The sequence below is a fragment of the Psittacula echo genome (assembly GCF_963264785.1).
Source record: "Psittacula echo genome assembly, chromosome: 7".
NCBI lineage: Eukaryota > Metazoa > Chordata > Aves > Psittaciformes > Psittacidae > Psittacula > Psittacula echo.
The window spans coordinates 1,862,739-1,923,983 of NC_137740.1; the positions used below are offsets into that span (position 1 = coordinate 1,862,739).

Here is a 61,245-nt window from a genome sequence, read left to right on the forward strand (position 1 = left end):
TTTCTCTCTTTCTCTCTGCAGCATGCCCTTTCGCTTGGGTTCACCATATGGTACCAGAAACAGCTTTATGAGCATGGAGCAGGGATAATTCATGTGCCCAGGGCTGGGGAGAGGAGAGACTGCCAAAAGAAATGTCTTTGGAACTGGAGCCAAGTCATCAGGTAAAAGGCTTTCTGCCTGCCCATGCCAAGCAGGGCCTTTTGCTATGATCCAGATATTTATGTCTTTACAAAATACATAAACATTTCAACAGTGGTCTCTTTAGCTCTTATTCCCAGCTCTTCATGTGATGTTGCTGTTCCCATGCTCCTAAACCTCCTTCAACATGACTAATTCACTCTGGAGGAGCTCCTGACTTGCCTAACCAGAGGCACGTAGCTCCATAACATGAGAAACAAACTTGGACTGAGAAGTGATGGGAAGTTGTGATGGGGATGGCTGTGCTGCTGCGTGCTCAGGTACCTGCAGCTAAAGTTAACATCTCCTTATTTCTCTTTTCCCTTTCTTTTTGTCCTCCCTTTCCAGAGTGATTACTGTAAGAATTCGAGGTTTAAAAAGTTCCTGCCTCTGAGCTTTCCAAAAGTAACCAAAATGCAGAAGTTTGGAAAGTCAATGTAAAGCTAAATTCAACTGGTGCATTATGGTTCCCCTACTATTCATTAGCAACTTACACACTTGGTGTATCTCCCCATCTCACATTTCCAAACTCCTCACTGATCTACACTAGCAAGCACCCCATCACGTAACAGTTTTCCCAGGCAGGATGAGTAATTGAGGAGCTGAGTGTTGTGTGGTATGTGGTAGACAGGAGACAAAATCCCTAGGGCCATTACTTCACATACCTTCTGCAAAGAGCCTTCCTTTTCTGTTTGGAGCTCTGGGGATGGCATGTACTGTACATTATACGTTACAGCTAAGCAACACATTCTCCAGAAAGTTTGCTTTTTGCTTAATGTTCATGAATATTTCAGGAACTCATGCTAAGAGGTTTTGGTGCATTCCAGGACAAAGATTTCAGGTTTCTGTTTTGCTTTAAGAGGAAATGTGGCTCACTGTGACATATTCTACATGCTTTGCACTATTCTTTTAGACAGGGTTTATTACTGTTACAGAGTCAGAGGTCCTGAAAATAGCATAGAATCCCAGCCTGGTTTGTGCTGAAGGGACCTTAAAGCTCACCCAGCTCCAACCCCTGCCACGGGCAGGGACCCCTTCCACTAGAGCAGCTTGCTCCAAGCCCCTGTGTCCAACCTGGCCTTGAACACTGCCAGGGATGGGGCAGCCACAGCTTCTCTGGGCACCCTGTGCCAGCGCCTCAGCACCCTCACAGGGAAGAGCTTCTGCCTAATGTCTGACACTGTACTTTTTCCTCGTAAGAAGCAGCCTGTGTTCTTCCAGCTTTCTTCCTGTTGCTTCATTCTTGTCATCAGTCCTTGACATGAGATGGGCATCATTTCTGGCATTCTCTCTAGAAATTCATTCATTCTCTTAAGCCATGAGCAACACTGGCATTAAGGAACAGAGTTGACTTTTCTCACCCTTTCAGCTCGTTGTTTTCCATTGCTTGAACTGGTAAATGCACTTGGATAACAATTTGCAATGACACAAGGCATAAATTAGCCTTTTCCAGTTGAAATATCTGTGATTCCAGTGTATTTTATACTAGAATCTACAGTGATCAGTGTATATTATGGCATTTGGGGAGCGTTGACTTAATCACAGTATGAGTTACATTTAAATATTTAAATGTATCATTTTACTAGCAATCTTCCTTTGCTTATATTGATGTATCTTTAATATATTCTAAGACCTCTTAAAAATAACACTGTTTAACAAATACATTTGCTGCCTTCAAGGTATATGTTCTCCGAAAACTGAATGGGGACTTAATAACATATAAACCCCACTTCACTGTTTGAGATACATGCTTAAGCTGATTGCTTTTACTTTAAAGAAATGCCTGATAGCAAACTAAGGAAATTAGTCTCATTTTAAAACCAGAATGTGAGAAAAGCCAGGATTTAAAAGTATCTGGGTCATTCTTTCGTGTAGTTAGAGCAGCGAGCTCAAGGAATGCTGAGACGAGCTCCAGCTGATCACCCTATTGACATGTAACATGAACTTGCCTGGTTTAGGTGGGTTTGCACAAAACTGGGATGCAGAAAGGCAGAGGGCTGCCTAATAACCCAGACTGCTGTGTATGAATGTGAATCCTTGCATCAAGATTAGAGAGCACAGATTGTTTTTTCCTTAAATTAGCCAGCTTTTTCCTTTACTCTTTTAGACTCCGAGTAAAATGTGGATGGCAAGATTCAGCCATGCAAAGCCCATTGACCACATTAAATATCTGTGTTATTCAGCTCAGGTGCTAGAACAGTCAGGGGCACAGAGACAGCACTTTATTGCTCCAGTGACAAGGCACTTCCCTGCCCAGGGATTCAGTTCCTAATTACAGGTAGCTGAGGCAGTTGTTGCTGCCAACTACACTCTTCCGCTATGGATCACCTCCTTGCAGGTCTGGGATCTGCCTGTCCTTCTTGGCCAGCTCCATTTACAGCCCAATGGAGTGATGTAATTCCAAATCAGTGACAGTCCACATAAACACACTGGGTTGTGAACTGGGACAGCTGTGGAGCAGCGAGTTCCTTGTTTAGGATGTGCGTCTGCAGGCATGGAAACCCCCAAGGAACACAGCTCACAGCAGTGATGGCTTTAGCCACCCCACCTCTAATCATCTGCTCTTGGAATAAAAGCCTGCACTTGGACTCAGCTGGAAAATGAGATTAACAAATACAAGAAACCCATCTTTCTCTTTGAATTTGTTCCCTGTATAATACACACACTTATTTAAGAGGACATACCCCCATATCTTGCTAACTCTGATTCAGTCCGTAGTCTGCGGGGCAGCTTGCCTTGATTATGTTGTACTAAATTACTCATCTTGAATATATGCTTCTCTTTGTTTTCTCTGCCAAGAGCTAAAATATGATATTATTTGGCAAGAGGATCGTGTATCTAAAATGTCAAATTACAGCCCATAACTATTACGGGAGGGTTTTGGCGATAGCCCTCTGTGATTGCTCCAAAACAGATGTCTCTTTCTAGGAGATCTTCAAGCTAATACCTGCTTCATGTCTAGTTTGAGGTGGTATATTGCGAATGTCTCACAAGGACACTAGCTGGGTGCGTATATTGCTTTAGTTTAACTTGAAATATCTAATTCCCAAAGACTTACGGGTCTTCAGATCGCATTAATGGATCATTCTGTGTGTACACACAGTGCAAACACTGAGAATTGCAGATGTTTAGTTACAATACCCAATAGAGACAACCTAGGAGACCCTGTTATTTAACATGAGAAAAATAAAACAATAAAGCTAATACATATTTGTCAACTTTTCCATCTTGATGTTACAAGACCATTACCACTGGAACTCAATGAACTCTCTCATGCCCCTGCCATCTTAATTAATACCAGCTTTTACTAACATTGGATTAAAGCATATTGCTCAGTGTTACATTTCTGAAGCAGGTACCACCATGACAAATGCTCAGCCCGTGTGCGTTTATTCACTTCTGAGAACATGCAAAATGGCTTTACATTTAGCTGCATCCCCTAATTTGGTTTTAAGGGCTAAAGTTGAAATGGATTGGATTAATGAGATTATATGGGGTTTAGATGAGCTCTTAGGCAGAAGCTCTTCCCTGTGAGGGTGCTGAGGCGCTGGCACAGGGTGCCCAGAGAAGCTGTGACTGCCCCATCCCTGGCAGTGTTCAAGGCCAGGTTGGACACAGGGGCTTGGAGCAAGCTGCTCCAGTGGAAGGGGTCCCTGCCCGTGGCAGGGGTTGGAGCTGGATGAGCTTTAAGGTCTCTTCAACCCAAACCAGGCTGGGATTCTGTGATTCTGTATTACAGTAGGTGCCAGAAGTGTCAATTTTGGATAGGGTTTGATGTGGAGGTTCAGCACGAGGCAGGAAGCCCTGTAAGAGGTGCAGTGACTGTGGTAAAAGCTATCACAGGAGTCTGATGCAAGGTGGGAGGTTCAGGCTGAGGGATGGTGGCTGATGGAAGGCCCCACTATAGAAAGTCTTAAGAGACAATACAAGAGCAGAGCTCTGGGCATGTGCTTTCATGAGGACTGAGGAGAGGGAAGAAGTAGCAAAATGGTCCATGGGAAAGTTGTGAGAGGCTGAGCACAACTTTGGCTGACAATGCCTAGTGCAGCGAGCCCTGATCACACAACTTACCCTTGTCAAAGCCATCAGGGGAGCCATTTGACTTGATACAACAAATTTAGGCCAGGCCTGCATGGTGCAGCGGCAGCCCTCAACTGTGCATTAGCCCAACTTGCCAAGTGACCCGAGTTGTGTGGCTTTTGACCTGTAACTTTTCCATATGGGTTTTGCAGAGGTAGGAGGTAGTTGGGTGGGGGGTGTTAGAGGTTAGAAGTGGTTGGATATTGGAAGTGGTTTTGATAAGATAAGTCTTCTGGGCCTCCAGATGATCACTTAATCCTCATTGATTCAGATTGATTATTGATAGAAGGATTTAAGTAGAGCTGTACTTGCTGCCAGATGATTTTTGTGTTATGGACGAGTTTTGGATGGAAAAACGTGGAAATTTAGTGGAAGACTGGTGATGAATCTTCCCTAGGCTTGTTCAGATATCCTGCTGCAGGGAACTCTGCTTCTTGATGATTGGATTAATGCTTGGATCACACAGTTTGGCAGACTTGAATAAAAGGCTTTCCACAGATTTGCTTTGGAGGGTTTGAGCCTTTGAACTACATCGTTGCTCTAAAGTCTATAAATAATACTTAAAAACGGAGTTTAAAGGGTCTTTAATAAATACATTAATTTACTGCATTGTTATTGGCCCCTTCTTCAGGATATCACAAGTCTGCACTTCCAGCCTGAGAAGCAAAAATGTGCTGTCTGTTAAATTATCAGCTCACTCTTGTCTTACATACTGAATGGAAGCCTTGATGCTTAGGGACATGGGCTAGTGGGGGGCTTGGCAGTGCTAGTTTAATGGTTGGACTCATCTTCAAGGTCTTTTCTATCCTAAATTATTCTACTGAAGCTTCATCCTAATGTGAGGAAGGCTTTGTCATCTGATTGGAAGCACATCAGAGAGGAGCCATCAGGAAAGTTAGCTGGGATGGTTCTCTCAATGTGTTTCAAACACTGGTCCATACCCAATGAATGATGGCTTTCCTTGCCCAGTTCCTTGCTGAGACAGGCAGGAGTTGGTGAGGACATGCAGGACAAGACAGGTTGCTTTGAGCAACCTGGTCTGGTGGAAGGTGCCCCTGCCTTGTGTTCCTTTCTTTCTTGCCATATTGTGATCCAAGAAATTATGTCAGGAGTCCATGGCTTGCTGTGGAGATGGAGCTTTGGGCTGCACATGTCGAGCCTCAAGAACAGCATGGGATGTCAGATCTAGCAGGCTGGCTGGTAAAAGTAAAAAGTGTTTTGTGTGTGTGAAGAAAAACAAACGTACTTCTGAGTTGTCAGGTGTAGAAACAGTGGCAAAATTATCTTATAATACCAGACTGGTTTGGGTTGGGAAGGACCTTAAGATCATCCAGCTCCAACCCCTGCCACGGGCAGGGACACCTTCCACTGGAGCAGCTTGCTCCAAGCCCCTGTGTCCAACCTGGCCTTGAGCACTGCCAGGGATGGGGCAGCCACAGCTTCCTTGGGCAGCCTGTGCCAGCGCCTCATCAGTCTTACAATAAAGAATTTATTCCTTACATTCAACCTAAATCTCCCCTATTTCAGTTTGAACCCATCACCCCTTGTCCTGTCACTCCAGTCCCTAATGAAGAGTCCCTCTCCAGCATCCTTCTAGGCCCCCTTCAGACACTGGAAGATGCTCTGAGGTCTCCACGCAGCTTCTCTTCTCCAGGCTGAACAGCCCCAACTTTCTCAGCCTGTCTTCCTATGGGAGGTGCTCAAATTCCACTTTCCTGGTTCCTAAGAAGTGGCTGAATGTTTTAGCCTTGAACTACAATGGGGCTTGGAAATCACTCAAAATATTTACATTACAGAGTGGGGCTCGCTCAAGAAGAAATACTACATACCTGTCCATTTTGTTCCTGATCCGAACTGCAATGGGCAGTTACAAGTTGTAGCTGTCTGTCTACTCAGCTTCTCAAACCCTCCACGGTTGTTTTGATGTGTGCCACACTGTTTCACATGTGAGTATCTTTACGGGCCATAGCAAAGGCTTTTCTTACACAGATAAAATGTTTCCCAGTGTCTGTGCACTAGAAATAACACAAAACGCCCTTTTCCTGTTCTGTGAGAGAATTTTCCATGTTATCAGTATTTGCAAGAGAACACAGCTATGGAGTTACCCATGTGCTCCTAGGAGTACTGAGGAGTAAAAGTGCTTTAGAGAGCCTTTAACAGTCTTTCCCCTGTAGCAGCAGCTCCACATTAGCTATTACTAGGGGTAATTTTGTAACGTGTTGGGTGTATGCCAAACAAAACAAGAAACTGTAATTGTAGCATCAAGCAACAGTGATACCCACACCAAAAAATACAGCCTACAAAGTGGAGACCAGAGCCAAAGCTTAATCCCCGCGGGTCTGTTGTAGTTAACGTTGCACGCTGTGTTGTAAATAAAGCAGGCAAGTACCAACAAGATTGTATCTGCAGGGAGATGACCATGATGACCATGATTCAGTCTGGAGAAGAGAAGGCTGTGTGGAGACCTCAGAGCAGCCTTCCAGTATCTGAAGGAGGGCTATAGGGGTGCTGGGGAGGGACTCTTCATCAGGGACTGTAGTGACAGGACAAGGGGTAACGGGTTCAAACTGAAACAGGGGAAGTTTAGATTGGATCTAAGGAAGAAATTCTTTACTGAGAGGGTGCTGAGGCACTGGAATGGGTTGCCCAGGGAGGTTGCGAATGCTCCATCCCTGGCAGTGTTCAAGGCCAGGTGGACAGAGCCTTGGGTGACCTGGTTTAGTGTGGGGTGTCCCTGCCCATGGCAGGGGGGTTGAAACTGGATGATCTTAAGGTCTTTTCCAACCCTGACTATTCTATGATCTATGATTCTATGATTTAATCAGCTTTTTGTCCTCTATTATCCTTTAGATTTTACATATGGATCAGAGTCCACTGTTGCGCTGGTATAAACAGTGCTTCTGTAAAGCAAAACTGAAGCAGCTCAACCCAGGACTTCTGTGCAGCAATGTAAGTCTGAATAACTGTGGTGGGGTTTGATTTTGGGATGGTTTGGGGTTTTGGTTTAGGTCTTGTTTTTAGCATTATTACTACGCTCATGTCATTTCGCTTCCTAACTGAGATCGTAGATGTTCCTCTGTCAAGCCTACATGTTGTATTTGTAGCATGTGTCCTTCTCTTCCAGTAGCGTTTGGAAACCATCTCTGAGTTCTAGCTTGATTTTTCACATCATTTCAGTTAGCCAACTGACATGAGACAAGCAAGGGGAGAAAATACTGCGATTTTCAGAGAGTTTGAGCTCTGTGCAAACCAAGCACCCAAAGAAAGCTTTCTCAAAGCTTCTGCAGTGACCTGTAGCACAGCCAGGTAGCACCAAGAGCAAGGAGCTTGTGGAAGTCCCGCTGGGCCCTTACCTACATGCATTCCCTGTAGAAAGGCTCCTCCTCCTGCCCAGGGCTGGTTGTAGGATTGCTATTTTAATAGCAAAACAGCCTCCAGCTGTCAAGAGAAACTAATGTCATAAGTGGCAAGTAGATGAGTTCCCAGATGATTGATCCTGGAGACCTGACAGAAGCAGAAGTTCTGGTTTGCAAACTGCTGCAAAGGAAAAGTGATGGAGATGTTCCTCCTCATGTGCTTTGGGCTGGTTTCTTCCCTGTGTGATTGTGTGTGGACACTCTTTGGCAAGAGAGAGGTCCCAGCTCGCTATGGTATGTGCTCTATACGCCCTTTGGATGTGTGTCAAAAGTCCCATGAGATGAATATCTCTAACCTTTGCAGTATTAAAGATGTAGGAATGCAGCAGAAACAGAAAGTGCCTCATAAATGTGAAGCATTGTTTCCTGTGTTTTTGCTATTTTCCTTTTTTTTTTTTCACTTCAGAATCTGTTATTATGGCAGGATCTTAGCTCTGCCTCTTAGATTTTAATCCCAGAAATAAATTGCTTGGAAGAAATGGGATATTTAAGATTGCACCATGTAACTTTAGTAAAGTCTTTAAGGCAGATTGGCTTTAGTGGCACTTGTGGCTCCAAAGGTGTTTGGTCGTATAGGTCCCTGCATTTGGGTAACCATGGGACCTCCAAGGATGGCCTGGACCGGTCAGGCTCTCTCCTTGCCAGCAGTGATTGCAGCGGTTGGGATATAGGAGTCGGAGATAACTTTAGGTATTTTGTGACTGCCAGAGAGTTTACTCTTTTAGAATTTAAGTTTAGTTTTCGCTTTTTTGGGGTTTTACATTAAGTTGTGACTTCATTGTTAAAAATAGCTCTTAATGGAAAAGTTCTTTGTACCCATTATGAACCTGCTAGAATCGTTCCCACAGACCTGCTTCCAAAAATCAAAGCCTGTTACGGTGCCTTTTTGCCAAGACAATTAAAGACTTAAAATACCAAATACTTTATCCTGAAATTTCAAGAAAATCCCCATAGAACAATTGTTATAAAAAAGGCTTATTTTAGAATATCTAATACTAATTGTTAGAATGTCTATTGGACACTTAATGTCTATTCTGAGTGACAACTTTCATTATTTCCTCTGTTGGCAACCATAGAATCATGGAATGGTTTGGGTTGGAAGGGACCTTAAAGTTCCTCCAGCTCCAACCCCTGCCACGGGCAGGGACCCCTTCCACTGGAGCAGCTTGCTCCAAGCCCCTGTGTCCAACCTGGCCTTGAACACTGCCGGGGATGGGGTTGTTGTCACCACTTGTTTGCTTTCATGGCTTATGAGCTTAAGGAGTGTTTTCAGCAGCTCCCTGCCTTGTTTCAATTGCAGACGGCAGTGTTCTGTGTTCTCCATTGCATGCCCAACTGGGCAGCATAGCATGGACCCTTGTGCTATCCTGTGACTGACAGCTTGGGTATAAGGAATAATGGGACTCATGCTAAAAACCAGAGAGAGTGGCTGGGGATGGAGAGCTCATTTTTGGTCAGGTACAGGAATGAGGGAGTGGGCAGAATCGGGAGAGAAGCATCCTCCAGAGACTGGGATGGGTGTGCAGCATCCTTCCAGCCCTGCCCTGGGATGTGGAGGCGAACCAAGGGCAGCTTAACCGGGAAAACTGCTTGGTGTGACCTGTGTGGAGGCACCACACTGAAGAGGGACGTGGAGCTGTTGGAGCAAGGCCAGAGGAGGCCACGGAGATGCTGCAAGGGCTGGAGCAGCTCTGCTCTGGAGCCAGGCTGAGAGAGCTGGGCTGGGGCAGCCTGGAGAAGAGAAGGCTCCTGAAGGGGAGACCTGAGAGCAGCTCCAGTGCCTAAAGGGGCTGCAGGAAACCTGGAGAGGGGCTTGGGACAAGGGCCTGGAGGGACAGGCCAAGGGGAATGGCTTGAACCTGCCAGAGGGGAGACTGAGATGAGCTCTTAGGCAGAAGCTCTTCCCTGTGAGGGTGCTGAGGCGCTGGCCCAGGGTGCCCAGAGAAGCTGTGGCTGCCCCATCCCTGGCAGTGTTCAAGGCCAGGTTGGACACAGGGGCTTGGAGCAAGCTGCTCCAGTGGAAGGTGTCCCTGCCCGTGGCAGGGGTTGGAGCTGGAGGAGTTTTAAGGTCCCTTCAACCCAAAGCAGTCCGCGGCTCTACAAGCCCAGCTCAGTGCAGTGTTCCATAGGGAATGCCGCTGTGGGAGCTGGGGGGGGGGAATTGTCCCGCTTCAGGAGAGAGCCGAGGGGGGGGCCGGTGCTGAGGGAGCGGGGTGGGGCGGTGGCCGCGTCACGTGACCCGCCGCCAGCTCCTTTAAAGCGGCCACATGCGGCGGGGCCGCCACAATCACGGCGGAGGAGGAGGAGGAAGGACGGGAGCGGCGGGAGGAAGAGCGGGGCCGGTCCCGTCCCGGCGGGCCCCGCCGTGCCTGTGAGCCCGCCCGCCCGCCCGGGTGAGGAGCAGAGCAGCGGCGGGGAGTGGGGCTGGCAGCGTGCGAAGATGGCTGGGGCCATCATCGAGAACATGAGCACCAAGAAGCTGTGCATCGTCGGGGGGATCCTGCTGGTGTTCCAAGTCATCGCCTTCCTGGTGGGGGGGCTGATCGGTGAGTGCGGGCTTAGGGCCGACCCCTTTCCTCACCCTCTTCCTTCTCTGTTAGTGGCGGTATCGCTGCCTCCCTCCCCTGCTGTAATGAACCCGGGCTCGGTGATTAAAACACGGCCTCTCGCCGGGCGCCCGCACGGAGCGATCGGGCACAGGGAAAAGTTTGTGCTTTGTTGGGTTTTGTGTGCGTTTTATGGCCTGGTTTGAGCCTCTACTTAAAGAAAGAGGGAAGCGGGGAGCAAAGCCTTCAGTATGGCGACCGGTAGCGCAGGGGAGCCTGCAGCTGCGAAGTTGATTTAAGAAAAGGAGATATATATTTAATTGACGAAAAACAGATTATCCTTCCACTGTCGTCGGACCTCGGCCCCTCCCCGGCTCTCCTCGGCTTCCAACCGGCCGCAGGAGGGAACCTCACCGAAATGATAGCGAAAAACTAATGGAAATTGAAATAAAATTGAGAAGCAGAAAGAGGGAGCGCTGGTGGGTGCTGCCCGGCCCCGCTCCGCCGCCCCGCGGCCCGGTTGGGTGTCCGGGGTTGTTTTATGGGGATTATCCCCCCCTTTTCCTTCCCTTTCCTTCCTCCCGATCCGCTTCCAAGGGGCGCTGGGGGGGGGGGGGGCCTTAAACATTTCCCCCCCATCCCAGTGCTTCTTGGTCCTATACAGACAACCCCGGTCCCCCCCTGTGCTTCGGGTCGCGGTCATCCCCCGGACTCCCTCTCGGACCGGGATCCGGGACACCCGGAGCCGCTGGTGCGGTCCCTCCCCATCGCGGGGGATGTAAAACCCCGGCCGTGAACCCCTCGGCCTCGGGGGGTAGCGGTGGGGCTGACCCCTGCCAGGGAAGGAGCTGGGTGTGGAAGGAGGAAGATGGAGGAGAGCCGGGCGCTGGGGCAGCCCCGGCGGTTCTCGGTTGGTTTATTTGTTCTTTTACTAGAAAGCAGCTTCGCGTTGTGCGCCGGCTCCTTGTGCCGCAGGGCCGGCTGCTTGGAGCTTCCCAGTGCGCTGCCCGGCCCAAACCCTCCTGCCTCCACCCGGGGTTTATTCGCTTCCTTTTGGGGCTGGTGGGATTTTCAATGCCCGCTGGGGGTAATGGGAGCCGCATCGCTCTGGATGTGCTTCTGACTTGGGAGAGTGAAGTTGGGCTGTTCCCACCATGGCCTCTGTTGGAGTGGTATTGAGGAAATACCTGCTGTATGCTTTTATTTCCTAATGTTTCTCTATGTTACCCCCTTCTTTTCCTCAGGAGGCAGAGGCAGTGTTTCTGGTGCACATCAGCACTTTGCCTTCGTAGCCCCTCTAATTCTCTGCTTCCGAGAATCATAGAATGCTAAACATCGCTTTGAAACACCAAAGTTCCCCCCGTTCTCTTGCTTCCTCACTTCTGCTTAATCACAATGGAGTCACTAGCACACACTGGATAAAACCCAGTTTTTCTTGTTTTGTCCTGAACCAGCCCTGACCATTATCAGGATTGGGTTTTTTTTACTGCCCCCTCCCTTTTTCTTTAAGAGCTGCTTACAGAACCCAGCTCTTACTCATGAGATAAGGTGTTTTGGCCCACGTTGTGTATAGAAGCCAGGCTCCATGTTCAGCCTAAAAGTGTTTTTCTAGGAGCTGCTCACTTCTAAGTTTAAAAAGAAGCTGTTGGTACAAAAGGAAGGTGTTGATCAGAAATCCTGGTTTCTGTTGCCATCTGGAGATGTGATATAAGCAGATGTGTTTAGGCTTGATTTCATAGGCAATAAACAGAAATGTTATCAGGTTTGTAGGGATTTAGAGCTGCAAACTTAGCTGCTCTTAGTCCAGTCTTCAGTCTTGCCTTATTCCCTCCCTGACCACCCTCTATCTCAGGGTAAGTCCTTGGGGGATTATTGTGGGCAAACTTCCTTTAATTGCTGGAAAAAACCTCACTTCTGATCTTCCAGCAGAGGAACCAGCACTGATCAATCACCCAGACTGGTTTTTCTGCAAAGGTGTTTAACACTTCTGATGTGTTCAAGGAGTGAAAAGGCTCCTCTTCACTCTAGTGGCTGTGGGATGGGCTCCAGCAGCTCCCAGCCCTCCTGGGAGCTGAAGCCTGGGTGTAGTGGTGCTTGTGAAACAGCTGGTGTGTAAGCTAGGTGTGGTCCCCCACATCTGGCACAGGGGCACACATGGAGAGCATCACAGCCTGGCGCCCTGCATGGAACTCTTCCCAGAAAGCCACCTTGGATGGTGCCTCACTGATGGGGTCCATGGAAACTGAGCCAGTGGCTTGTGACTGAGCCTTGCAGCTGCAGGGTCCTGGTCCCTTTATAGAATCCCAGACTGGTTTGTGTTGGAAGGGACCTTAAAGCTCATCCGGCTCCAACCCCTGCCACAGGCAGGGACCCCTTCCACTGGAGCAGCTTGCTCCAAGCCCCTGTGTCCAACCTGGCCTTGAACACTGCCAGGGATGGGGCAGCCACAGCTTCTCTGGGCACCCTGGGCCAGCGCCTCAGCACCCTCACAGGGAAGAGCTTCTGCCTAAGAGCTCATCTCAGTCTCCCCTCTGGCAGGTTCAAGCCATTCCCCTTGGCCTGTCCCTACAGGCCCTTGTCCCAAGCCCCTTTCCAGCTTTCCTGCAGCCCCTTTAGGCACTGGAGCTGCTTTAAGGTCTCCTCTAAGTATTGTCTAAGAGGTGGGATACAGGTTGGTGGTTGGTGCTCTGCAGTGTGCAGAAGCAGAGCTCACGCTGCCAGTGGCTGTGGCAACAATGACAGGGCACTGCTGCTCCTCAGAGAGGTGTGACAAGGTGGGATGGGAGCTGAGATGTCACTGAAATAGTGTTCCTGGTCTGGTTTGATCCAGTGCACCACACAGACACCAAGAATCTGGTTATTTTAGTGTATCCAGGTCTAGACAAACCAAAATATGTCCAGCACTGGAACAGGCTACAAAGCTGAAGCAGCCTGTCCTTTAGCAGTCAGTTAGGTCATGTTTCAAAACAATGACTAAGTGCTCTATTTTAACAGATTACTTGTGCAAGTCCAAAATACACAAATGCATTGGTACCCGATGCGACAGTGGCAACAAGGCTTCGTTTGCCTGAGCTTGGGGGTTTCTGCAGCAGGGTTTTGTGCTCTGTGCTTGCACAGTCAGCTGTGTAAGGGCTGAGTTTCAATAGGGTTTGCACATCCCAACAGCTCTTTTATTTAGGAGCAGGACTCTGATCAGCTTGCACATGGGTGTTACTTTGAGCTGTGTGTTGGCAGAGCATGAGATGTACACACATGGGAGTAATTCACTTCCTCCTGTGGTGGTCTTTGCAAAGCTGGAGGGTGAGAAAACACCTCCAAGAAGGGTTTTAGTGAGCGTTTCTTTGTGCTATGGTAATGAACTGTTGGCTCCGGACAAGTGGGGCTGTCACTGCTGCAAACCTTCCTTTGCTCCCAAACCCTGCAGAATTCGTGGTGTCTGCTCTGTTCTGTGATGAATGCCTTGTTTATAGGTTACATTTGAGTGTGCATTATGTGCCCAGTTAGGATATATCAGTGCTAGCTAACACAAGATCCATAAAGTTAATCATACAACCTTGTCTTCTCTATCCCGCTATAAATGATAGCCTAGATAGAGAGAATGGATCAAACAGGAATGTTTTCTGTTATCATTCAAGGCAGTGTTAGTGTTTGTGAGGAATTGGGCTAATGCTGGTTTACAGTCATGCCAGCATTCCCAGGAGCTCCCATATTCCATGCATATGTATGCTCTGCTTTTCTGCTGTATGGGTGGGTTCAGCCACATCCCTGCACCCTGACTGCTCCAGGGGAGCTATCAGGCTCCTACCGGCTTGGAGCTGTTCTGGTTGGCATGTGGAGCCAGATTAGACGGTGACAGCCTTGGATTTGGCATGAGGACAGTCCTTCCAACAGCTGGGTACCTGCTGGGGAGCTTTTCATGGTGTCCTTCTTTATAACTTAATTTGCACCTTGAAATTCTTTCGTGTATCCCAGCCTGGTTTGTGTTGGAAGGGACCTTAAAGCTCCTCCAGCTCCAACCCCTGCCACGGGCAGGGATCCCTTCCACTAGAGCAGCTTGCTCCAAGCCCCTGTGTCCAACCTGGCCTTGAACACTGCCAGGGATGGGGCAGCCACAGCTTCTCTGGGCACCCTGTGCCAGCGCCTCAGCACCCTCACAGGGAAGAGCTTCTGCCTAAGAGCTCATCTCAGTCTCCCCTCTGGCAGGTTAAAGCCATTCCCCTTGGCCTGTCCCTATGGACCCTTGTAAAATGGGTGTGTATGTGCATATGTATGCACATGGTATTTTAAAAGGGGAAATATATGCAATGTTTAAAAAAGAAAATGAAAGAAAATTGACTTTACTGGTCAGATCTGTTCCAGAGTTCATGGATATGGCAGGAACTTTAGTGTTGATCAAGTCCAAAAGCGTGGAGCACTTCTCATGATGCTTTGTAGCTCCCACTGAGTACCAGAGGATTCTGAGCCTTTTGGGTGTTGGCACTGGGCAGGGTTCCACACCTCTCAGTGGGCTTTGTGCTGCTGATTGAGCACCACCAAAGCAGGACAGGCACACAAACCTGCAGCTTTCTCTCTCCATTACTTTAGCCAAGCAGAGTGATGTGCTGCTTGTCCTGCCCCTGGCTTCCCAGTACTAGGGAGGCTGCAGCAGAGTGAAGCCGCTGGGTAGATGGGATGGCTGAAGTGGAGGGCACAGGAGGAAATCAGACCGCAGAGCTCTGTGCAGCAATAGCCCTGCTTCAAAACTGTGGTTTGTTTTGTTCCATTGGGTAAGTTATCGAAAAGACCGTTCATTTTATGTGACTGACTCCTAGGAGTCCAAGAACACCTTGCCCCAAGTGGCACAGGGTCTTGGTTTCAGTTCAGATGAATGCAGGAGAGCCTCTCGCTAGTGAAGACAAAGTCCAGGAGCAGGCACACTGCAGTTAATTGCAGTTAATTACTTTACAGACTCAGGTGATCGGAGAAGTGGAGGTGTTCACTGAGCACATGGGTCCCCTGGGAGGAGGGGGATGCATTTAAGGAGGTACAGGTTCACTGCTCCCTCGCCTCGCCTTAAGGGGAAAAAAAAACGGAGTTGTTTTGACTGGAACAAATGGAGCTGACTTGTGTGTCTGGCCCAGAGATAATGAGTCATGTGTATAACTGCCTGAGCAGCTATCGACAATCCGGTTCATTATCTAAATGTCTGATTTGGCTCCTGAGCACTGAGCTCCCAGGATTTCATCTTCTTTCATGGGATTTCATTACTTTCTTAGGGCTGAACTGATCTTTTGAGAGGGAGGAGGCTCTGATGCTGAAGGTACGTGGATGCAGCCTGCTCGGGAGCAGTGTCTGTGCTGCAGGACAAAGCCTGTTTTATGTGCCTGACTTTCTTTCATCTCTGGCCTCTCCAGAGATGGGTGAGCTGTGCAGTACCGTGGACATGAATGCCAATAGGCTCCTCTGTATAGACACATTCCTTCTGTGCTGCAGCCTTGGCAGGAGCACCGGGAGCCGATGAAAAAGCAGACATGAAAGGTCATGTCTGTTTGGTTTAGGTCTGCTCAATTCTTCTTAAGAGCTGTAACTGTAGCTGAATGGGCAAATGTGCCATAAATGGAGGGTTCCCAGGCAGAAACGGCTGTGCTGGGGGCCTGAGGAGCAGGCAGAGAGGCTCAAAATCCTCCAAGGTGCTTGCTTTCTGCTCTTCTCACAGCTGTATCACTTGTAAGCTATAGTTACCTTGGGAGAGATGCATCAGGTACACTCCATGCCTTGTAGTTTGGGTCTTCTTGTGCTCCTCTTGTCTTTTGTGTTGGCACTAACTAGAGCCCTTGGTTTGAAACATGCCCTGAATGCTTGCAGGTGGTGATGACCCTGCCTGCCTGTGCTTTGCAAAGGATAAAGGTTTAACAGGAAGTTTTTCGTTAGTAAATAACATCGATGGTGTTTGAAGTTATAACCCCGACAGCCTCCGAAAGCCTTTGAAGGGCTCAAGGTGTCCCTGTGCTCCAGGACTGCCGGCTGCTGCCCCAGCAGGATCTGATCCCTCCCATTCAAATGCAGATGGAATTCTTTACATATCTGAGCGCTGGGTGGTTTCAAGGTATCTTGTGATCTGCGGTGTGCAGCGGGAGCTCAGGCTCGGGAGCGGAGCTGCTGGATACTAGCAGGTCATGCTGCTAGTTTAGACCTCTGTTTGCAGGGATTTAGTATCTTGGCTGGTTGGTGCAGGAAATGCATTTCATCCGAGTTGAAACTTGACAAAGGAGGCCTTGGAAGAGGCTCAAGCTGCCTGTGGCCGTTGGTAAAGCAGTCCCTGCCTTCCCTTTTTCCCCCCATATTCTTTGAAATAAAATAGTTCTGAACACACAGTCCTGCATTTAGGGAATCTGGTACTGCAAATGCCCTCTTTATGTGCATCTGTTACTGCTGTTCCATACGTATGTGAACCATGGAGGTTGTGCATTGGGTTCTTCCAGCAAATACACTTGTACTGTAGTGCCTTACAAGGTTTACCTGCTTTGTGACTTACCTGGGGCTGAGGGAATGAGCCCTTTTCTCTGAGAGCAAAACTGCTGTTTAGAAGCCCTTTGCCTGCTGTTGGGTGGCAGCAGCCTTGCAAGGTGCTTGGATTCCTGTTCTTGCAATGGGGATCCTGACTGTGTGCTCAGTTTTAAAGGCTCTTGGCTTGGAAGGGACCTTAAAGCTCACCCAGCTCCAACCCCTTCCACGGGCAGGGACACCTTCCACTGGAGCAGCTTGCTCCAAGCCCCTGTGTCCAACCTGGCCTTGAACACTGCCAGGGATGGGGCAGCCACAGCTTCTCTGGGCACCCTGGGCCAGCGCCTCAGCACCCTCACAGGGAAGAGCTTCTGCCTAAGAGCTCATCTCAGGCTCCCCTCTCTCATCCTAAGAAGGCACAGGACTTCCTCAGAACTCCAGCAGGACTCTTCTGCTGGCTGTAGTGCTCGGTTGGGGACCTCAAATCATGGCAGCTCACTTCCCACCCCAGTCTATTCAGACAGTTTCAAGTTTAAGCCTAGGTTTGAGTTTGGCACTGCTGTCTGTGCCACCAAACACTGCCTTCCATCCAGCTGTATCCTGAACCAAGTCAGGGCTCCCATTGCCCTCTAAGCAAGGTATAGAAGCCGGTGCTGTCTCTAGAGGATGTCTGGGCACAGATTCCTTCAGTCTTGCTTTCCACATCTGATGCAGAACATAGCCTTGGGTCAGGAGTCTCCCAAAGTAGGTTTTGGTGATTTGGACATGTTCAGTTTTGTCTGAAACAAGGACAGAGAAACTTGTAGTTCTGAAAAAAAAAATCTATTAGAGACTATAGAAATAGGGATGCTCATCTACAACAGTATGTTTAGAGACTCCCGCTGTAAATAAGGGAAATGGTGCCCTGGGGTGTTAAAGGATTATGGTCTGGATAAAAGCTTGAATTCAATTGGTAAGAAATACCTTTCCCAAGTGGGTTCATTTGCTTCTAGTGGGTTATTTGCTCTTCAAAGATGAATTATATGGTTTATATGTACAGCAATTCTGCATGGAAAAGGTGCTGCAGTGCTCAGAAACAGGCTTTGTGAAATAGTAACTAGTAACGAAAAATGGTAACTTAAAGCATTAGCGGTTACTCAATATATTAAACTTGTAGCATCGAGGTGAGGCAAGGAGGCAGGAAAGGTAACTTTTGTGTTGCACTACATGTGTATTTCTAACTAAGGGGTATGTATGTTGTAACCGGGGCTCTCGCTGTGATAGCCGGGGAAGCTGAGCCTGTCTGGTGCTAAATTAGCTTGTTTATTCCTGCCCCACTGCTGGCGAGTGCAATGAAGCAGAAGCGCATTGTGTGTGCTCGCTGGGCAGTGCTGGCCTGCGCGGGAGGGGGTAATTGAGTAGAAAAGCAGAATGCTGCTGGTGCACGGGCGAAGTTAACACCCCATGAGCTCAGTAGGGTTCAGGCTTTAATCAATGTAGACACAATGCAACTGAGAGCTTCTAAAGGGTTGTTGATGGGGCGAGAGCAGGGGTCAGTGGTTAACTTGAAATGCTGGAGGGGTTCTAGAGGAGAAGGTACCAAATACACACCATGTATTCCTATGGGAGCAGAGGGGATGTTGTTCTTGTCTTGGGGCTGAATTCCTTGCTTGCAGCAGTGGGAAGGAGGGAAGGAGGAAGGAATAATTTGAGGGTTTATCGCAGGAGCTTGGTAAAGATCTACTTAATGAAGTTAATAACAATGAGTGATGGTGGCTCTCATGTGAATCTGGGCATACATAATATTATAAAACAAAAGTAAAGCAAAATTGAGCTCACTTATAGTGGTGTTTTTACTTAAAGATTTAAGTTTAAATACAGACAAGCAGCATTTCTTTTTCCTCTTGGGCAACAGTTCCTGGGGTAAGCTCCTTTGCTGGTGGGATCTTATTTTCTGCCTCGGGAAAGGGCAGGTGAATGCCTACATGTAAATAGGTTGTTTCATGGACAGTACAGCTGAAACCAAAGGCAAGTGCTCATTGCTGTACTGGAGAGATGCTGAAGTTGGCCAGCCTGGAAAGTAATAGTAATAGTTTGACAACTGCATGTATGGGTTGGGGAATGAATGCTTTCCTTTTGAGGTAACCAAGCCAGGAGGGTTAAGTCTCAACTGAAACTTGCCAATTCCTCACCCCTCGAAATACTCTGTTTGTTTCATTTACTTGGCCACGGTGTTGCACCCATTGAATGGAATTGAAACTTCCCCTTCTCAGCCAAGCTTAGGAGCATGGTGGTCTCCAGGATCTAACCTGGTGGCTCAGGAGAGCACAACACAGTGATGGGTAGGGGCAGGGGCACCCCACTGTTTACCAGCTTGTTGCATGTTTGGGGCAGGGTGCTCAGTTTCTCCAGCTGGTTCTGTAGGGTTTTGCTCTGGAGAATGCAGGCAGACAGAAGCAGCGCTGGATGGGTCAGGGTGTCTTGGCCACACGATGAATCACTTTGTCTGTCTCCACTTGCACTTTGTTTAGTCTATGTGAAGCAGAAGAATTTCTTTTCCAGTTGAGATGCAGGAGGGAAATCCTCTTTCTTGGCAATGAGGATGGTCACCAGTGCTGAGAAACCAAATAGGGGCATCCTTTGCTGCATTAGGTCCTAAGATCTTTGACCTCTCCAGTTAGTAGATATAATGTATGCTGAGATGTCTCCTGCAGATCCTCTTACTTGGAGTCACTCTATAACACTGTTCTCTTTGGGTAAAACACTGCAAACAGCTCAACACAGGACTGAGTAGCTTTGGATCATTGAAAACCTAAAGCAATTGAATTTTGGTCCTCCCCCCAGTAAACATCTCCCAACTGCTGCTGTTTCTTGGGGATCAGAAATATGATCTTAAGCTCCTTTCCAACCTGAAACACTCTATGATTCTATGGAAATCCATACGCTTGAGCCAGCATACCATTGGCTCTATGGTACTTTGAAGATGAAAAGTGATAAAAGCCTCACTGGTGGTTACAAGCAAGAGTTGCTTCAATGTGTGAAACACAGCTGAAATCGCTTTGGAGGTCCATGGGAAGTGGTGGCCGTGCTGCTGAAGGCACCTGGTTCTCCAGGGCTCATGGCCTAGAACCATTGCAGGGAGCTGTGCTTCCTTGGTAGGGAACAGCAGCATCTGCTGGGACCCCCTGTGGTTGGGGAGCTGTTGGAGCGAGTGCAGAGGAGGCCGTGGAGATGCTGCGAGGGCTGGAGCAGCTCTGCTCTGGAGCCAGGCTGAGAGAGCTGGGCTGGGGCAGCCTGGACAAGAGAAGGCTCCTGAAGGGGAGACCTTAGAGCAGCTCCAGTGCCTAAAGGGGCTGCAGGAAAGCTGGAGAGGGGCTTGGGACAAGGGCCTGTAGGGACAGGCCAAGGGGAATGGCTTTAACTGCATAGCTTTAAAGATAAATGTGTTTATGTTGTGTATGCAAACAAGCTTCAAAGAGGCTAAACTGAATTCGCTCCCAAACTAGTTTGAAAGCCAGTGAGCTGCAGAAGGGGCTGCTCAGGCTGCAGTGGTTTTGTTTTCCTCTCTGTGCCTGCCTGGGGTTTTAAGGAAGATTTAATGCAGGTTTGTCCCATCAGAGCTGAAGGGGGCTCCGGTGGTGCCCATCCCTTCCTGCCTGCTTCCCTCTGGCATGGGCACATGGCTCCTTGGAGATCCTGCTGCTGCTCTGAAAGTGCTTGCTGTGAATCATCCTGCCTCTAAACTGCTCTGTAGGAAGTTTGTCTCTTAAGCACAGGGAGGCTGGAAGCATCCTTGGACAGTGCTTGTGGCTCTGGCAGCCTCATGCCTATGGCTTCTGGTGTCCATCACCACAGGGGATGAACCCCTTGGTGTAAGGGGTTGCTGGGGATGCTTCTTGGGGGCTCTTGGGGCTGGCTTCTCTTGGAGCTGGCTCTGGAAGAGCCACGTTCCCAATGGGCTTCTGCCAAACCTTCCTGACCAAAGCTCTGAACCCCTCCAAGAGGTACCTGCATTACTGCCGCGCTTCCCATCGCAGTGAGCAGGCTGGAACGTGGGCTGGGGCTTCTCCACTGGATTATGCACAAATGGCCATTGAATTATTTACAGGCTGACATATATCATTTAATACCGAAAGCTGAGGCTTCTACCAGCCCCACAGGCAGACTGGCTGAAAGCAGCCCACCCGGCACCACGTGCTCACTGAGGTCCCTCGGTGCTGGCTTTGTTTGCCATAGCACTTTGTAATGCTGTTAGCTGACTTGGCTGCAGTTTCCCAAAGCAGTTTTTTCCACTTGGTTCAACACTCACTTGAATCTAATGGGACTGGAGCCAAAGAAGTAATGGAAGCCAAGTGCCGACGTTCCTTTGGTGTGCAGTTCCCAACGAGGAATAGATGGAGTAATTGTCTCTTGTTCCTCCAAGCTGTAACTTTGGCAGAGGGGATACTTGAGGGAGAATGCCAAGTACTTAAAATCAGTCCATGATGAAAACATGTATTTATGGCTATAATGAGTTGCATCAAAGCAAGAGATATTCATTTTCCCTGTAGAAATAACTTGATGTCTCTGAATTCAGAAATGCCTACTTTCAATCACACAAAGGTCTCAGAGTTAAAAAGCTCTGAATGCCTGGCTTATTTCACCACAATATTCCCAATACTCACTCACAGCTGCACTTTGAGCCATGGTAACCGGGCTCTGCGTTGAGGCAGGATAAAGGAATGTCGCACTGGTTTATGCATGTCCTTAACTCAAGTGTTCCGTAAGCCTGGGCTTGCAGCTTGAGTTTGTTGAATGCTTTATTTTATTCTATTTTGGTGTTCCTTTGAGGCATGTCAATGATTTCTGGTTTGGGGCTGCTGTCATGTGTGAGGCTTCTGTGGTTCCTGGAGGGCTGCTGGATGCAGTGGGGTTTGAGATGCAGCAGAGTGAGTCTGTGTTGCACCTAAGCTATGGATTAATAACCAGAGCAGGAATGAAGCTGGGACTATTCCTGCTTAAGCAAATCCCTTCCAGCCTTCATGCCAGCATCCTGCTGCTTTGCAGCTACAAGAAACTTACTGCTGTCAAAAAAACTATATAAAAAAAATGCTGTTTATAAACTGCTTTTGAATAACTTCCTCCCGACTCGCACATTGAGTCATCGCTCCCCTGCCCGTAGGAAGCAGCACGGATATCATCTTCAGTGAGGTGACACACGAGGGAAGATGCTACGCAGGGTTCTTGGCTTGGCTCCCAAACAGCAGTAGAGCTGCTGTTGTGATGCTGTGTCCAAATTACAAGGGAGCCAGGTCTGAATCATCCGGGTGTAGTGTGTGCGGATGTGTGCTGAGCCTGGCAGCCCTGTGAGGCTCTGCTCTGGATGGGGCTAGGGGTGGCTGGTGGGTGCTGTGCAGTTTGGGTTTGTTTTACTCACTGAGACAGTTGAAGTGTGGAGATAGGGTGCTGTGTTTGCTGCTGGAGCCTTTTGGTGGGCTGTGATGTGTTCAGGAAGTCCTGAACCATGCCTTGGAATGAGGATGATGATGTAAGAATAGCCCATGGACTGGCCAGCTTCTTCCCTGTTTCATGTGGCCATCGCGGGGGTGTTTCTCTGGAGACTTCAACATTAAGGGTGCTGAGGCGCTGGCACAGGGTGCCCAGAGAAGCTGTGGCTGCCCCATCCCTGGCAGTGTTCAAGGCCAGGTTGGACACAGGGGCTTGGAGCAAGCTGCTCCAGTGGAAGGGGTCCCTGCCCGTGGCAGGGGTTGGAGCTGGACAAGCTTTAAGGTCCCTTCCAACCCAAACCAGGCTGGGATTCTGTGATTTAGGCTGCACTTATTCTGTACTCTCGGATATCTGTTATTGTATGTGCTCCTTCTGTTTTAATTCCATAGTATAGGAACACTTCCATGCTTACCTCTTGCATTAGAGCATTTTTACATTATTAGGTTAAATTTGCACTTTAATTCTTGAGTTTCAAGCCTTATTTTAAAAAGGGCCGGATAGTTCCGTGTTTCATTTCCATTTCATAACTTGCATTGTGTAACTTCAAATTCTAGTGAGAACAGACATCAAGAAAACTCTTTTAAACAGATTAAAAAGAGAGTTGACCCACTCCATCTGCTTCCCAAAACCTGTGGAGTTGGAATTCATTACACCATGTCCAATGGTACATTCCTGGTGATACTTCAGAAAACAGGACAGTTGTGGTTTAACAGCAGTGAAACAGATTAGACATCAGAATGTGTCGAATTGGCTGTTGTGGGGAAAGAAACCTCAAACCAGCTTCTGTCAAATGGGAATAGATGAGTAAGAGCAGGGGAATCACTGACCTGGTTTCTGGACTTCTGATCCGTAGAAGCCCCTCGGAGCACACTGGGGAGATGAGGACCAGAGCAGCTCCAGCTCTGCTTGTCCTCATGGCTTGTTGGTTCTGTGATGCCTGAAAGTGGCATTAAAATGTGTATTTCCCAAATGATACTGGAAAAGCAGGGCAGCAGCACTGTCAGGAGAAGTCTCTGCATGGCAGAATGACATTGGAAATGTATTTGAGGTTTAAAAGCCTTTTCTTTCTCTCGGATCTGAAGGTGTTATTTGCTGAAATTCTGGCTGGAGGTGGATGCATTTCCCTTCTGCTTTCATCCCTGTTTGTGCTTCACAGTTGGACTGTTTCCTCGTTGATGTAAAGCCTGTGCAGTTTACTCACTAGTTTTAATTGTCTGATCTGAGATGTTACACATCATCCGAATACGATGAAAATGGGCACAAAGCCATGTCCCTTGTCTGTGGTGATGGTCACAGGGCAGAGTTTGGGGAGCATTTTGGAGCCAAGGTCTCCGTTCAGCTTCTTTTCCCCCCAGTATCTCAAAACCCTGTGTCTAGAAGGAAAAAGAGACAAATGTCTGGCTGTAATAGTTGTTAATTCACACCTGACTTACAGCCAAAGGAAGAGTACCTTCATGCACAATGTGTCTCTACAGTGAGCAGCAGTGGGTGAGCAAAGGTCTTTGGAGCATGATGGAGGTGACCAGTTTATCCCATGCTTTGGTGAGGCTGAGATGGCTCCCACAGCACATCTGCAGACAGCAGATGCTGGTGATGGCTCTGAGCTGGATTAGATGCGAAGTGGTGCTGCTCTCCCATTACCAAGGGTTCTTAAACAAGCATGGTGTGATTCAGCAGTGAGAAAAGGCTTCCTGCCCAAGGAGTGTGCCTGTTTGGTAGGTGACCATAAGGTTTAGGATGAGTTCATCTGTCCAGGTTTGTGATATGGGCACATGCTTTGCATGTGGATTTGCTCAAGTGAGCAAAGCAGAAGGGTGTATTGCACAGGAAAAGATGCTAGTAACTTCCAGTATGATTTTGGTGTAGCTGAGGTATCTGAGACAGACCCAGCAGATTCCGGCTGCTTCAGCTAATCCTAATTTGATCCCACTACAAAGTCAGGAGTATGTCTGTAGATGTAATAAACTTAATTACTTAACTGCAGGATCAAGCAGCTGTGAAGGAGAAGCATTTGATGCATTTGTTTTCAATTGCCTTCAAGTAGTTGAAGGGGGAGTTGCCTATTTTGATGGGGAAACCACTAAGAAGATATCTAAAGATGCTAAAAATGTGGTTCTCTTCCATTTACAGCTCCCAGCCCCACTACAGCTGTTCCTTACATGTCAGTGAAGTGCATTGATGTAAGGAAGAACCACCACAAAACCAAGTGGCTGATGCCCTGGGGACCCAACCACTGTGAGAAGCTCAAGGACTTCGACGAGGCAGTGAGCAGGCAGATTGAAGCCAATGACATCGTGTTTGCTGTGCACATTCCCCTCCCCAGCAAGGAGATGAGCCCCTGGTTCCAGTTCATGCTTTTCATCATGCAGCTGGACATCGCATTCAAGATGGACAATGACCTAAGTAAGTCACTCTTTGTCATTAGGTGCTGAGTGTGGTCTGGTTTCCTGATGTATTCCTCTTGAAGTTGCCTTTATCTCGCATCATATGCCAATTGCTATGATGCCTCCGTACAGCTGGCGATACAGGAGCACGTCCTAAAGGTGAGAGTGAGTAATGAGGCATTTCTTTGAGCAACCTGCTCTAGTGGAAGGTGTCCCTGCTCATGGCAGGGGTTTGGAACTGGATGAGCTTTAAGGTCCCTTCCAACACAAACCATTCCATGGTTCCATGATTTCAATATATATCTCCACAGGGAGAGCTGTTCACGCCGCACTAGTGAGTAGCTAAGCAAGTTCGCTGTTAAAGTACATAGACCATCAGCAAGTACACTGGTTTTAAACCCAGCAATTTGCTTTCACAGCGTATACTTCTGGGTTTCATATAGTTTTCAGTATGCTGATTGCACAGCAGCAGCTTACAGTTGATAACACAGCCCAGCTCTTTCAGCTGCTTCTTTCCTCCTGCTCTCACATATTCCCAGCCTGTGCCTTGTGCTGGCTCCGTTGTCTGTATCCATGAACTGCATGGTGCAGCCTCCTCAGCAGAAGCTCAGGCTTGGCTGGATGAGCTCTCTAAGCAGTTAGAAGATTGGGTTAGTCATGGCCATGCAAGGTAGTGCCAGGACCAGTGATGAAGATCTGCTGGAGCAGGTGAGGTGTGGGGATATTCCTTCTGGAGCAGCAGCATCACCTTACTGTGCTCTGGTTTGGATGTCTTGCCCTGTGTGGAGGTGGTGGAAAGCAGGATCATGAGGCTTTTCATTTTTATAAGAGTTACTGCCTCAAAAATCCTTTATTTATATTTTTTATATATATAAATGCGTTTTTTTTTTTTTTATATATATATATGTATTTACACACACACTTGAACTAGTTACTGGTTTCTTAGTCCTGGAGACTTTAAGCTATGCAATTCTGCTCTGGGCTTGCCAAGCACTTTGATGTGGTCAGCTTTGAAATTGCAAGCCAAAGTACTCAGTAAATGAGATTATTGATCTGTAAGTTTATCTGAGGGGTCCATAGGAGGGAATGTTCATGCTGAGTCTTTAAGCACAGGTTCTCCAGCAGGCACCAGCTGCAGGAGAACTGGTGTTCATTTACTGAGCCTTTGTCATCACAATGGCTTAAATGTCTTCGGTTTGAGGTTGGTTGATGTGAACTGAAGTAGCTGCCCCAACCTTCCATCAATCCTTGTTAGACACATGTTCTTGCTAGGATTTGATGGAAAGTTTGATTTGATGGATTTCCCCACCTTCTGACCTTCAAACTGCAGTGGTCCAAAGTAACTGGAAAACTATAGAGGAATTGTAGATGAAGCAGTTTTACTGGGATTCACCCTTAGTACCTGGAAGAAGATATCCTCAAAAAAACCCAAACCCCAAACTCAAAAGTAACTCTGCAGAATGATGTTGGGAGCAGCAAAGGCAAGACTGATCTGCCCCTTCCTCAAAGAAGGGATGTGTATGTGTGTTTTAAAGTGCTTTTGGGAAAAATCCTTCTAACAGCTATAACCTAACAATGAATAATAATTCACTTTCCAACTGATTGAACTGGGGCTTCTGGAGCTCTTTGGCTGCAGCCTGTCTGTTGGTCTGGCTTTAGTGTTCATGTAACCATATGGTGGATCAGCTGTGGTTTAGAAGCTGGCTGCTGGATGTGGACTAGCAAACATGCTCTGATACAGGGGGGCTGGCAGCTCACAGCCAGGTCACTGTAGATGTAAAGCTGTCATGAAAGCTTCAGCACATCTCCTTTCCTGCCTTCCCTGCTCAGCATTGACCTGTTCCTTCCTGGCTGTTAAATCATAGAATAGTTAGGGTTGGAAAGGACCTTAAGATCACCCAGTTCCAACCCCCCTGCCATGGACAGGGACACCTCACACTAAACCATGCCACCCAAGGCCTCATCCAACCTGGCCTTGAACACGGCCAGGGATGGAGCATTCACAACCTCCCTGGGCAACCCATTCCAGTGCCTCACCACCCTCACAGTAAAGAATTTCTTCCTTAGATCCAAGCTAAACTTCCCCTGTTTCAGTTTGAACCCGTTACCCCTTGTCCTGTCACTACAGTCCCTGATGAAGAGTCCCTCCCCAGCATCCTTGTAGGCCCCCTTCAGATGCTGGAAGCTGCTCTGAGGTCTCCACGCAGCCTTCTCTTCTCCAGGCTGAACAGCCCCAACTTTCTCAGCCTGTCTCCATACAGGAGGTGCTCCAGCCCCTCCTCATCCTCGTGGCCTCCTCTGGACTTGTTCCAACAGTTCCATCTCCTTTTTGTGTTGAGGACACCAGAATGTATCATCATTAAGCTGAGTTTAAAATGAGACTGTATAAAGCTTACATATGTATTCTCTCTGCATTTTAGAGATAATTAGAGAGATAAGAGTAGCTTTGTAAGGTTATTAAGGCTTCAGCTTCTTAGACTTCAATAGAGGTTGTGCTTAGAGAAACAACTCTTTGTTCTGAGGCTGTTTGAAGTCAAACCACTGAGCTGGAGCCAGTTCCTGGCTGAGCACCTGGGAGCAGGTTGCTAAGCCGCTGAACAAGCTCTTGACAATTCAAGGCCAGGTTGGACACAGGGGCTTGGAGCAAGCTGCTCTAGTGGAAGGGGTCCCTGCCCGTGGCAGGGGTTGGGATTGGGTAAGCTTTAAGGTCCTTTCTGACACAAACCAGTCTGTGACTGGTTCTAGGACAGTGTTTCTCCTCTAAGTGCAGGGAACCTTTTCAGGTCAGTATTTGTGTTCTGTGACTTCAAAGGTGGGAACTATTTCTGAGCTTTAAAAGCAGAAGAGCTTGTCTTGGGCTACCCTCTGGGTACTGAAGGCAAGTTTCAGTGTGAAGTGTGCCACTTTGCAGCTGGGAAGGGCTCAGTTTCTGATCATTACCAGTTCAGCAGCTGCTGGTGGGCTTTCTAAGAAGCATTTGCAGACAAGGGACTTTAACACTTCTTCTGGTGTGAGCTTGCTTGACACATCTTGAAGGTTTTCCCTCCAGGACTGAAGAAAGTACTTGCAAATGCTGTTTTCCTACACTTTGTGCCAAGCTGAACCAGATGTAAACAAAGTGCAAAATTTAAGCAACTAGTGAGTAACGTGGTTGTTGGTTGCTAGATTGTGCTCTAAGAGGTTATAAACTATTAAACTAAATCTTGTTAAGCCAGAATAATTGTGTTTGTGTCTCTGTATCTCACTGCTAACTTTGCATCGGGGCAAGAGCTTCATTGATGGGGTAATTGGAATTAGCTCCTCAAGAGGCAACACTGAAGATGTAAAACACCAACCATGTGAAATAACCTCGTTTCTTCTCTTAAACTGCCAATTCCAGCTTCTTCTCCCTTAAGCTTCGAGTGACCTCAAAGCCAGCAGTCATCCTGCTGGAGTCAGTGCCAGCAGGGGCTGGTGCCAAACCAGGGATGGCTCCTGGAAGGCGTTGCAGTGTTAAAGCCTCTGCCAGTCACCCCCGTAATGACCATCTTGAAGCTGTTCAGATCATCTAGGAAAGCAGCGCTGCCTGCTAACTGCAGATGCTCTTAGCCGCCTGAAGCTGCTGCCTGCTCCCTGGGGACACATCCTGGTCTCCGCTGGCTCCCAGAACCCTGCAGCATGGTCCAAAGATGTTAAAGTCAATTTGAGGCTTGCAGGGGCCAGGCATCCTGCAACATCCTGTGGGATTGGCACTTGTAGGAGGAGAAACCAGCCTTTATCACATTCATCTTGGAAACTTGCTCTGGAGTTCCTAAATGCAGATGTTCAGGAATGATTTTGAAATGCTGATGTTTTAAAAATGCAGATGTTAAGAAGCTGAGCTACTTCCCTTGTGTCTATAGAATCCCAGACTGGTTTGGGTTGAAGAGAGCTTAACACTCATCCAGTTTCAACCCCCTGCCACGGGCAGGGACCCCTTCCACTAGAGCAGCTTGCTCCAAGCCCCTGTGTCCAACCTGGCCTTGAACACTGCCAGGGATGGGGCATCCTTAGCTGGAGCAGGGACCTGGGAGCTGTCGGCTCCCTGGCTACGAGAGGCTTCAGGAGCCCCTAGAGGTGGGCTCATCCTGCCTCAGTTTAACCTTGTGGAAAAGTAAACCTGAAATTGCTGAATATTTAATTGACATCCAGGAATGGAACATCCCTGAGGACAAAGTGCTGGGCATCAGATAATGACACCTTTATATATCAGATGGCATGAAGCATGGAGGGACCTTTATAGACTTTCACTGTAAAACAAACCCAATGTTGTTTTCATCTCTCTTTCCATCTAGTGAGCACAAAATGTAGTGAGATGTCTCCTGGTTTCTTTGCAGTTGGAAAGCCCTTGTGTACAGTGGGCTAGCCAAGCACTGCAGACTCCTGTTCAGATTCAGTCCATTTTGGTCTCCTTTGAGGGTTCTGTAATTTTAGAGAGCTGGTGAAGCATGGGAATGCAATGCAAATAATTCTAGTGTTTCCTCTGTTCGCTCGCATATGTTCCTTTCCAGACAGCTGTATTAGTATGCAGATGGCACAGAGCCACCTTCTGAAACAACTTCTCTATTTTTAGCCCATTGTACAGTGAGTAAAGCCATCCTGTGTGAATGTCACACAGCGAAGTGAATCATGGAAAAGATCCTGAGCACCGAATGTCTGGCAGTAAATGCCAATGTGAAAAAATACATTGGTGCTCAGAGCATGGCAGGTACTGGGGAGCCCCTCACTGCAGGGGCATGGCTCTGACCTGCTCCAGAGCATCTCCAGAGGTGAGATCCCCCCTGCAGCCCTGATCCAGCTCTGGGACAACAGCACAAGAGGGACGTGGAGCTGTTGGAGTGAGTGCAGAGGAGGCCATGGAGCTGCTGCGAGGGCTGGAGCAGCTCTGCTCTGGAGCCAGGCTGAGAGAGCTGGGCTGGGGCAGCCTGGAGAAGAGAAGGCTCCTGAAGGGGAGACCTGAGAGCAGCTCCAGTGCCTAAAGGGGCTGCAGGAAAGCTGGAGAGGGGCTTGGGACAAGGGCCTGTAGGGACAGGCCAAGGGGAATGGCTTTAACCTGCCCGAGGGGAGACTGAGATGAGCTCTTAGGCAGAAGCTCTTCCCTGTGAGGGTGCTGAGGCGCTGGCACAGGGTGCCCAGAGAAGCTGTGGCTGCCCCATCCCTGGCAGTGTTCAAGGCCAGGTTGGACACAGGGGCTTGGAGCAAGCTGCTCCAGTGGAAGGTGTCCCTGCCCGTGGCAGGGGTTGGAGCTGGATGAGCTTTAAGCTCCTTTCCAACAAAAGCCATTTGATGTTTCTATGCTTCCACGTGTAGCCTTGCAAATGGAGACTCAGCAAGAAAGTTGGAACCTCAGCAGCAGTGTGTCTTCTCATCATGCATATCTGGAATACATAATGACCTAAACAAACCTGTCTTGTCTCTGTCGGGTTTTGAATCTTATCCAATGATACCGGTGAGGTTGTTGCTCAGCACTTGACCTGCTGATACCAGAAGTGATTTTCCAGGCTCCAAATAATCTAGATGTCATCCCCAAGATCTATGTAGGCAAAGTTAATCTGGAGCATGCCATGAGGAGGTGCTCTGACATGGTCCTTCAGAGATGAAGCTTCCTGGTGTGGGGCTTTTCATCTCTTGGTACTGAATAGGGCAGAAATTTCTACCTTGATCATTATGTGTGGAGGAACTGAATAACTGCTTTCCTCAAACGTGTTGGCATCTGAGGAGCTTAGCACAGGTTTGCAGTGGTGGTTTCTCTTTATTACATGTATTTTACCTCTTCTGCTGTGTCTCAGCTTTGAATGGTTAAAATACTCTGATCTTGCAGTACTTCCGGAAGTAAAGACTGGCTCCATTGTGAGTCCTTGCCTCTTGCTCCACTGTTTTGATAGTAAATAATACTGGTTTCAAACACCTTTCTTGTTCCACCATGCTTGGTTTCAAGATACATCAGCTGCTGCTTTTCTCCCTTCTCCCTGGATATATATTTATGTATATATATTTATACACACACACACATACATTTATATATATTTTATGGTGACAATCTCAAAGGGTCTTTGTACACAACCTTTCTATGGGGAGACATTACCCAAACACAGAGACTGATGGAAATTCAGAGAGAGGTTCAATTCCACCAGCCTGTAAAGGCCCACACCAGCACATCTTCTGCCTTCTGCTTTTCATACTCGATGGCAGCAGCAATATTTGGATTGCAAAGAAGAAATAATGAAAGCTGGTTTTGTTGGATTCAATCCCAAGCATTTCACTTGGGTTTATGGCTTCTGAAATGAAGTTTGTAGTTCTTTGTAGCTGGGCCAAGTTTAACTCTATGTTCCCATTTATCTGTTTTGCTGGTCTTCTAAATAGTGGATCTGAGATGGCAAATTCATGTTTCATGGCAACCTGACTAATGGCTGCTGTGGAAAGGAGCCTGATACCAGTCTGGATGCTATTGATCATGTGTGGAAAGAAACTAAATGCTCAGAAAAACCTCGATGCATCCACATCAGATACATAATAGAGCCACCTCCAAACACTGTATAAATAGCAAGTGTGGACCACAGATACATCCGCACCTCTTCCCGTCGATTGGGGTGAGTATGCCACATTGTCCCAACAAAAACGCAGGTGAAGAAGATGGCAAATATGTGGGACCCTCCGTGCTTGAAAGACTCCTGCTTGCTCATAGACATGCCACAGCCTCCCTTCAGACTTATGAAGACCAGATTGCTTTCAGAGCTGAACTTCAAAGCTCATCAAGGCTTCATGTGTCTTTGCAGCCATTCCCATGTGCTGCCGGGAGAGCAGCCAGCCCTGTTCCCAAGCAGAGGGTTCCTGGTGCAGAGCTATGGGTGTTGATACTGTGTAAGCCTTTCACATCCTTATGGGATGCAGCATGTTGGTGTCCGGCTGTGCAGTGACACAGCCTTGATGGAATGTGTGTGGGGCTCAGATTAGATCCACAGAGGCATTTCTGACCTCCTGAACTGAAAGCGTGCCATGAGCTTGCAAGGGTGAGCAGTTTGCAGTGAGAGCAGTGCTGGATCAGTGGCACAAGTGATTCTGTTGCCATTTTCCAATGCTTCTCCGTGGATGATGATTCCGTAGCCATCTTGCAATGCTTTTCCATAGCTTTCCTGACAGCTGTGGCTCTCAGTGTGCTGGTCTAGGAAAAGAGGCTAGGTTGCAGCGTGCACATGCTCGTTTCAGAACATGTTTCTCTTCCAGAGCCTCCCCTGGGATCTGTGCCTGGTAAATAGGAGGGGTTTACATCTGGTAGAGCTGGTACAGACTTGCCTCGGGTTTTTAAAGCATGTTTATGTGTTGCTCCTTGGCAGTCTTCAACTGTAATTCACGAACTTGCTCAGTTATGGCACCTAAATAAGCCTGTTCCAGCCTCATTCCCTTCTTGCAGCAGCAGTCTCTTGACAGCCTCCTAGAAAGAGCATGTCTAAAAGCAGTGTGCTCACTGTGACACGTCCAGGAGAGGATGAGCTGCCTGTTCCCATGCAATCTTGATGTGGTGACCTTACACATAAGCTCAGCGTGTGTTTACTCATGTGCACATTGGTGCATCTGTAAAGGCAGGAACAAGTCGGTGCTGGTGTGGACGTGGAGGGGAGGGTTTCAAAAGTCTGATGGAGAACGGCTTGAGCTGAACACCACATACAGGAAACATCACCTCCAGCATGTGTGGCTGTTCCTGCGGGGTTTTCCAGCAAGGCCAGCACAGCTAAAGTTGAGGGGGTTTTAAATTTCTTCTTAAAGGAGGTTTGAGCAGTGTGTTCTTACTCTGGGAGCCCTGGCTTATCTCTGAAGGGCAGAGGATCCGAGCTGTGGGCAATTCTGAAGCAATTCATACTTTTGGTGATGAGCTATGACTCTGCCCAGCAGTGCCTTTCCCTGCTTCCTTCCTTCCCGTCCACCCAAAGATCCCAGTGACCCTTTTTGTTTCCTTCATTTAACATCTCTTTGGTAGAATGCATCTTGTTGTTAAGGGGTGTGTTGTAGACCTTCAAGATGTTGGGCTTCAGTGTTTATGGGTGATGTACTTGCAGCCAGAAGAAACACAAGGTTACGTTAATAGATGGCTCTGTTCATTTAGGCATGACAACAGAAGTGCCCCATCCCTGGCAGTGTTCAAGGCCAGGTTGGACACAGGGGCTTGGAGCAAGCTGCTCTAGTGGAAGGGGTCCCTGCCCGTGGCAGGGAGTTGAAACTGGATCAGCTTTAAGGTCTCTTCCAACCCAAACCATTCTATGGTAGTTGCATGCCTTCTCCTTTATACAGCTCATCTAACCAGCTACAGTTATGTACTGCATCTTTTTTGTGGTTTTCTATAAACACTATTTCAGTGTTGATTTAAAGCAAATCCTATGATGTGATAGAGTCACTTCCTGAAGCAGAAAGACCTACTGCACACCTTGTGTTACCTGCAGAAGGTCTATATAGAAGCCTGTCTTATTATACCTCAGCCAGCCCTGGTGAAGAGGCTGCTGGATTGCTTTTGGCTTACTCTATTTCTGCAGCTGTCTGGGCTCCAGTTCTATATGAATTATTATTTCAAATGCTATATGAATAAATAATGCTCTTCACCCACAACCATAACATAAGCTGTAAGTCACGGTACATTAGGAGGATGTCAGACCTTTATGACCAGTAAAGATTCTTCCTTCTCCGCTGGAAAGGAAATAAACATTTTGAAAAGGATGATTTCATCTGTATTGTTTGGAATGCAAAATATTCCATTCCCCTCCATAGCTGTGGATCTCTGTAAGGTCCTCTCTGTGTCTACAGGCTCTGGTACCCATCTGATCCTCTGTATAATTCCTCTCTAACAAGCCTGATATCTCCTTACTCTTGCAGAAGAGAATGCAGAGATCACCCTGGATGTGTCGCTGGCGTATCGTGATGACATGTTTGATGACTGGAAGGAAATAGCGCATGCAATGGAGATCAGGAAGCTGAAATGCACCTTTGGCTCACCAAAAGTAAGGGGTTTTGATGATGCTGGAGGTGAGGGGTGTGGGATTGTGTTGGGAATTGTCTTCCTTTCCTTCTTGGTGCTTCCTAGAAGCATGGAATTGTTCAGTCGTAACTTAAAAATGTGTCAGCTCAAAACCTGTGAAAACCTGATGAGCTCCATGTGCAGTTGGTCCTGTTTGGGGGTACAAGAGAACGGGGTGAAGTTGGGGGTAGACTTACAACTGTAAGGAAGAAGAGGTGTGAGGTGTTGCAGAGGTGTTGTCTGGAACAAAAATGCTTTGAGCTCTGTGCACCCCAAACCATCGTAGAGAACTTGGACCTTTCCATCTTGTGCTTGTGATGAACACAACCTTATTACAGGAGTGGTGCGGAAGTAGCCCCCAGGGGCACTGCAGCACTCCGAGAACCCAGAGAAGTTTGTTAGAACAACTTCTCAATGCCCCAGGCTTCAAGGCTTAGGAGCAGCCAGCACAGCCAGATGAGAAGAGCATCTTGTTTAAATCCAGATGTTTCTCTCTGTGCTGCAGACTGTAATTCCAGTGCTTAAATTAATGTGGCGTCTCTTTCCCAGGCCATGGTTTTCTGCTCTGTGTCTTCTCCCATTTCACAGTCCCTTTCAGTAACTCACTTCCATCTCCAGTGACACCTGTACCCTCCCATACAGCCACACCTATGCAGTGAATACATCTGAGGTACAGAGGAGCACTGCTAGTAAAACAGGATTTAAACTCCACATCAAGATATGTGTGAGGGAGCTGCATCTTTTGTTCGGGCTTAAGTGGCGCTTGCTGAGGAAGGAAGCTTGGATCCCAACGTAGTCTTTCATCTTGAGAGGTTCCTTTGACTTTAGGAGTATTCAAGAGCCTGGAAGGTGAACCTGCTGTTGACTCTGACCCAAACCAACAAAACCCTTGAAGAATGTCCCCAAGCCACTGTCTGTCACAGGCTCTCCCCAGGAAGGCTGGAATTGGCAAACAGGTCTCAGTGCTAGCAGTGGTCCCAGTGTTAGCGTTTTGCAGACCCTTCCCATGGAGGGAGCCCATCCAAGGCTGACCACAGCATTCTGTGCCATTTCTCTAGACCCTGGAGTCTGAGGGCCGTCACTATGACTGTGACTTCCTGCCCTTCATGGAGATCGGCAGCGTGGCTCACAAGTACTACCTGCTCAACATCCGCCTGCCCGTCAACGAGAGGAAGGGCATTAACGTGGGCATCGGGGAGATCAAGGACATCCGCCTCGTGGTAAGTGACTGACCTGCTTCTGTCCGTGCTGTCTGCCTGGGGGCTCCTCTGATCCACAGCAAGGTCCTGCTCTTCATCATGGGTAGCTCCTGCCTGCAGATGTGGCCTCTCTCCTTCCCAAGGGATGCCCTCATTGACTGCCGTCTTCTGAGAAGCCCTCCCCAAGCCTGGAGCAGGGTCACCCTCCTGCACTGCCTTGGGATCACCTCCATGGCTCCAAGAGCTCCCCTGTGTCCTCTCCTCGCCACCACAGTCTGGCTCGAGTGATGAGTCCTCCATCTGATTAAGCCCTGCCTCTTATGGATTGGAGCTCAGGAGGAACAGGCCAGCAGGGTTCAGAGGGGACCTGGTCTCTCTTGGAGTTGGCTATGGCCATGCAGATGTTTGAGTTGGCTGTTAGCTATCCCTGCTCCTGCCCTCCCTTATGGCTGGTGCTTTTCCCAGCTGGAAAACCTCCCACCACCATCCTTCTCAGCAGGATCAGTGAGCTGTGGTGACTGCAGACAGAGGTGGGAGGGATGTGTGTCTGGAGAAATGCATTCATTTGGCTGATGCTCTTCCCACTGGTGGTGACTTGGCTTCATGAGTATCTTGTTACTTGTCTGAGAGCAATTCTGCCAGCTGTCTCCATGCTGTGTCAGTGTCCCCCTCCCAAGTGCTTTGCACCTCGAGGTGGAAGTTGTGTCTTGATATTAGTTTTCAGGACTTCTGAAGTCTGTTCAGACACCTTGGGTGCTAAATAGGAACCTGCTCCCTTTCTTGTGTTGGATAAACCATGTCCTTCAAAGAGCAGCTGCATCTTGACAGGCTGAGAAAGTTGGGGCTGTTCAGCCTGGAGAAGAGAAGCTGCGTGGAGATCTCAGAGCAGCTTCCAGTGTCTGAAGGGGGCTACAAGGATGCTGGAGAGGGACTCTTCATCAGGGACTGCAGTGATAGAACAAGGGGTGATGGGATTAACCTGCCAGAGGGGAGATTGAGATGAGCTCTTAGGCACAAGCTCTTCCCTGTGAGGTTGCTGAGGCGCTGGCACAGGGTGCCCAGAGAAGCTGTGGCTGCCCCATCCCTGGCAGTGTTCAAGGCCAGGTTGGACACAGGGGCTTGGAGCAAGCTGCTCTAGTGGAAGGTGTCCCTGCCCGTGGCAGGGGTTGGAACTGGATGAGCTTTAAGCTCCCTTCCAACACAAACCAGGCTGGGATTCTGTGATCTACATGTACTTACATGTACTACTGCCTACATGCCTCTCCTGTCAGATCCCCTAAGGAGAAGCACGGAGTAATGATGCTAAACCTTTTATAGCCGTTGCATTCCACCCTGGTTTTTTTCCTTAGGGCATCCATCAGAATGGAGGCTTTACAAAAGTGTGGTTTGCCATGAAGACCTTCCTCACACCCAGCATTTTAATCATCATGGTCTGGTACTGGAGACGGATCACACTGATGACACGTGCTCCTGTCCTGCTGGAGAAGTGAGTTGGGGCTTGTGCATTGGCTACGGTGACCCTCAAGTAAGAGCACCCTGACCAAGGTGGTTGTTGCTCCCAGAATCCATGTGTGGAGAGACAGGAATGGTCTCTTCCCTGTCCCCTCCCTCCACCCAGGCTCACTGGGAGCATGAGACCTCGATAGCTTCTCCTCTTGCCCATTAAACCCACAGGGAATGAGGAGCTGCATTTGTCCAAGCTGCTCACAGGGGCTCAGTTCTGCAGGGTTTGCTGGCAGGAGGTGACACTGCCCAGCAGTGCTGGGTGTTCTTGTGTTGCTCCTCATGCACAGCTTTGGCTGCTGGGGCTCTGTCCTCTCCTTGCAAGCTAGAAAGAGACTCTGTTTCTGCCCCTCCAGGGTCATCTTTGCTCTGGGAATTTCCATGACATTCATTAACATCCCTGTGGAGTGGTTTTCCATTGGATTTGACTGGACTTGGATGTTGCTCTTTGGAGACATTCGACAAGGCATTTTCTATGCCATGCTCCTGTCTTTTTGGATCATCTTCTGTGGGGAGCACATGATGGTGGGTACCACACAGAAGGGAAGGTGGATTCCAGCCCTTACTGCAGTGATACCCTGCAACTCCTTTGTGCTTGCTGAGTGTTGCAAACAACGCTGTGGGTTTGACAGCAGGAGAGAGGCCTTCAGCCTAACTTGCTTCTTCTTTTTCTCCTCCTCCTTCCCACTTTTTGACCCTCTGATCAGGACCAGAATGAGCGGAATCGTCTCTCAGGGTACTGGAAGCAGGTTGGACCCATAGCTGTTGGCTCCTTCTGCCTCTTCATCTTTGACATGTGTGAGAGGTAGGTGCCCACTGCGAGCTGAGGCTTCTGGCCACCTCCTGCAGCAGGGACCAGCAGGTTAAGCTTATTGGCTTCTGTGACAGCTCAATGATTTCTCTCCTCTTTGCAGGGGAGTGCAGCTGAAGAACCCCTTCTACAGCATCTGGACCACTGAAGTTGGCACAGAGCTGGCTGTATCCTTCACCGCAGCTCAGGGCAGGCTTGGTCTGTGTTGGTGGGAGAGGGGAAGGGTGTGGGAAAACCTCCTCCTTCTGGCATTCCAGGGGGAGCTTGGGCACTGCAGGGGATGCTGGTGTCATTTGGAAGAAGCAGCCCTGGCAGGTTTGGTACCCCCAGGGACTGGTGCTGTGCTTGAGGAAGTCACTGCAGAACTGAACCTCTCCAAGATGTCTGAGATTTGCAGGGAAGCATGGGGAATTTAGGTCCTGAGGCTCATCACAATAACACCAGCATCCATGATACTTTATCCCCCAGCCTCGACAGCATCTGCTTTGAGGACCTCTGCTGCCATTATTCAGGCAGGCATTGCTGAGGCATTTCCATGCATTGCTCTTCCAGATCCTACTGAAAGGGCTTCTTATTGCTGCCATTACTTTTGATCCCTGGGCTGAGATAAGCTGATGGGATCAGTTCCCCTTCCACAGCACCCATCCCTCTTGCAGGAGCCTCGCTGGAGCTTGTTGGCTGGGTGGCAACAGCTTCCCAAATCTCCTTGGCAGTGTCACCCAGGCAGTGTTTGGTGTGTCTGGGGTCACAGAGCCCCTGCTGCCCCCCAAGCTCATCCACTAAAAGTTCAATTCTGACCTTTGGGATGATACTAAAAGAAGAGAATGTTTCTGTTCTCCCTGTTCAGCTCATACCATGTTCCCTTGACTCACACTGCCCAGATGGCCTTTATTATAGTCGCGGGAATCTGCCTGTGTCTCTATTTCCTCTTCCTGTGTTTTATGGTCTTCCAAGTGTTCAGGAACATCAGTGGGAAGCAGTCAAGCCTCCCAGCCATGAGCAAAGCTCGCCGCCTTCATTACGAGGTAACGGTCCTCCTTGCTGCACAGATTCTTTACTTTATAAATGCATTTTTGACCCTAAAGTCTAATACTGAGACATTCCCTATCCATACAGTCCTGAACTGGGAGATCTGATCTTCACCAGCTTTCTTCTGCTCAAATCCCCTAAATGCCTCTTGGTTTGACTGGTGTGAAGTTTCTTCTTTATTCGGGTCTTTATTCCCAGTGGAATACTTTAACCTGTTAGGAGGGTATGTAAGCTCCCTCTCCTTTTCTGTCAGTACTTGCCACCTCCCAGCATACTGAACAGTGCTGGAGAACACAAGTAAATTGCCCAAATGGCCATTGAAATCACTATAGGTTGTAAGCACATCAGGTCCTCACACCTCATTTCTCCTGTAATATTAATGACTGTATTTAATGGAAAGTATTGCTAAGACCACCCTGTTTTCTAGGATGTGAATTAGTATTTTTGGGGTTGTCTTGTCCCAGCCAAGTTGCAGGAGGGAAACTGTCCTGCTAGGATCAAACTGTGACACGTTCAGCCTACTATCCCTGCTTTTAGCCCATGATTTTGTATGTTGTTTCTGCCCTAGCTATCTTTAACTGCTGCAAAACACAAGGAGCACACTGTAGCGCTTAAGCTGAGAGTGCTTGTTGTTTCCATGGGTGATAAATATCGACACACTAACATTGCTCTCTTAACTAATGGTCACTTCTGATATAAACAAGTCTGTTATCACCCATCAGGAACGCACATAAAAGATAGGAAGTTGGAATTAAGAGAACTTCAAGCAGAAATTAAGCATCTTTCCCTTTAGTACAGGACTTAGCTCGTATTGTGGAGCTGCTGGGGCTGTGCTCTGTGTACAGACAGCATGAATCTGATCTGGAAGAGTTAAACTAATAGTCATTTGTTGTTGCAGTGTGGCTCAGTAACTATGCAGACACTGACATTTCCAGCAGAATTCCAGAAACAGGTTAAAAAAACAGCTCACGTGCAAAGACAAAGCAAAAAGAGCTTGTGAGTAAAAATGTAAAGGTAGTGGGAGCAAGAGCAATCTGCAGTCACATTCCCAAGCGAGTGATCTTGAGCCTTAGCTTATCCTTCAGCCCATGTTCTTCTCTAATAGCCAGTGTAGTTTTGACAGGTGTTGGGAATTGCTGCAGTTCCCTCCCAGACAGATGTGGAGGTGAAACACTGACTCGTCTTCCTGAGCCAGGCAGGCTCTCCACAGATGTCTGTCCTACAGAGGCTGTGAGCTGCCTCCTAGGGAGAACCCTTGGCTTGGGCTGACCTGCCTCCTCATCCACGTGAGCTCCTGGTAAATCAGTCACAAAGGCAAATGTAATGGAAAGGCAGAGCTGTCCAGACACGCACGCCCGGGAGCATCCGGCAGGAATGCAGACGTGTGGGGAGCGGAGAATATGACCCCGGCACAGAGGAGTGGGTGGAGGTTGTTTTGCTTTGGGGTTTCGTGGGTTGGACCCTTTTTTTTTTTCTTTGCCTGTATTTTAATGCTTGTCTCTTGTATGTGCTAAAACCCAAACTGGGTGTTGTTGAGTCTGTTAATGTGACCAGTGACATTTCTCTCCACACAGGGGCTGATTTTTAGGTTCAAGTTCCTGATGCTCATCACCCTGGCGTGCGCAGCAATGACCGTCATCTTCTTCATCGTGAGCCAGGTGAGTGATAAAACTGCTTCTTCTAAGTACACCAGCCTCCAGTTCCATAGCCACTAACAACTCACTTGCTGATCAGACAAGATCTGCCTGTTACCAGCAGGTTTGATAACAACTTGCTGTTTAAGAAGCTGTTTTCACTTACTTGAAGCACTGCCATAAAATTGCTCAGCCTGAAGCCTTCACAAAGGCCCCTGGCTCACGGGAAGGGTTGGGCTGCACTGTTTGAAATATCAGCCAACAGGGTTTAAGTCATTTCTGAGAACTCAGCAAGAGTGAAAAATGTTCTGTTCACATTGAAAGGACCTGGTGGCTTTGTATGGCCACAGAGAAATAACAGAGTTCAGTCTTCCCCGGGGGGACTCTGCAACCCTGCTGTTCTCAGCAGTATCTGGACCTGTTTATTCTGAGCCCCGAGGCCATCTCCGTACAAATGAGTTTGTATCACTACTGAAGTGAATCTGATGGTTTACTCCAAGTGACTTTTCAGATTGTATCTGTTTCAAAGATGTCATTTTGGAGAGAGGCTTTTGACAAGGGCCTGTAGGGACAGGACAAGCACCTCGCCACCCTCCCAGGGAAGAACTTCTGCCTAAGAGCTCATCTCAGTCTCCTCTCTGGCAGGTTAAAGCCATTCCCCTTGGCCTGTCACTAACCTAACCTAGTTTAAGCTCATTTAGCTTTTGTCTTTCCCCCTTATGTCTGTTTCTTTACCAGAAGGCAAACATTTCAGTGTGAACAGTCTGTACATCTTCAAGTAACATTAATAGTGATGACACTTCCTTAAACCTTGACAAATCTCCGCATGTCTGAGGCTGGTGCTGTCAGCCCAGGCCTCTCTGTGAGCCAGAAGCAACAAGGCAGCATTCAGCACGTGAGCTCTTTGCATTATTCAGCCTAGTTTTCCTTCTATAAAAGCTCTATTTATGGAAGTGTAATGTTTTCAGGTGTAACGAGGTTGTCTCCTAGGTACTACCCTTTAGGTGGCAAACCTTGGCGTGAAGTTCATGCTTTAGGGGATCGCTTCTGTCTTTGTGCAGACTTTGGCCTTACTGACCAGCCCATGTCTGCTTTCTCCCTGCAGGTGACTGAAGGCCACTGGAAGTGGGGGGACATCACGATACAAGTGAACAGTGCCTTCTTCACCGGCATCTATGGGATGTGGAACCTCTACGTGTTTGCCCTCATGTTCCTGTACGCGCCATCGCACAAGAACTACGGTGAAGACCAGTCCAATGGTAAATGTCTTTAAGATCTGAAGGCTGTCATGGCAACAAAGTGATATAATGTGGGTGATACCTTTTGAGTATTTTACTTTTTGGTCAAAGCGCACATTCCATATTTTAAAATGCTATGCAAATAATAGTTTGGTTTTCCTAGAAGACATTTTAGTTAATCATAGAATTCCAGACTGGTTTGTGTTGGAAGGGGCCTTAAAGCTCATCCAGTTCCACCCCTTGCCACGGGCAGGGACCCCTTCCACTGGAGCAGCTTGCTCCAAGCCCCTGTGTCCAACCTGGCCTTGAACACTGCCAGGGATGGGGCAGCCACAGCTTCTCTGGGCACCCTGTGCCAGCGCCTCAGCACCCTCACAGGGAAGAGCTTCTGCCTAAGAGCTCATCTCAGTCTCCCCTCTGGCAGGTTAAAACCATTCCCCCTTGTCCTGGGGGAATGGCTTCTTTCTAACAGGAAGGCATTTATAGGAACATTGCACAGTCCCTAACTCAAGTAGCTCCCGAAAGCCTGGTGGGAATAAAATGGATCCTTTGCTTTCTAATTCCCAAGTATTTCATTGTGAGATGGGGCTAACAGAATCACTTTGTTTCTCAGGTGACCTGGGTGTGAACAGCGGGGAAGAGCTCCAGCTCACCACCACCATCACCCATGTGGACGGGCCCACGGAGGTTTACAAGCTGGCTCGGAAGGAGGCTCAGGAGTAACACTGAGGTGGCCTCATCGGGACCCAGACTGGGGTGGAGAGCAGAAGACAGCACAAGGCCTGTGGCAGGAGTTCTCTCTGACCTGCCTTGCTCCTCGAGCACCCCGTGCCTCGTGTGTTTCAGAGACTGTGACACCGAGCAGAGCATTTGTAAACTCTTTTTAACCTGGTGTAGTCATTTCTGGGGGGAGGGATATGTCCACTGCGTTACACTCCAGCACGTAAAAACTGGACAGAAAAGCATTAAGGTTGCAAAGTCGCCTGTTCAGATGTAGGGAAGGGGCAGAGCTGATGTTGGGCAGTTGTTGTTTGGCTGTTGTGTGCCTGTCATAAAGGTGGTGCTGGGAGCTCAGGCAGGGAGCATGGATTTGGTACTTGGAGCATCTTCTTGTGTGTAACTTCAACAAGGTGTTGGTTGGGGGGAACTAAAGCTTCATTGTAAGAACATTCAATTCTACCATCTATAATTGTATTGAACCTCGTTTGAGGTCTTTAGTACAGCCTTGCAGCAAACCCCTGTCACTTGAGTGAAGCAGAGCAGGGAAAAGGAGTAGCCTGTGTGTAATACATAAGATTCTAGTAGAAGCAGCAGCATGCTTTCTCAGTAGGTTTTACAGCTGTTGGTTAAATATAGGGCGGTGTAAAAACTGGATGCTTGAGCTGAGTTGCAGGAGAAAGGAGGGCTCCTGTTCTGAGTTCCCAGGGGTACTGCTCCCGCAGCCTGTTCTCAGCCCCTTTTGGTTTCCCTTGCTTTCATTGTCTTTTTGTTGTGGCTCATTCATTCTTATGTGCTTACATGCCATGGAGAGAAGAGAAAGGCCACGGAGGGACAGTGTGTCCTCAGCTCCTGTGCCTCTGAGCCCCTGCTTGCACTGCTGGCATGGAGCATGCCATCCATGCCAGCAGAGCTGGATTCTTCCAGGGATTATTGGACTGATGTGGATATCTGGTTTTTCAGAGCAGAATCAGGCAATGAGGTCGCTCACCCCTGTGCTGTACCTGGGCAGGTCTGGCTGTGACACTGCAGTAGGTCAGGGGAGTGGGGACTGAGCTGGGCTGGAGGCTTCAACTGGTCCGTGCTGGGGACCAGCTAAGAGGAGTGTTAATGGTGTGTGAGGGAACTAGTGTGGCCAGAAGGGTCTGTGCTGCTCTGGGCACACATTCCAGCACGTGGAGGATCCAGAGGCCCTCAACAGCTGATCCTAGTAAACATCTGTATTAACTGCCAGTAGCGTGTAACTGCTAGTAACGTGTAACTCACCCTCCTGGTTTTGTCCCTAAAAGATAAGCATCTGCTGCTGCTATCTGTTGGTGAAGGGTCAGAAATGAGGGAAAGAAGGGAGGCTTCCAAAGCCACAAACAGTCATTGCAAGTACCAGTCCTGGAAAAAGGGACATATTGTTCTCAGATTCTTAAAACTTCTGAAGTTGCACATCCATTGTCAGAGTATTAAGGCTGCAAAATGGAAATATAATTGGGAAATACAAGAAATGAGATGATTTATGAAACCTTAATCCATCTCTAGTAGATCTCAATGTGTGCATCACGATGTCCAGTTAAAGCCCATGTGTGCTGGCCCTGCTGTCACATTGGGGTTTGTGAGTGAGGGCTCTGGGCAGGAGCTGAGGCTGTGCAGGGAGGGCTCTGCTTTGCACTGGGAGGTGCTGATTCATCCCAATTCCCACCCCAGCAAACAGCTCATGCTCAGTGATGCTGGTCCCTGCCTGCCCTGCGCACCCATCCCACTGTCTGCGTGGGGCTGCTGCTGCTACATTCAGCTCTGACCGTTGCTGCCACCATGTCAAGCATGTTAGTAACCAAATACAACACCAGCTTTCCCTGCCTTTTGCTTTCCCTTCCCATTTTTCTGGAGATGAGTCAGTACTTCAGCTGGGGTGAGTGAGGTGTTCAGATAATTCATAGAGTCCTGGAATGGTCTGGGTTGGAAGGAACCTTAAAGTTCATCCAGTCCCAACCCCAACCAGTGCTTCAGCACCCTCACAGGGAAGAGCTTCTGCCTAAGAGCTCGTCTCAATCTCTCCTCTGGCAGGTTAAAGCCATTCCCCTTGGCCTGTCCCTACAGGCCCTTGCCCCAAGCCCCTCTCCAGGTTTCCTGGAGCCTCTTTAGGCACTGGAGCTGCTCTAAGGTCTCAGCAGCACCTCAGGCAGGATGTGGGGTCAGGGCTGAGGAACATTGAACCCATCACTCTGGGTGAAGTCCCTCATGTGCTGCTGTGTCTGTGCACATGGAGTCACTGTAGCACAGAAAAAGTGCCAAGAACTACTTCAGGAAGTTAACTTTGGGTGATTTTGGGGTACTTGAACTGGAACATTAATAAGTTTTTATAAGCTTGGGCTGTTTTTCTTTAAAGTGAGCTGACAGTGCCCCTATACTGAAAGGAAATGCAGTTTAACAGAAATAAAAGGAGGGGGCACACTGACTGTACATGGAATAAGTGCTGCGACCACAGCTTCAACACGATAGCAAAATGTAACCTGTGAGCAACTTACCCACAGAAAGTAAGCCCTGGGAGGTCCAAGGATTGAATCATAGAATGGCTTGGGTTGGAAAGGACTTTAAGATCTTGTTCCAACCCCCACCAAGGAACAAGCAACGTTCCTACTTGCAGTAGTTGAAGTACAAAGTGAACTGAATCAACACACATCACCCTGTCCTTGACTTTGCAACTTTAACGTCCTTTTTTACGTTGGGTTCTTATGTGATATTTATGTTGTTCCCATAGACGTGTCCGTGGTTTGTTTCACAGCTTAGGGTAGCACTGTGTTTTGTAAGGGCTCCTCACAATGAGGGAGCTGCAGCTTTCAAACCAAATCGTGTGTCACACACTAACAATCTGTTTATGGGGGGGGGTGTATGTGTGTGTGTTGGGGGGGGTTTTTTACTTCCTAATTCCTCAGCCCTACTTGTATGTCTCACAAATAGTCCCTGGCTCTTATTAAAATCTATTCCTTTTTTTTGTTAGGTCAAGTTCAGTTTTTACAGAAAGCTTCAAGCAGCCTGGAAAACGTGTAGTTTTGTTAATTTAAATAAAATATATACATCGTGGAGCTGTGGTGGGCCCGGGTCCCTGCCAGGGGCTGCTCTGCTGTGACCTGGCTTGCTTTTGTTCGGGCTGTCACTTCAGGAAGCTGCAGGTCACACAACTTGGTGCTGGGGAAAACAGTTGAGCTGCTTGGACGGTTTTTGTCCCAAAGCATTATCACCCTCTGGCAGGTTCAAGCCATTCCCCTTGGCCTGTCCCTACAGGCCCTTGTCCCAAGCCCCTCTCCAGCTTTCCTGCAGCCCCTTTAGGCACTGGAGCTGCTCTAAGGTCTCCCCTTCAGGAGCCTTCTCTTCTCCAGGCTGCCCCAGCCCAGCTCTCTCAGCCTCTCTTATTTCCCTTCATGCTCCATGCCCTGCACTTGCTGTCCCTGTTTGCCAGCCCTGGAGCTGTTGCATCTTTGCTGTGAACTTTGCATGTTGCTTTTACCCCTCTGCAATGCCAGTTTGGGCATCCTCCATCTGCTGCTGTATTCTTTGGAGCCTGCTCTCCCCCACCTTCTTTTTCTATCTATAATCTAGGAGGCGAAAAGAGGAAAAAGGTTTCCCAGACTTTGCACTTAAGGAGTAATGGAAAATATGATGTCAACAGATTAATATCAACAGCTTGAAGATCCCATTGCAATAGGGTCTGCCTTAGCAGGGGAAAGGGAACTGGATGGCTGTGTCTCAGGCAGAGCCCATGGCTCCCTCTCTGCACCCTGTGTTGGCTACAGCTTCTGTGCCTCAGCAAGGCACCGGCGCTGCTCGGAGCCAAGCCAGAGGCGGAACCGCTCAGTCGGGACCTAATGAATTTCAAAAGGGCAGGTTTATGACTTGTAAATAAGTGTAAAACCACCGCCACCTCCACGCGGCTCCCCCGGCTCGCTGTGCACTGAGGCTCCTGCCGGCTGGGGCACAGCCGTACCCTGGCAGGTCTCTGCTGCCCTCTGCCGCCGCCACAACGCGGCTCTCGGAAGCTTTAATAACAAATCCCTTACCTCCAGAAATGTGGGAATTGGCGGATGTTGAAGTTCCCGTTACCTCTAAGGTGATGCTCGGGGTCCAGTCGGTCTCAGGAGCTTCGTGCTTCTGTGCCACTGGGCAGGGACATGGTGAGGAGTGGGGTAAACTACCCGAGAGTCTAGAAGGCTGCCTGGTGTTGCTATGGGCACCCAAATCAGAAGGGAAACGATAGATTTCTGTGGGTGAGCTGGGGACCTTAAAAAAGGTCAGGAAATGGTCTTTGGTTGGAACAGTTTAACTGTTGGGTTTTGCTCTTAAATGTTTTCTGTGTCTTCTTCAAAGCCTGGGACTGCAGTCCTGGCTCCAAAGCTGGTTTGTGGCTAAAGAGCTGAGCGAGGAGCTGCAGAGATTCCAATGCAGGGATGGATCTGACCCTTGTTACTCAGCTTCAAAACGGAAGAAACAACTTGTGACTGGGTGAGTTTGTGTCCCAGCAGCGACCTGAACCTCTCATAGCATCACAGAATGGGCTGGGTTGGAAAGAACCTTAAAGACCATCCAGTTCCAACCCCCCAGAGCTGGATCAGGGCTGCAGGGGGGGTCTCCCCAGAGCACAGCAGAGGGGCAGGATCCCCTCCCTGAGCTGCTGCTCACGCTCTGGGGGTGCAGACCAGCACACGCAGGGGTTCTGGGCTGAAGCAGGATCATGGGGAGCTTCTCCTCACCCAACACCCCCAGGTGCTTCTCCTCAGGGTTAATAGTTGTATCCTTAAAAACATCCTATCCTTTGGCTGTTTCATTATCTCAAGTCAAGGGAAGTTTATATCCAGGATGAGATACTTGTGTGTTCTTCTGTTTTTCCATCCTCGTTTTGTAGAGCTTAAATCCCTCTCGGGTTTCCAGAGGAAGGGCGCCCTTTCAGGTACAGAGGAGCTTGCTCATGAGATGGATGTCCTGCCTCTAAAATAGATAAGCCACTGTGGACCATTTCCTAATCAACATTTTACAGGCGGAACAGCTCTCCCAAGTCTTGGCATTGCTGGGAAGAGCCACCCCTTCTGATAAGCACCACTGACACATCCTCTGGTTTAATACTAATTTATGTAATTCCAGAGGAAAATCCCTTTTCTGCCTCCAGCTGCTGTGTCACACCTCTCCACAGTGACATTCAAAGCAATCTTAAGAAGGCGGCTGTACTGGTTGTGAATATCAAGTGTCTCCCACAAGAGAAGGAAAGCTTCGGTGAGCTCCAAAGGGAAAGCAATGGAAATGGAGCAGAGGGAGGACAAAGCAGGATGGATGCCCTGCTCCCACGTCACTGGGACATTCTCCAGCAAGACCATGAGGGCCTTTGGGAGCTGGTAGTGCTGTGCTATGCCTCAGCGATGGCCAAAGATTGGACAGCTAAAGCAAGGCTCTCCCTGTATCCCACAAGCTGACCTGCATGATTTCAGTCATGTGGCTCCAGGATGAAGTTAAGACCCTGCAGCCTCCCTCCTCTCCAAAGGAAGCCGATGAAGTTTGGTGGGGTGTCCCCTATGCTTGCTAAGCAATGGGAAAGGGGGATTTACTACCCTTAATGTGGATAGAAAAGCAGTGAGGAGCACTGCCTGGGCTGGGTAACCCGGGAAAGCTCTTGTGCAATCCCTGCGAGTCCCAAGGGATTCCTGGCATAACAGAAACAATCCCCGGCAAAGTCACTACAGCAGAGAGACCTGATTATCTTCACCCATCCCTTCTGCTGTCCTGCACCACCGCACAGCTCCAGGGGCTCCTCAGGCAGTTCTGGGGGGTAGCAGCAGCAGCTCCCCAGGCAAAGCAGCAGCCGGTGCCTCTCACCCCTGCTCCCTCTGGGCTCTGCTTTACAAAGGGGCTCTCACAAACAGCCCATTTCCAGTGAAAGCTTCCATTTAACATTTCTCTGGTTGCTGCCAGCTGCATCCCAAGCAGACTCTGCCCAAGAGCAGGGTACTGAGCCAGCACCTTTAAGCTGTATCCCTCCTCGGTCAGTCCCTAAGTGGTACTGCACAGGGCAAGTCTTTCCATCCTTTCTCCAGGGAGGCTGGAGACCTTCCCACTCTTTTGCCTCTGCCAAGTTGACTCACAGCTCCTTTCCTACTGTTCTTACTGGAGGAGAGTCACGAATCCTTCCCAGAACAGGCGCCTGTTGGCTTTTCTTATCACATTACTTATCAAACAAATACCTCTTACAAAGAGCTGCCTTCAGGCTCGGTTCTGTGCGAGGCAGGACATAGCTGAGCCTTGCTCAGCTGCCTCCTGTGGGCAAAACACAGCCACTGGGATGGGAGAGACCTGCCAAAATGGGTGAGATCCCTAACTGGGCTCAGATGGACAGTAACTGAGGCATGGTAACCCACCCAAAACCATGGAGAGCTTGGAAAATGTCTGAATACGGGCTATCTGCCTTTGAGCACACATGGCTAGCTGAGATAGGAAGAGTTAGCATTTCATTATGGTTAATAAATACCTCATAAACACCAGAAGTGATGGGGTTTAAATCAGTCCTGGAAATCCCCAGGAACTGCAAGATTCAGGCAAAGCAAATGACGAGCAGGTTATGCGGCTTGCTGTGAGCAAGTCCTCCTGCCTGGAGAGAGAACCATCACAACAGCCCCATGAGGGACAGGAATTGTTTTCCAGCAAAGGGAAGGTGAGAGGTGATTAAATCTTGTGAGCTAACAGCAGCAGATGGAGTAGGTGCGACCTGGTGCCTGTTACAGACAGTGGCTTGTGGGTTTGCCAGCATTTAAAAACCACAGCAAAGGTGGGTGAAAAAGGGCAACTGTTCCAGATGGACATGAGCATTGCCTGGGTTAAAAAGGGAGGAAACTCGTAATTTCCCCAAATACATCCCTGCAGGAGCCCAAATGTACAGAGCACTTTCACTGCCAAATAAACAGGGGAAGTTCAGACTGGATCTAAGGAAGAAATTCTTTACTGAGAGGGTGGTGAGGCACTGGAATGGGTTGCCCAGGGAGGTTGTGAATGCTCCATCCCTGGCAGTGTTCAAGGCCAGGTTGGATGAGGCCTTGGGTGACCTGGTTTAGTGTGAGGTGTCCCTGTCCATGGCAGGGGGGTTGGAACTGGATGATCTTAAGGTCCTTTCCAACCCTATTCTATGATTCTATGTAGTTATGCATGAGTCCTGATCCAGCTCTGGGGCAGCAGCACAAGAGGGACATGGAGCTGTTGGAGCGAGGGCAGAGGAGGCCATGGAGATGCTGCGAGGGCTGGAGCAGCTCTGCTCTGGAGCCAGGCTGAGAGAGCTGGGCTGGGGCAGCCTGGAGAAGAGAAGGCTCCTGAAGGGGAGACCTGAGAGCAGCTCCAGTGCCTAAAGGGGCTGCAGGAAAGCTGGAGAGGGGCTTGGGACAAGGGCCTGTAGGGCCAGGCCAAGGGGAATGGCTTTAACCTGCCCGAGGGGAGACTGAGATGAGCTCTTAGGCAGAAGCTCTTCCCTGTGAGGGTGCTGAGGCGCTGGCCCAGGGTGCCCAGAGAAGCTGTGGCTGCCCCATCCCTGGCAGTGCTCAAGGCCAGGTTGGACACAGGGGCTTGGAGCAAGCTGCTCCAGTGGAAGGGGTCCCTGCCCGTGGCAGGGGTTGGAGCTGAAGGAGCTTTAAGGTCCCTTCCAACACAAACCAGGCTGGGATTCTGTGACTGCAGCTTCCCCAGCGCCTGCCTGGGGACCATCCCCTCTCCCCTGAGGCAGCGCAGCTCCACGCTGACACCTCCCTGACGCCTGCCCAGTGCCCTGCGTCTCCCTGCAGGCGTCCACACGGGAAGCTGTGCTCCTATGCCCAAGGTTATACTCGGAGAGAAAAAACCCATTCCAGATTAAAACCGGGAATTCTCATCCAGGCAACGCACCCCCTCCCGGTTAGTCAGCCACTGGGATGGCTTCAATCGTCAGGATAGGAGGTGTTGCTGTTACAGGCTGAAGACTGGGTCTATCCTCAGAGAATCAACAACAAATTGTGCCTGTCCGCTTGACAACCAGAATCACACAAAGATTAGGGTTGGAAAGCACCTTAAGACCACGTAGTTGAACCTCTGCTCCAGACGTTGCACCTCAGCCAGCAGCCGGGGAGGAGAGCGGACCCCTGCCAGCCAAGGCAGGCGAGCGCTGCTTTAACACGGCCAATCGGTGTGCACATCAACCGAGCCGGGTGGAGGTCGCTGTGCTGCCTCTCGGGGTGCGGGCGGTGGCCCTGCAGCCGCGGGTTGGGGTCTGAGAGCGGCCACCCTCAGCCCGGGGGTCGGCTTTAGCTCCCTCATGGGGGCCGGCGGCCATTTTGGGCTCGGGCAAAGGGGCTGCGCTGGGCCGCGTCCCACCGCGGGGCCGTGAGGAAGCAGCCGGGCGTGGGGCGCCCTCTCCCGCCCGCCGTGGCGGTGGCAGGGAAGGGGCCTGAGGCGGGCCGGGAGCTGAGGGCGGCCGGAGCGGCTCTGCGGGCCCCGGACGTGGTGGTGGTGTGGCGGGGGGCCAGGGCTGCCTCCTGTGTGGCAGCGGGTTAACGTGCGAGGATCGGCCGTCTTGGAGGGTGTTTAGAGTGGAGAAGCGGACGGGGCTTGGAGCAAGCGGCTCTAGTGGAAGGTGTCCGTGCCCGTGGGAGGGGTTGGAGCTGGATGAGCTTTAAAGTCCCTTCCAACCCAAACCAGGCTGGAATTCTGTGAAAAATACTACTTGTGAATGTGAAATACAACTCCTTTTTGTTTGCCAGCATGAGGGAGCCAAACCAAAGCGGTGGAGCTTAGCGCGAAGGGCTTGGTGGCTTCTCTGAGGGAGGGCGTACATCAGGTCTACCGTGCTGCTTTGGGCGGCGGTGGGACGCGGCCCCTCGCTTGGAGTGCTGGAGCAAAACCCGCTATAAATGCCAGCCATTGGGTAGTGGGAGTAACCCGGCAGGGCCTGGGCGTCTGCGGTGTGAACGGCAGCGGCCCCGGGGCCGAGGAGGAGAAGAAGCAGCGATGAGGAGGAGGCGGGCTCGGGGCCGCCCATCCCCGCCCATCCCCGCAGCGGCGGGGCCCCGGCCGCGAGCGGCGCGGTTCCCGCTGATGGGAGGCGAGTGCGGTCCCGTTTCGCCGAACGCTGGAGCCGATGGCTACAGGTGAGTTCATTTTCACCTCTCATAACGTTGTGTGCATGGGGTGTACGGCTGGGGAGGGATGGCAGCGGGTTATTTACATTAAATGACAAAAGGATGGGAGGGGAGTGACTTATTGGATTGCTCATTTCAATAACATAGTGTAAAACTGCCCCATCCCTGGTGGTGTTCAAGGCCAGGTTGGACACAGGGGCTTGGAGCAAGCTGCTCCAGTGGAAGGGGTCCCTGCCCGTGGCAGGGGTTGGAACTGGATGAGCTTTAAGGTCCCTTCAATCTAAACCAGTCTGGGATTCTGTGAAATTACGAGACTGGTATTAATGATTTCTTTTTCTTTCTCTCCCCCTGCACATCTTTCTCTTTTCCCCTATCCCATCTCCACCTCTCTATAAAGGCCACCTCTGTATAAAGGGGTGTAAACTCGAAGAACTCGGGCTTTTCCAGGTAAAGCCTTCACTTGTATTGGCAGCGCAGCAAACATGCCTGAACAAAGCAACGATTACAGGGTGGTTGTGTTTGGAGCAGCAGGGGTTGGCAAAAGCTCCCTGGTCCTTCGCTTTGTAAGGGGAACCTTCAGGGAAATCTATGTCCCCACAATTGAAGACACGTACCGGCAGGTCATCAGCTGCGACAAGAGCATCTGCACCCTTCAGATCACAGACACCACGGGAAGCCATCAGTTCCCTGCCATGCAGAGGCTGTCTATATCCAAAGGGCATGCTTTCATCTTGGTGTACTCTGTCACCAGCAGGCAGTCCATGGAAGATCTCCAGCCCATCTTTGAGCAGATCTGTCAGATTAAGGGGGACATCCAAAAAATCCCCATAATGCTGGTGGGGAACAAAAGTGATGAGACCCAGAGGGAGCTGGATGCTAGCGAGGGGCAAGCATTAGCCAGCAAGTGGAAGTGCTCCTTTATGGAGACATCAGCCAAAATGAACTACAACGTGCAGGAGCTCTTCCAGGAGCTCTTGAATCTGGAGAAGAGGAGAACTATCAGTCTCCAGGTGGATGGAAAGAAGTCCAAGCAGCAGAAGAAGAAAGATAAACTGCAAGGCAAGTGCTCTGTTATGTGACTGACTTTGGCTGGACAAAGCTGGAGCATGGACTCCCACAGAAAATGCATTTCTGCTGGAGGTTTCAGACAAATCCATGCCTTACGAGGCTATTGGTTTTCTGTCGGATCTCCACTGGATTATTTTATGTGTTGGTTTTAAAAGGGATGGCTTTCTGCATGTTTATTTTTTTAAAACAATAAATGTTCAGTGCTAGCAGTTACATGTGACTGGAAGTTTGTAATGCAAGAAGTGTATAGAAGAATGTCAGCCAGAAACAAACATCTCTGCTCCTGTGAGTACGTGCTAGGTTTCAGTGTTTCAGCCTGTTAGCTCAAAAGAAATCATATCTATAATGTGTATACTTCAGAAATTGCTTTCAGGAATCCATCTTTATCAAAGCCAAGCATTTGCACTGCAAATGAATGTGGATGTGGCTCCAGATGCTTGTACTTTTGGCAGACAGACTGGCTTGCCTACCAAAGACTCAGTTTTCCATGTAAGAAGTTCACATCTCCCATGTGCTGTGTGATTCCTGAGCCTGCTTCAGTTCCAAGAGTGACTACAGCTACACTTGCATGTGATCAGGCTGTTTGCTTTCTCACCCCCCTTGCTCTGATCTCCCTGCTCACTGAGGCAGGGGCTTCCATGTGCTCTGGCTCCAAATCCAGGGGTGATTCTTCACATCCTTAGGCAAGAGCTGCCTCCATGAAGGTGATTGGGTTGTTGTGAGTAGCAGCCAATGTAGTAGCTGCTTATAGTGGCAATTCATCTTTCTCAACTGGCAGTCTGGTTTTGCACATGGCTGAAGCTGCTTTTGCAGTCTTCCTGAGGTTCTCTTGGATATTTATGTCCCCACCCTCTCTTATTTCATCCAAGTTACCCACGTTTTAGTTGAGGTTTAATACAGATTCAGGTAACCCTGCTCTGGGAAGAAACATCTATACCTGGAAGCTGCATGTTTAAAGCAAACTCCTCTCAGATGGAAACTTTTAGCAGTCACTTCCCACAAATAAAAGGTCTGGAAATATGGGCTTTGTCTCTTGTCTCCCTCCTCCCACTTTTCTTTGTTTTGGCTGTTCTTAACAAGAGACAAGCATGATGAGCCTCATCTGCAGTGCATGGTTGAGAAAGATTTCAAGTGCAGGTACTTGCTCTGAACCTGTGCTGTAGATCTACTTTGTGTGTGTATTGCTCTGAGCAGAAGGTTGTAAGGACTTCAGAACTGCGCTCTAGATGTGATTTTTACACAGCAGCGTAGTTTTGATGTAAGAGACATGGAAGAGAGGAATTGCTTCTTTTTATAGCACTTTTGTAGTGGAATGATTTTATTGTTAAAGAAAATATGGAGCAGGAGATGCTGGAAAGTACATACCCTTTCTTAGTTTGAAAGCATTAGTGTCTATTAATAACTAAGTGCTGGGGTTGTGTGTGAGATGCTTGAGAAGGGTCTTTTCAGCCATTATTTGCTCATGTGTTTCAGACTAACACATAGAGCCATGAAGCTTGTCTCCATGTTGGTATCTCACATATTGAACAACTCTTATAATCCATGCTGGCTCCTCATACTCCGTTGACTCCTATGACTGTTTGTGAGTGGGTTTGGTCTCCTTGGGCTGTTCCTACCCAACCATGAGGGCCCAATTGGCTCTGTGTGTGCTGGAGGAGTTTGCCTCAGGTACAGCTCTCGTGCTGTTTGGTTCCACAGGACATCTCACTTTTCATTGTTTCAGAAACTCAAGTTCTGCATGAGTGTTTGGTGCTCAGATGTTATGCTTGCCAAAGTAAAGATGCCCATTTGCTACACTGATACAAAGGCTTTACACCTGATGTTATTGGAGATGATATCCCACAAGCTTCCAGTGCTGGACCTGTGGTGCTGACTGGTACAGTCCTCTGTGCCACTGCTGTGTGTAACCTTCCCTTCTGTTGTGGTCAGGGGTGAGTCAAGCTGAAGGGCAGCTGTAGAAGCATCCGTAAGGGCTTTGCTTGAAAAGAACTCTCGCTTTTTGCTGTCTAACTTTGTGTATGGATCTTGATCTCTTTGTTCTTTCACATCCACACACGCAATGCTTCTCTACAGGTTGTTTTTAGCATCTCACAATTGTTATGGCAAAGACTATTTCAGTTCCAGTCTTTGAAACCCCTATAAGGCATTTTATATTTAAGCCTTCTTGAAATGTCATGAGACCTACTAATGTCTCTACAACTCCCACTGCCTTCACAGAGATGCCTGTGCAAAGGCAGGGCAGCCTGTATCTGTAATTATTCACACAGACAAGGTGTTCTGTAACATCTCGTCATCACTGCGGTGTTTTCCTTGGATGTGATGTGGAGATCACTGAGGATTGGGGCTTGGCAGAGTGCAGGGAACAACTATTACAGACAAAACTTAACCTGCCAGAGGGGAGACTGAGCTGAGCTCTTAGGCAGAAGCTCTTCCCTGTGAGGGTGCTGAGGCGCTGGCACAGGGTGCCCAGAGAAGCTGTGGCTGCCCCATCCCTGGCAGTGTTCAAGGCCAGGTTGGACACAGGGGCTTGGAGCAAGCTGCTCTAGTGGAAGGTGTCCCTGCCCGTGGCAGGGGTTGGAGCTGGATGAGCTTTAAGGTCCCTTCCAACACAAACCAGGCTGGGATTCTGTGAAATTGGGCTCAGAGCTGCCTGTGCCCTAGAAAATCACAGGCAGATCCCCCAGGCTGCCTGTGGTGCCTGTGAGAGGAGGTCCCGCAGGCTCAGTTGGGTGATGAGGATGTTGGGCTGGGGATGCTGGAGGGCTGCTGGTGCAGGATGGTGGTTGTCCCAGCCTGGGAGCAAGCGATGCCTGGTGTGGCTGCCTTTCATGCTGTGTAAATAACCTATGTTTGGGGTGTGCTCCATCACTTGTATTGTAAATTAGATCTGTAGTAAGAAATAAATTGTCTAATTTGTTTCCATATAAGCTGAGCTGTCTGATTTTTGTGTGTAATCTCTTCTAAGGAGATCTAAATCACTGGGCAGTATCTTCACAGCCTTCCAGGGAGCTATGTGGAGAACAGCTATAGCTAGAGTGAAAAATACCATATTGCTTGGAATGCTCCCTAATCACTACAGAACAGTGACCACATTCCACTTGGAAATGAATGGCACTTCTTAAACCTGGTACTGGGACCTGCCTCCTCCTCACCTGGATCTGGTGAGTTTGGAACAGGCACTGGCATCATTCCTCTTGTGCTCTTACAACCAGCAGTCTTTAATAACATTGTTATTCCAGAAGGATGGTGTAGCTATAGAATTGCACCCCTTGGACTCACTGGGGAATAGCTGAAGATCCATTGTTTCTGGGGAGTGATGGGTAAGTTTTGGCTAAAGCAATAGTGAAGTATGTGCCTCTTGCAGATGGTGTTTGAGGAGTTTATTGCACACATGCTGAAGTTTTATTTCTCCTGGAGGAGCACTTTGAATTAAAGGAATGATTTTAAGGATTAGTACTTTGTAGTGTGAGGAGTCTATGTTGGAAGTAAATGCTTTAGCCTTGTTTAAGTGCAGTTTGATAAAGTGAATAGATCTATGTGGGGTGGTTTTGAATCAGAAAATACTCCAGTGAAAGGCACTTGGGTAAAATCAGTCCTCTGCAGTAACAAGCAGCTCTGCAGTCTGGTCGAGCTGGCTCTTGTGTTACATGACAGGCTTGGTCCTGAGCTGCAGTTTGCCAAAGGCATGCTTCTTCATGAGGCAGCAACAGCATGGTTTTTATGGAGCTATTTATGCATCCTGTATACTCCTCAGCTTGGAGACATCCTTGACACCCTGTTCATATGTGGCATGCAGAATGGTAACTCGCTAGTTCGCAACTTATATTGCTTGTCTCTGTCTTCCTCCCCTTCATTCAATCCCAGAACTCGCTGGTTTTCTGCAATGTTCTTCACAGGTTCAGATGTGATGAGACGGGGTCACAGAAGACACTGATGCAACTTGTTGAGTTGCCTTTGGTGCCTCCAAGACATCTTCCCAGATCATGAGGTGAACACAGTTGACTACAAATTCTCTGTGCAACATCCTGAGTGAACTGAGAGATGTGTTAGTAGCTGGGTGACGGCTGAGGCACTTCAGACGCACTTACCCTCTCAGGACTTAGTGAGGACCAGCAGTTCCTAGCTTTGACCAGCTAGGTAGGTATTCCCAGCAGTAATGTAACCCTGTCATGCAGTTTCTCCACCAAGCAACATGGACCGAGAGGAGCATTAACTCAGATTTTCCTTAGATCTGTGTTTCAGCATCTCAAGCTTGCTTTAAAGCCTGGCTCAAATTTTGCTCTTAAAAACCAGTTCCTTGCTTCCTGCTATTGTAGAGCTCTTAAATAATGCTTGGAAACAGCATTGCAGTGCATTTCTGAGAACTTGATCAGCAGTATTCAGTCTAGAAGGTGTCAAATTGTCTTTTAATGGACAAAGATAATGGCACTGTGAGCCTTCTGTCTCTGCTAGAGAAAAAATACTACAGCACTGTTCATTTAAAGCTGTTCCAAGGTTTCATCTCTGCAGCCCAGAAATTCAAACATTCCTCAATTAGCACTATTTATTATTTCCACACAGCACTCATCGACTGGCGGGAGGCAGCTTCCTTCCTGGCTCTGGCCAACCAAATCAGTGTCAGGAGAAAATACCAGGGAGGAGAATCACAAACAGCAGTTCTGCCACTTGGAAGAGAGGGATGTGTGCAGTAGCTGCAGTGTCCACCCACAGATGTATTTTAAAAACAAGCAGACAGAATACTGCTCTATTCTAATTCCTCTTCCCAGAGCAAAGCAGGCACATGATTAATGTAACAGCTCTGAATAATAAGCAATAGCTCTTGATATGCATGGTCTGTAGCTACAAGGTACTCGGCGCACTCTACAAGAGTGAAAGCACATCTTAATCATCAACTGCCATCATCTACGGTTTCTGTGGCGTAAATTAAGTACATCAAAAGCATCCAAGAGCTAATGAAAATGCTAAAGGCGGCTCAACGCTAATGGCAGCAGAGCAGTCTCCCAGTTAATGGATATTGCTGCATGTTAGGCTGGCACTGCTGCCCCTAATTGTTTCCTTTTGCCCTCCCCTTTGAGCAGACATCTAATAATGGGAAAGGACAGGAAGAGCGGAGAAAGGATGGAGAGACCCAGTGCCAGCACTGCCTTGGCTTGATTGCTTCTCTTCTGCAAGAGGTCACAGTGTCCCATGGTCCTAGGTCCCAGTATAGCCTTGCTGGCACGACTGGGCACAGCAGCAGGCATGGGATCTGCCTTGATCTGCTTCATCTGGTCTGATTTCATAGAACCATTCATAACCATAGAATCATAAAGTGGTTTGTGTTGGAAGGGACCTTAAAGCTCATCCAGTTCCAACCCCATCCAACTTCATCTAGTTCTCAGCACAAGCTGCCGAGAAGCAATGGGCCATGGTGGTCCCCCCATGCACATCCTTTCTTCCAGCTAAGGACTGAGGGGCAACAGGAGGGTTGCAGAGCACTGGGGGATGGTTGGTTTGGAAGGCTCTGGTTCCATGCTAAACCAGGAAAACACAATCTCCCTTTCATTTTCAGGCTTGCTGGAAACCTGAAAAGAACAAAGAGCAGCAAATCAAGGCCAGGTTGGATGGGGCTTGAAGCAACCTGCTCTAGTGGAAGGTGTCCCTCCCTGCCTGTGACAGGGGATTGGAACTAGGTGAGATTTAAGGTCCCTTCCAACCCAAACCAGTTTATGATTTACCCAGTGTGTGTCTTCTGGGGCTGAGCCTGCAGCAGAAGCTGTAGGTGTCCCTGGTTCCTCATGTGGCCCCTTTGACATGCTAGAGGGGGTAGGATGTGTTCAGGATGTGCAGCGTTGTGACACCACACCACGGTGTGATCACATCCTTGACACCAAAAGACAGCACCGCCCGATGGTGAGAACTGGCCAGCAGCAATCAAAGCCTTTTTCTCCCCATGGAGAACAGAAAAAATTGGTCCTTTTTACCCAGAACAGCATGGGTACAGGTGGATCTAAATGAGGAGTCCCCTTATAGAAACCCATCCTGGTTTTCCGTTCAGATAATGGTAAGAGGAAATTGGTTCTATCTGACAGAGTTTCTCTTTGTAATACTGTTTTATTCCAAGGATCAGGATCTGAAAAGCTTATCCACATACACTGCATTGTGCCTGTGCGTAAAAGCAAGGTGTCTGTTGCTCTTCCCACAGCATGAGGATTGCCTTCCCCCAAAGAGAGCTGTGCTGGGGTGTTGTGTGGGCAGGCAGGTGAGCACAGACTGTTCCTTTCCTAAATGGGTTCCTTTCCACCCCCCGGAGAGTCCCTGCTCCCTTCCCATTGTAGGGTGAGTGAGTGTCTGACTGGAGTGGGCAGCAGGCAGAGCACCGCACCGAAGTCTCCATCACAGGGAGCAGTGGGAGCTTTCTTTTTATATCTCAGTGATGCATTTGTGCCTTTCAGCTAAAAATATCTCAGGATGGAGATGTGAAGACTTCTCTCCTACGTTGTGGTTTTTGCTTTGTTCCTGCATGGTTTTCTCCAACACAGAGGAGGCCATGGAGATGCTGCGAGGGCTGGAGCAGCTCTGTATGGAGCCAGGCTGAGAGAGCTGGGCTGGGGCAGCCTGGAGAAGAGAAGGCTCCTGAAGGGGAGACCTTAGAGCAGCTCCAGTGCCTAAAGGGGCTGCAGGAAAGCTGGAGAGGGGCCTGGGACAAGGGCCTGTAGGGCCAGGCCAAGGGGAACGGCTTGAACCTGCCAGAGGGGAGACTGAGATGAGCTCTTAGGCAGAAGCTCTTCCCTGTGAGGGTGCTGAGGCGCTGGCACAGGGTGCCCAGAGAAGCTGTGGCTGCCCCATCCCTGGCAGTGCTCAAGGCCAGGTTGGACACAGGGGCTTGGAGCAAGCTGCTCTAGTGGAGCAACAAATTCAAAATCCAACAAATTGGATTTTCTAGTGGAGCATCTTTCCCACAGGGGTTGGATTTGTTGGGCTCTTTTTTAGGTGATAAAATAGTCTTTACACGCAGGAAGGGTGCTGAAGCATGGAGGGTGTTTGTCCATAACATGAGTCATGCCCAACAGAAGGATATTTGGTGTTTAATGTGTTTTGTTGCATTTATTACTGCTCAAAGCTGCTTTAGCACGGCCCAGGGTGCTGCCTGGCACAGCCCTGCCCGGGGGTGCTCAGCAGGAGCCAGGGCAGGGTTGCGATTCCTGCTGTATTCAGCCCATGGGATTCGGATGGGGCAAGAAGCAGCTGGCCCAGAACCATCTCAGTGGTGTACCTGTGTGGAATACACCCTTAAAGGTTGTGCAACTTGGAATATATTCAGCTATTCCAGGAAATTGTGCATGTCTGGGGAAACCTACAGCCCTGCATTTTCTTTACATGTGATGCTGCTATTTAATCAGAGCATTTCTGTTACATGGAGCATGAGAACGTTACAGCTCTCTCAGGCAATTTTAGGCTGCTGCATGTTTTCAGTCTGCGTTGTGGTGCCAGTTGCTCTTGTGACATGCACAATATAAACCAGTGTGGTTTTATTGCAGGACAAGGTCATTTATCACATGTGCTCCTCTTGGACAGCCTTTGCCAGGGAAGGCTGCATCCATCAGCCAGTGATGGGAATTTAAATGAGATACCCTTCACTTGTGAAAGGAATACATGATAAATGGAAGGGAAAATGACCCTATGGGAGGATCGGACCATATTGCTGTGGCTGGCTCCTTGGCACACGGGTGGGCAAGCAGAGGGAGCCAAGCCAGGCAGCCTGGGCTCTGGTTTCCTCTCTGGCAATGGTTGAAGCTGGTAGCTCTCACCCCTTTATCCATTTTCTGCTGCCACAAGGCACTGGGGGACCTTTCTGACCTTTTTCCATCAGCGTCAGAGGTGCTGGTGCCCCCTCCCCAGGCCACCACTTCTTGGAGATGTCCCCAAGGGCTGAACCCCCTGGCCAGGGACCAGGGTCATAGTGCTGGTTCCAAGACGTGCATGGAGGGATGTCTGCCCTGTAAATGACACCGTGCTGTCTCCTGTACATCCAGTTCTCCTTCCTGGCATCTCTACATGGAATTTAATTACTCCTCTGCTCCAGAGAAAACCCCTCTTGCTGGCTGTGCACATCTGGTTCATTTGTAAAGTACCTTTGGTAACTATAAATCTGGCAGTGTTCAAGGCCAGGTTGGATGAGGCTTGGAGCAACCCACTCTAGTGGAAGGTGTCCCTGCCCATGGCAGGGGTTGGGACTGGGTAAGCTTTAAGGTCCCTTCCAACCAAAACCATTCCATTGATATATGATTCTATGCTTTTGAGCTCTGCTGCCTCTGTAGCATTAGTTGCTGTGTCTCATTCCCTGGCAAGGAAGAGGTGATATCCTCACCCCTGGAACTGGATTATTTGGGAGATACATGCTCATTGCTCATTCAGTGAAGCTCACCCCACTTCTCTGGGGCAGGATGCAGGTGATGGCTGGCTGGTGATGCATTAGTGCTGCAGCATCTCCTCTGCCAGGGCTGGAATGGGCTGTCATGCATCCAAGGCAGAAAGGAGCAGCAGTGTTAAACCCGCTGAAGAAATGTGGCCAAATGCATGCTGAGAGCAGATCTTCTGTCTTCCAGGTTTATATTACTGCAGTGTGTCCCTTGGCTGAACTCTAAACCTTGTTACACAGGAAATAATGAGAGTCCAGCAAAGTTAAATGATGGTGGTGGATGGGATTACACCCTGGGTACTGCTCCAGATCCCACAGGCGTGGGTTGCTGCTAACACCTCTCATTCAGAGCAATGCTCACGCTCTGCTATGGGGTTAAGGGCACTTAAATCAAAGAATCAAGCAGCAAAACTGATTTTGCTATAGCCAAGGTTGAAATTCAGGTGAAAGATGTGTGAAAAGTGAGCTGTGAAACCAAACAGTTGCTTCCTGTCACCTTCCTCACAGGTGAGAGTGAGGTGAAAACAGCAGGATGGGCCGGGGGGACAGCAGGGAAGGTTTTCCATGGTTTTATTTGAGCCAATACTGTTGTGTCCGCAGGAAAGCTGGTTCATCTCCCTGTATCTCCCCATATTCCTCTGGATGGTCAGAAGCAAAGTCGTGAAGCAAAGACTCTTTAATAGCGTGGGTGCTCTGATCTAAGCTTAACACATGCTAATAACACACACACATATATATGTATTTGCATCTGGAGGAGAAAGGAAAAACTGTGCTTGTATCACTGCAGATCTGAAGAACTCATTCTGGAGAGTCCGTTTGACAAACAACGTGCCCAGTGCATGCTCCAGTGCACCCAAAACACCCCTTGGTTAATTAATGAAGCTCATGATTGGAAGGGAATTAGTGTGTAGTTGCTGCCTTACGCCACGAGAGGGCAGCGCTTCCC

At 48.9% G+C, this 61,245-nt stretch overlaps 2 protein-coding genes across 3 annotated transcripts; both read left to right on the forward strand.

Annotated features, from left to right (window-relative positions):
* Positions 1-10,019: 10,019 nt before the first annotated feature.
* Positions 10,020-41,711, forward strand: WLS (Wnt ligand secretion mediator; the record flags this gene model as incomplete). Of its 2 annotated transcripts, XM_080622934.1 has the most annotated exons (12): positions 10,020-10,219; positions 24,299-24,571; positions 33,433-33,557; positions 34,633-34,794; positions 36,123-36,259; positions 36,633-36,801; positions 36,984-37,081; positions 37,191-37,254; positions 37,969-38,112; positions 39,691-39,774; positions 40,856-41,009; positions 41,602-41,711. In XM_080622934.1, exons 1-12 carry the CDS (start codon positions 10,114-10,116, stop codon positions 41,709-41,711), a joined length of 1,626 nt encoding a protein of 541 aa, XP_080479060.1. In that variant the 5' UTR covers positions 10,020-10,113. The 2 variants fall into 2 exon arrangements, with proteins under 2 accessions (XP_080479060.1, XP_080479061.1); XM_080622935.1 differs by lacking the exon at positions 24,299-24,571.
* Positions 41,712-51,312: 9,601 nt separating this feature from the next.
* Positions 51,313-51,909, forward strand: DIRAS3 (DIRAS family GTPase 3; the record flags this gene model as incomplete). Its single annotated transcript, XM_080623022.1, has 1 exon — positions 51,313-51,909. One exon carries the CDS (start codon positions 51,313-51,315, stop codon positions 51,907-51,909), a length of 597 nt encoding a protein of 198 aa, XP_080479148.1.
* Positions 51,910-61,245: the final 9,336 nt, after the last annotated feature.